The following is a 72,089-nucleotide window of genomic DNA, read 5'->3' as shown; positions in this document are numbered from 1 at the left end:
TACATATATTAGTGTTCTGTCCTCTCCAGCATTCACTTATAGCTATGTCTTCTCGTTTGAATCTTTTGAACTAAGTGAATGTGATCGGACCCTAACCTCTCTATGCTTTCTGCCTCAAACTCTATCTATCCAAATCATATGCATTCTATTAAAACTGCCGAATGTCTTCTCTGCGTCCTTGTCAGCAGAAGACACAGAGACAAACTTTAAATCTGATTTAAATGCTCAATCCTTTTTCGCCTGAAACCCGAACAAGTGGGAACGACCACCCGACAATCCAGGCGTGCGTGGGAACATGGAACAACCTCCAATGTGTTGCATGTTCGCCATGTGTCCTTCAAATGTGAACCGCCAGGGGCACCTGCGTAATAACATTGTGTCGTCACTATCCTTATAAATACATGCCACACCCCAGTCATTATCTCTTCTTCCACTTATCCTTCTCGCACAAACCCTAGCGCCACCGCTAGCCCTCGATGATGCTGGTGACGAAGCGCTTAGCTGCCGTGACCTCACCGACGCCGTCCTCACGCCGACCGCGGAGCTTCTCCGACGTCGCCGTAGGTGTCCTCCGTCGCCAAGTTAGAGCATGGAAGATCGAACTGCTCGGACTCATCTTCTACTCCGTCTAGCAGTTCCTCGAGTGGTAAATAAAAGCTCTTTTTTACAGTCCTTTTGATCCGATAGATTCATCCTTTTCAACCTCACATGGTTTCTGTCCCAACAAAATTGAATCTATCATTTTTTGCATCTCATAACATGCCTAGTATGTTCACTTATGCTTCACAAAGTAGTTAGATTCCTCACTTGTACTTATTCATGGATTCATACAAATCTGGAACCAACTCTCTACATATGAGTGAATGTCTTCGCACTATGAGGTCAATGTCTTCTAAACTGATTTATCTTCAAAATCTTCTAAGAATGCATATGACCTCTTCCCCTTCCCTCGCATCTCTAATGTTGTCATAGGTACATGTCCATGGGAGAATCCCTTGGTTCTCATAGTCTGCATTCATTTGCAGAGTTCTTACAGCATCACATCAATTATCCCGAAGCTAATTCCTGTCTGACCAGCAGAAGGAAGCCTTTGCAAGTTCTGAAGCCATTCAGCCTAAACTTCATGGCGACAGAAAAATCAGTTAGGAAGGGCGGCAGACAGCACCGTGAAAACACTGCTAAGGACCTGCTACCAGATCTCTAGGAGCTATACAAGTCAGATCCAGAAGAGACCTATGGAGAACGCAAGAACTGAATCTAATGGATTCAAAGACATTGGGCAGAGGAATGGTTCAAGTACAAAGAATATGATGAAAAGAATGCCATCAAGGGCCCCTGGGGAGATATTATATACAAAGGTCTTCAGCCCAAGTCGAAGTCCGAAGCTATTGCTCAAGAGTTCTACCCTTGCATGATCCGTGGACCTCAGCCTGCTAATGCCGACCCATCCTCTCTGTTATGGTGTCATGAAGACAATCTCTTTAAGCGCAACTTCCAGTTTGTCAAAACTTCTGCCAAAGAGAACAAGAAGTCGCTTGGGTTAGACTTCAACCCCGGTCCCTCTGCTCCTCGTGCTGACGGCACACGCAATGTTGAACCCAATATTGTTGGGCCCTTCTACAACCTTGAAGGTCTCATCACTCACATTCAGGTTCAAGGAGCAGTCGTGGATCACTCTGCAGAAGACACTGATTCTGACGAAGCGCCTGCACCACCGAAGCATGTGAAGCAAAAGAAACCAAAGGCTTCAAAGCCCTCCTCTGCACCAAAAGTTTGGCGGGCGAAGCCTCTGGTCACTGCACCTCCTGAAGCTAGTGTGCAATCTGAAGTTCTCTCTCGCATCTCCAAGTCTGACAAGATGAAGAAGCCCATGCAACCAACTAGTCAAGCATTGACCCCTGTTGTCATTCTGAGGAATGAGAACGAAGCCATTGATCTGTCTAGCGACGACGATCTTGGCGGTGATGCTCTTGAGCTGCTTATAAAGAGCAAGCAAGAGGCGTAAATCTTCAATGATCTTCCCCTCTTTGATGTGGAGATCCTCTACAAGTTCATTGATGAGTGGTTCGACAGCCCAGACCTCAGTTTTGATGATCTTCAACTCCCAATTGGCCTGAGCGTCTCCTTCCATGGAGCCATTTCTTCTGAGCTGGCTCTTGCACAGAGAATTGTTGAGCTGAAGCACAAGATTGACTATGAAAAGGCTCAGTTCAAGAAGCACATGGCCAAGCTCAACGTGGCAGACGTCCAAAACTTCAAGGTCATGTTGCATGAGCTCAAGGAGGCGTTCCACAAGAAACGTGAAGAAGCTAAAGGTTCTCGAGAGCGCATGAAACACCTGACTGCCAAATGTGTTCAAGGCTACAATGAAGCTGAAAAGCGCAAGGCTTTGGGGTGACCTGGCATCGACCCCAGAATGGCTGCCAAGAAGAAGAAGAAGAAGAAGAAGAAGAAGCCTGATGTGGCCGAACCTGAAGCATCAAGGTAGGAAGAACCTCACATTGTCTTCCCTGCCAGTATGACAGGCTCGAAGCCTAAGGTCCCCACAGTGGCTTCGGAGCTCAAGAAAACAAGGGCAACTGAAGCCGAAGCCTGCAAGCGCAAGACCAAGCACGCCACTGACGACGCTCCACCGACGAAAAAGAGAAAGACAAAGAAGAAAGATCGGGCTGCTCCCACAGAGCCCCTTGTTGTCGAGCCGATCTCAGTGGCTCGTCCTGCGTCTGAACATAGCGAGTGCCAGTTGATAGTTCATGAGCCTGCTTCCAGAGAGGCTCCTGAAGCTGAAGACATTCCAGCTGTTGGCCCCACCGCGGCTGAAGACATTGGTCATCAAGACAATGTTGAAGATGATGAAGTCCTTCCTCAGATCGAACACAATGTGGTATCATCGCCTATTCTCATGAACAGCAAACTCATCAGCATTGGCCGTCCATTGACGCCAATTGCTCAGGATGACTCATGGGCTGATCACCCACAAGACTGCCCCGGTCAAGAAGAATCACCAAGTACTCCCCCACCTCAAGTCACCACTCTGGTGCTTGAAGACAATGACTTTGTGGCCCAACTAACTCCATCTTCACAAGCGTCGCCAGCGTTCCGCAGGCTTTGCAAAGGACCAAGGCCACAGGTCACTCTGTCAAGTGTTCCAGAAGGAGAAGAGCGCCAATCCGTTTCACGCCAAGTCTTTCCTGAAGCCTCTCCTACTGCGAACATCCCCGAGTCTGAAGCCAAAGCGGCTGAAGATATTCCAGCTGCATCAGCCGATGAACAGGAAGAGCCAAGACATGAAGAAGAACGTGTTGCTCCACCCCCAACCAACCCTGAAGTTGTTCTCGAGGAGAACGTTGATACGTCTCCAACATATCTATAATTTTTGATTGCTCCATGCTATATTATCTACTGTTTTGGATGTTTATGGGCTTTATTATACACTTCTATATCATTTTTGGGACTAACCTATTAACCCAGAGCCCACTGCCAGTTTTTGTTTTTACCCTATTTTAGGGTTTCGAAGAAAAAGAAAATCAAACGGAGTCCAATTGACCCGAAACTTCACAGAACTCATTTTTGGAAGGAAAGAAGCCCAGTAGACTTGGAGTGCACGTCTGGGGATCTGCGAGGAGGTCACAAGGCAGGGGCGCGCCCTCCACCCTCGTGAGCCCCTCGTGGGCCCCCTGACGTACTTCTTCCACCTATATATCTCCATATACCCTAAAAACATCCGTGAGCACATTAGATCGGGAGTTCCGCCGCCAGAAGCGTCCATAGCCACCGAAAACCAATCTAGACCCATTCCGGCACCCTACCGGAGGGGGAAATCCTTCTCCGGTGGCCATGTTCATCATCCCGGTGCTCTCCATGACGAGGAGGGAGTAGTTCTCCCTCGGGGCTGAGGGTATGTACCAGTAGATATGTGTTTGATCTCTCTCTCTCGTGTTCTTGAGATGATACGATCTTGATGTATCGCGAGCTTTGCTATTATATTTGGATCCTATGATGTTTCTTCCCCCCTCTACTCTCTTGTAATGAATTGAGTTTCCCCTTTGAAGTTATCTTATCGGATTGAGTCTTTAAAGATTTGAGAACACTTGATGTATGTCTTGCCGTGGATATCTGTGGTGACAATGGGATATCACGTGATTCACTTGATGTATGTTTTGGTGATCAACTTGCGGGTTCCGCCCATGCACCTATGCATACGGGTTGGCACATGTTTTCGTCGTGATGCTCCGGTAGGAACTTTGGGGCACTCTTTGAGGTCCTTTGTGTTGGTTGAATAGATGAATCTGAGATTGTGTGATGCATATCGCATAATCATACCCACGGATACTTGAGGTGACATTGGAGTATCTAGGTGACATTAGGGTTTTGGTTGATTTGTGTCTTAAGGTGTTATTCTAGTACGAACTCTAGGGCTGTTTGTGACACTTATAGGAATAGCCCAACGGATTGATTGGAAAGAATAACTTTGAGGTGGTTTCGTACCCTACCATAATCTCTTTGTTCGTTCTCCGCTATTAGTGACTTTGGAGTGACTCTTTGTTGCATGTTGAGGGATAGTTATGTGATCCAATTATGTTAGTATTGTTGAGGGAACTTACACTAGCGAAAGTATGAACCCTAGGCCTTGTTTACTATCATTGCAATACCGTTTACGCTCACTTTTATCATTAGTTACCTTGCTGTTTTTATAATTTCAGATTACAAATACCTTTATCTACCATCCGTATTGCACTTGTTTCACCATCTCTTCGCCGAACTAGTGCACCTATACAATTTACCATTGTATTGGGTGTGTTGGGGACACAAGAGACTCTTCGTTATTTGGTTGCAGGGTTGCTTGAGAGAGACCATCTTCATCCTACGCCTCCTACAGATTGATAAACCTTAGGTCATCCACTTGAGGGAAATTTGCTACTGTCCTACAAACCTCTGCACTTGGAGGCCCAACAACGTCTACAAGAAGAAGGTTGTGTAGTAGACATCAAGCTCTTTTCTGGCGCCGTTGCCGGGGAGGTGAGTGCTTGAAGGTATATCTTTAGATCTTGCAATCAAGTCTTTTAGTTTCTTGTTTTATCACTAGTTTAGTTTATTAAAGAAAACTATAAAAAATGGAATTGAGTTTGTCTCATACGCTTCACCTTTTTAATATCTTTCGTGAGTATGATGGAAAGGATAATTGTGCTCAAGTGCTAGAAGACGAAATCTATAGAATGTTTGGCACTAAATATTTGAATGATGAGCATGATTGCAATGTTGTTAGTATGAATTCCTTGAATATCCATGATGCTAATGATATGCAAAGCCACAAGCTTGGGGAAGCTATATTTGATGAAGATGATATTTTTTGTCCCCCAAGCTTTGATGAGCAAATTTACTATGATGAAAGCATGCCTCCTATCTATGATGATTATTGTGATGACACATATGCTTTAAATAATAATGATAACCATGAAACTTGTCATCTTGATCTTAATTTTCAATCACACGATAGTTATTTTGTTGAGTTTGCTCCCACTATTATTCATGAGAAGAATTTTGCCTATGTGGAGAGTAGTAAATTTTCTATGCTTGTAGATCATGAAAAGAATGCTTTAGGTGCTGGTTATATTGTTGAATTCATCCATGATGCTACTGAAAATTATTATGATGGAGGAACATATGCTTGTAGGAATTGCAATAATATCAAGTTTCCTCTCTATATGCTTAAAGTTTTGAAGTTTTGCTTGCATTACCTTCCTATGCAAGTTGATTCTTGTTCCCATAAGTTGTTTGCTCACAAAATACCTATGCATAGGAAGTGGGTTAGACTTAACTGTGCTAGTCATATTCTTCATGATGCTCTCTCTACATTTCAATTCTTATCTTTTATGTGAGCATCATGGTCATTATCATGCCTAGCTAGGGGCGTTAAACGATAGCGCTTGTTGGGAGGCAACCCAATTTCATTTTAGTTCCTTGCTTTTTGTTCCTGTTTAGTAATAAATAATTCATCTATCCTCTGTTTATATGTGGTTTTATGCTTTTAATTTGTGTTTGTGCCAAGTAGAACCTTTGGGAAGACTTGGGAGAAGTCTTGTTGATCATGCTGTCAAAAACAGAAACTTTAGCGCTCACGAGAACTACTGCCATTTTGTTGGAGAGTGCTATTTAGTTAATTCTTTTTTAAGATGATTAATAGATAAATTCCTCACGTCCAGCAATTTATTTTAGAATTTTTGGGGTTCCAGATCTTGCGCTAGCTACAGATTACTACAGACTGTTCTGTTTTTGACAGATTCTGTTTTTCGTGTGTTGTTTGCTTATTTTGATGAATCTATGGCTAGTAAAATAGTTTATAATCCATATAGAAGTTGGAATACAGTAGATTTAACACCAATATAAATAAATAATGAGTTCATTACAGTACATTGAAGTGGTGATTTATTTTCTTATACTAACGAAGCTTACGAGTTTTCTGTTAAGTTTTGTGTTGTGAAGTTTTCACGTTTTGGGTAAGGATTCGATGGACTATGGAATAAGGAGTGGCGAGAGCCAAAGCTTGGGTATGCCCAAGGAACCCCAAGGTAATATTCAAGGACAACCAAGAGCCTAAGCTTGGGGATGCCCCGGAAGGCATCCCCTCTTTCGTCTTCGTTCATCGGTAACTTTACTTGGAGCTATATTTTTATTCGCCACAAGATATGTGTTTTGCTTGGAGCGTCAAATTATTTTGTTAGGATTTGCTTGCTGTTATTTATAACAATGCTTTGCATATTTTATTTCAATAAAAGTGGCATTGATAGCCTTTACTATGCCTATGTTACAAGTATACATGTTGCTGTTTGAAAACAGAAAGTTTACCGCTGTTGCAATAATTCCCTAGAAAATTCAGAATGTGATAAAATGTTGAAACCTTTTGAATATTGAGCTCTGATAAATTTACTACAGTGGTAATTTTATTTCGTAATTTTTGGAGCTAGGGAAGTATGGATGTTGCAGCATTCTTTACAGACTATCCAGTTTAGGCAGATTGCTGTTATGTTTGCATTGTTTGCATATGTTTGCTTCTTTAATGATTCTATTTGAGGATAGGACTATTAAATATGCACATTTAGTATGCAATGTTGAATAATAATTTTAGTAATTTGCTACAGTAGAGTATGATAAGGTTTTGGCAATGGTTTATACTAACTTATCTCATGAGTCCTTGTTGAGTTTTGTGTGGATGAAGCTTTTGAGATTTAGGGAGACCGTGATATGAGAGGAATTAAGGAGACACAAAAGCTCAAGCTTGGGGATTCCCAAGGCACCCCAAGATAATATTTCAAGAAGTCTCAAGCGTCTAAACTTGGGGATGCCCCGGATGGCATCCAACTTTCTTCTTCAACAACTATCGGTTAGTATCGGTTGATCCTAAGTTTTTGCTTCTTCAAATGATGTTTGCTATTTTTAGATGTCCTTTTATTTTGTTTTGCTTGCTGTTTGAATAAATTATCAAGGTCTGAAATTATTAAATGGGAGAGTCTTCACATAGTTGCATAATTATTCAACTACTCATTGATCTTCACTTATATCTTTCGGAGTAGTTTGTTGTTGCTCTAGTGCTTCACTTATATCTTTTAGAGCATGGTGGTAGTTTTATTTTGAAGAAATAGATGAACTCTCATGCTTCACTTAGATTATTTTTAGAGTCTTAAATAGCATGGTAATTTGCTTAAAATCCTAATATGCTAGGTATACAAGATTAGTGAAAACTTTCTTATGAGTGTGTTGAATACAAAGAGAAGTTTGATGCTTGATGATTGTTTTGAGATATGGAGGTAATAATATCAAAGTCGTGCTAGTTGAGTAGTTGTGAAATTGAGAAATGCTTGTGCTGAAGTTTGCAAGTCCCGTAGCATGCATGTATGGTAAACGTTGTGTAACAAATTTGAAACATGAGGTGTTATTTGATTATCCTCCTTATGAATGGCGGTCGGGGACGAGCCATGGTCTTTTCCTACCAATCTATCCCCCTAGGAGCATGCGCGTAGTACCGAGGTTTTTGATGACTTGTAGATTTTTGCAATAAGTATGTGAGTTCTTTATGACTAATGTTGAGTCCATCGATTATACGCACTCTCACCCTTCCATCCTTGCTAGCCTCTTCGATACCGTGCATTGCCCTTTCTCACATTGAGAGTTGGCGCAAACTTCGCCGGTGCATCCAAACCCCTAGATATGATACGCTCTTTCACACATAAACCTCCTTATATCTTCCTCAAAAAAGCCACCATACCTACCTATTATGGCATTTCCATAGCCATTCCGAGATATATTGCCATGCAACTTTACATCATTCTGTTCATCATGACACATTCATCATTGTCATGTAGTTGACATAGTATTTGTGGCAAAGCCACCGTTCATAATTCTTTCGTACATGTCACTCTTGATTCATTGCATATCCCGGTACACCGCCAGAGGCATTCATATAGAGTCATCTTTGTTCTAGTATCGAGTTGTAATCGTTGAGTTGTAAATAAATAGAAGTGTGATGATCATCATTATTAGAGCATTCCAAGTGAGGAATAAAAAGATAGAAAGGCCATAAAAAAGAGAAGGCCCAAAAAAGAGAAAGGCCATAAAAGGCCCAAAAATGAGAGAAAAAGAGAGAAGGGACAATGTTACTATCCTTTTACCACACTTGTGCCTCAAAGTAGCACCATGATCTTCATAGTAGAGATTCTCTCATGTTATCACTTTCATATACTAGTGGGAATTTTTCATTATAGAACTTGGCTTGTATATTCCAACAATGGGCCTCCTCAAGTGCCCTAGGTCTTCGTGAGCAAGCAAGTTGGATGCACACCCACTAGTTTTTCTGTTGAGCTTTCATACATTTATAGCTCTAGTGCATCCGTTGCATGGCAATCCCTACTCCTTGCATTAAGATCAATCGGTGGGCATCTCCATAGCCCATTGATTAGCCTCGTTGATGTGAGACTTTCTCCTTTTTGTCCTCTCCACATAACCCCCTCGTTATTCTATTCCACCCATAGTGTTATATCCATGGCTCGCGCTCATGTATTGCGTGAAAGTTTATGAGTTTGAGATTACTAAAGTATGAAACGATTTCTTGGCTTGTCATCGAGGTTGTGCATGATGAGAGCATTCTTGTGTGACTAAAATGAAACATGACTAAACTATATGATTTTGTAGGGATGAACTTTCTTTGGCCATGTTATTTTGAGAAGACATAATTGCTTAGTTAGTATGCTTGAAGTATTATCATTTTTATGTCAATATTAAACTTTTGTCTTGAATCTTATGGATCTGAATATTCATGCCACAATTAAGAAGAATTACATTGAAATTATGCCAAGTAGCACTCTGCATCAAAAATTCTGTTTTTATCATTTACTTACTTGAGGACGCGCAGGAATTAAGCTTGGGGATGCTGATACATCTCCAACGTATCTATATTTTTTGATTGCTTCATGCTATATTATCTATTGTTTTGGATGTTTATGGGCTTTATTATACACTTTTATATCATTTTTGGGACTAACCTATTAACCCAGAGCCCAGTGCCCGCTTCTGTTTTTACCCTGTTTTAGGGTTTCGAAGAAAAAGAAAATCAAATGGAGTTCAATTGACCTGAAACTTCACGGAACTCATTTTTGGAAGGAAAGAAGCCCAGAAGACTTGGAGTGCATGTCGGGGGATCTGCGAGGAGGTCACGAGGCAGGGGGCGCGCCCACCCCCTTGGGCGCGCCCTCAACCCTCGTGAGCCCCTCGTGCCCCCCTGACGTACTTCTTCCGCCTATATATCTCCATATACCCTAAAAACATCCGTGAGCACATTAGATCGGGAGTTCCGCCGCCATAAGCCTCCGTAGCCACCGAAAACCAATCTAGACCCGTTCTGGCAGCCTGCCAGAGGGGGAAATCCTTCTCCGGTGGCCATCTTCATCATCTCGGTGCTCTCCATGATGAGGAGGGAGTAGTTCTCCCTCAGGGCTGGGGGTATGTACCGGTAACTGTGTGTTTGATCTCTCTCTCTCTCTCGTGTTCTTGAGATGATACGATCTTGATGTATCGCGAGCTTTGCTATTGTATTTGGATCCTACGATGTTTATTCCCCCCTCTACTCTCTTGTAATGAATTGAGTTTCCCCTTTGAAGTTATCTTATCGGATTGAGTCTTTAAAGATTTGAGAACACTTGATGTATGTCTTGCCGTGGATATCTGTGGTGACAATGGGATATCACGTGATTCACTTGATGTATGTTTTGGTGATCAACTTGCGGGTTCCGCCCATGAACCTATGCATAGGGGTTGGCACACGTTTTCGTCGTGATTCTCCGGTAGGAACTTTGGGGCACTCTTTGAGGTCCTTTGTGTTGGTTGAATAGATGAATCTGAGATTGTGTGATGCATATCGTATAATCATACCCACGGATACTTGAGGTGACATTGGAGTATCTAGGTGACATTAGGGTTTTGGTTGATTTGTGTCTTAACGTGTTATTCTAGTACGAACTCTAGGGATGTTTGTGACACTTATAGGAATAGCGCAATGGATTGATTGAAAAGAATAACTTTGAGGTGGTTTCGTACCCTACCATAATCTCTTTGTTCGTTCTCTGCTATTAGTGACTTCGGAGTGACTCTTTGTTGCATGTTGAGGGATAGTTATGTGATCCAATTATGTTAGTATTGTTGAGGGAACTTACACTAGCGAAAGTATGAACCCTAGGCCTTGTTTACTATCATTGCAATACTGTTTACGCTCACTTTTATTATTAGTTACCTTGCTGTTTTTATAATTTCAGATTACAAATACCTCTATCTACCATCCATATTGCACTTGTTTCACCATCTCTTCGCCGAACTAGTGCACCTATACAATTTACCATTGTATTGGGTGTGTTGGGGACACAAGAGACTCTTTGTTATTTGGTTGCAGGGTTGCTTGACAGAGACCATCTTCATCCTACGCCTCCTACGGATTGATAAACCTTAGGTCATCCACTTGAGGGAAATTTGCTACTGTCCTACAAACCTCTGCACTTGGAGGCCCAACAATGTCTACAAGAAGAAGGTTGTGTAGTAGACATCAAACGTGTTCGACCCTCCAGCTACTCGAGTGGAGGTTGATAACATTGAGGCGACCACCAACACCCATACTGAAGCCAATGACGTTGTCATGGCTGAAGCTACTGTGCGCCTGAAGTTAATGTGGTGCCAGAAGTGATTGCACCTGAAGCCAATGCTGCTCCTGACGCAAATCTGCAGCCAGAAGTCAATACCACTGCCACTGCCACTGCTCCTGTACCGCCTCCATGGCCACACATCCTTGAGAAACCATTCTATCAAGGCCAACTTACCACCGTCCGCTGGCCCATTCTGGTTCCTCCACATGCTGTCGGTCCGCAATTTGACTATCATGTGTAGCACAGGCCTCATGTCTAGAAGCCAAAGTCAAGGCTGCCAAGGTTTCCAGGTACTGCAACTTCACCATGATCGTTTAATCTGAATGGCTTCAAGCCACACAACACATTCTTTGACAGTGCCAAGAACCCCTACACAAGGCCAAGAATCTCATCAGATCGATTCTGGAGTTATCAGCAGCACACTTACTATTCCTGCATCTTATACAATCAGGGGCGCATTTTCCCTCATATGCGTCTAGACTGCGAAGCCATGGATGGTCTGCCTTGCCTAGAAGAAGCCCTTGACTGCTTCAAAGATGATGGCCTCCTACAGTTTGTGACTGCCAAAGAACATTGGAATGAAGAGCTTCTGCTACAATTTTATGCTACCCTCCATATTCGCGGCTACAACAGGGATCCGAAGACTTGGATCCTTGAGTGGATGACAGGCGATGTACACCATGAAGCTAAAGCCCAAGACATCATTGAGCTTACTGCCCTGCCCACTCCTGGCGAACATTATGAATCAGATTGTCAGTTGCACCAAAATGGTTTGCAGAGCATCTTACAGAAGCCAGAGCCAAACATGAGCCAAATGATGAGCATGATGAAGCCACTGCCACAAGATGCTGACTATCCTAAGGAGTTCTTTGTTGAATACCTAGAGTATCTGCCCCGCACTATTTATCATATTATCAGGCGAACTCTCTGGCCGGTCAAAGGACATTCTCCTGCAGCGAAGCTTGAAGGAGCAATGAAGACATTGGTTTTCTATATCTTCAATGGCATCAGCTTCAATGCTCAATACTTCTTCATCAGACAACTGGCTGCATTTGGCTCCGATGTCTTTGGTCTGAAGTTCTATGCTCCATGGGTAATGCGCCTCATCAAGCTTCACTCTGCTATCAACTATTTGCCGTCTGCATGCAATCATCTTATATTCTTGCCAGAGGTTGATCTATCTGTCGAAGCCATTTACCCAGAGCCTGCAAAGGAGCCAATTTATCTTCACAATGTCGATCATCAAAGCTTCACCCAGCCCATTGAAGGAGTTCAGGCTATTTCTTGTGTTTATCCCTTGGCTGGCAATACATGTGCCCCTCGCACCCAAACTAAAGCCACTGTAAGCACCATTGCTCAATGGCCTCGGAAGCAATCTCGTGTTCTCAATGACCAAGAGCTTCTCGTCGCTCTACATCAGAAACAGGACAAGCATCATGACTGGCTTAAGCGTCAGATGCAAAGCCTCTTGGTGGACATCAATCGAATTCGCAATCTTGCCACCAAGAATGCCTTTGTTACACATGAAACCTGTCGGAGGTCATGGAAGAGCTTGACATTGCTCAGTGCTGAAGCTGATCTTCAAGACGATGGCTTCATAGAGATATTCAAGTTTGACTCAACTCCTCCAAGGAATGCTCACTTGCGTTGGACTACCTCACTCGAAGCTTGATAAGACGCATTACCCATGGAGCATAGAACTTCAGACTAAACATGTCTGAGCCAGATGCAGCCAACTGCCTGACAAAGAAGTCTTGAGCATTGAAGCTGATGCCATTGAAGATATAGAAAACCAAAGTCTTCATTGCTCCTTCAAGCTTCGCTACAAATGAATGTCCTTTGACATGCCATAGAGTTTTCCTGATGATATGATAGATGGTGCGGGGCAGATACTCTAGGTCTTCGACAAAGAATTCCGTTGGGTATTCAGCGTCGCGTGGCAAAGGCTTCATCATGCTCAGCATTTGGCTCATGTTAGGCTATGGCTTCTAGAAAATGCTCTCCAAAGCATTCTGGTGTTGCTAACAACCTGGTTCATAATATTCGCCAGGAGTGGGCAGGGCTGTAAGCTCAATGATGTCTTGGGCTTTAGCTTCATGATGGACATCGCCCGTCATCCACTCAAGGATCCAAGTCTTCGGATCCATGTTGTATCCACGAATGTGGAGGGTAGCATAGAATTGAAGCAGAAGTTCTTCATTCCAGTGTTCCTTGGCAGTCACAAAGTTGAGTAGACCCGCATCACGGAAGCAGTCAAGAGCTTCTTCAAGGCAAGGCAATCCAGCAATGGCTTTGTAGTCTAGACGCATGTGAGGGAAAATGCACCCCTGATTGTATAAGATGCAAGAATAGTAGTTGCATTGCTGATAACTCCAGAATCGACCCGAGGAGATTCTTGGCCTTGTGTAAGGGTTCTTGTCACTGTCAAAGAATGTGTTGTGTGCCTTGAATCCATTCAGATTGAACGATCCTGGTGACATTGCAGTACCTGGAAACCGTGGTAGCCTTGGCTTTGGCTTCTGGACCTGAGGCATGTGCTCCACATGATAGTCAAATTGAGGTTCGGGAGCAGGCGGAGGAACCAGAATTGGCCAGCGGACGGTAACAAGCTGTCCACGATCATATGCTTGCTCGATGGTGTGTGGCCTGGGAGGTGGTACAGGAGCAGAGGCATTGACTTCAAGATGCAGATTTGCATCAGGTGCAGCATTAGCTTCAGGTGCAGTGACATCTGGCACCACATTAGCTTCAGGCGCCACATTAGCTTCAGCCATGACAACGTCATTGGCTTTAGTGTTGATGTTGGTGGCCGCCTCAGTATTGGAAACCTCTACTTCAGGAGCTGGAGGGTCAGACACGTTCTCCTCGAGAACAATTTCAGGGTTGGACGGGGGTGTAGCAATTCTTTCTTCATCTCTTGGTTCTTCTTCTTGATCATCGGTTGATGCAGCTGGAATATCTTCAGCCATTTTGGCTTCAGATTCAGGGATGTTTGTAGTAGGAGAGGCTTCAGGAAAGACTTTGCGTGAAACAGATTGGCGCTCTTCTCCTTCTGGAACACTTGACAATGTGACATGTGGCCTTGGTCCTTTGAAGCCTGCGAAACACTGGTGATGCATATGGAGATGGAGTTGGTTGGGCCTCAAGGTCTTCATTGTCAATCACTAGAGTGGTGACCTGGGTTGGGGGAGTAACTGGTGTTTCTTCATCACGAGGGGATTCTTGAGGGTGATCAGCCGATGAGTCATCCTGAGCAATTGGCGTCAATGGACGACCAATGCTGATGAGTTCGTTGTTCGTGAGAACGGACGATGATACCAAATTGTGCTCGATCTGAGGAAGGACTTCATCATCTTCAACATTGTTGTGATGACCAATGTCTTCAGCTGCGGTGGGGTCAGCAGCTGGAATGTCTTCGGATTCAGGAGCCTCTGTGGAAGCAGGCTCATGAACTACCAAACGACGTTCTTGGTGTGCAGAGGGAGGACGAGCAACAGAAATTGGTTCAACGACAAGGGGCTCTGTGGAAGCAACCCGGTCTCTCTTCTTTGTCTTTCTTTTCTTGGTTGTCGGAGCATCGTCAGTGGTGTGCTTGGTATTGCGCTTGTGAGCTTCGGCTTCAGCTGCCCTCGTTTTCTTGAGTTCCGAAGCCACTATGGGGACCTTAAGCTTCGAGCCTGTCATACTGGCCGAAAAGACAATGCGAGGTTCTTCCTGCCTTGATGCTTCTGGTTGGGCCACAGCTGGCTTCTTCTTCTTCTTGGCAGCCATTCTGGGGTCGATGCCTGGTCGCCCCAAGGCCTTGCGCTTTTCGTTTTCATTGTAGCCTTGAACACATTTGGCAGCAAGATTCTTCATGCGCTCACGAGAACCTTTTGCTTCTTCGCGTTTCTTGTGGAATGCCTCCTTGAGCTCATGCATCATGACCTTGAAGTTTTGAATGTCTTCAACATTGAGCTTGGCCATGTGCTTCTTGAACTGAGCCTTTTCATAGTCAATCTTGTGCTTCAGCTCAACAATTCTCTGTGCAAGAGCCAGCTCAGAAGCAATGGCTCCATGGAAGGAGACGCTGAGGCCAATTGGGAGTTGAAGATCATCAAAACTGAGGTCTGGGCTGTCGAACCACTCATCAATGAACTTGTACAGGATCTCCACATCAAAGAGGGGAAGATCATTGAAGATTTCCGCCTCTTGCTTGCTCTTTATCAATTGCTCAGGAGCATCATCACCAAGATCGTCGTCGCTAGACAGATCAATGGCGTCATTCTCGTTTCTCAAAACAGCAGCAGGGGTCAATGCTTGACCAGTTGGTTGCATGGGCTTTTTCAACTTGTCGGACTTCGAGATGCGAGAGAGATCTTCAGACTGCACACTGGTTTTAGGAGGTGCAGTGGTCAGAGGCTTCGCCCGTGAGACCTTCGGTGCAGAGGAGGGCTTTGAAGCCTTTGATTTCTTTTGCTTCATAGGCTTCGGTGTGCAGGCGCTTCGTCAGAATCAGCGTCATTTGCAGAGTGGTCCACGGCTGCCCCTTGAACCTGAATGTGAGTGATGAGTCCTTATAAGTTGTAGAAGGTCCCAAAAAGATTGGGTTCAGCATCGCGTGTGCCGTCGGCACGAGGAGTAGAGGGACCGGGGTTGAAGTGCAACCCTAGTGACTTCTTGTTCTCTTTGGCAAAAGTTTTGGCAAACTGGAAGTTGCGCTTAAAGAGATTATCTTCACGACACCATAATAGAGGGGATGGGTCGGCATTAGCAGGCTGCGGTCCACGAATCATGCAGGGGTAGAAGCCTTGAGCAATAGCTTCGGACTTCGACTTGTGCTGAAGACCTTTGTATATAATATCTCCCCAGGGGCCCTTGATGGCATTCTTTTCAGCATATTCGTCGGTTAAAAATCTGTATTTGAACCATTCCTCTGCCCAATGTCTCCGAATCCATTGGATTCGGTTCTTGCGTTCTCCATAGGTCTCTTCTGGATCTGACTTGTATAACTCATAGAGATCCGGTGGCAGGTCCTTAGCAGTGTTTTCACGACGCTGCTTGCCGCCCTTCCTGACTGATTTTTCTGTTGCCATGAAGTTTAGACTGAAAGGCTTCAACACTGTCAAAGTCTTCTGTCTACTGGTCAGACAGGAACTGGCTTCAGGAGAATTTATGTGATGCTGTAAGAACTCTACAAATGAATGCAGACTATGAGAACCAAGGGATTCTCCCACGGACATGTACCTGTGACAGCATTAGAGATGCGAGGGAAGGGGAAGAAGTCATATGCATTCTTAGAAGATTTTGAAGATAAATCAGTTTAGAAGACATTGGCCTCATAGTGCAAAGACATTCACTCATATGTAGAGAGTTTGTTCTAGATTTGTACGAATCCACGAATAAGTACAAGTGAGGAATCTAACTACTTTGTGAAGCATAAGTGAACATACTAGGCATGCTATGAGATGCAGAACATGATAGATCCAGCTTTGTACCAATAGAAACCACTTGTGGTTGAAAAGGATGAATCTATCGGATCAAAAAGACTGTAAAAAGAGTTTATATTTACCACTCGAGGAACTGCTAGACAGAGTAGGAGATGAGGCCGAGCAGTTCGATCTTCCGTGCCCTAACTTGGCGACGGAGGACACCTACGGCGACGGCGGAGAAGACGATGTCCGCAGCCGGCGTGATGACGGCGTCGGTGAGGTCGCGACAGCTAAGCGCTTCGTCGCCGGCGTCGTCGAGGGCTAGCGGTGGCGCTAGGGTTTGTGCGAGGAAGAGAAGTGGAAGAAGAGATAATGACTGGGGTGTGGTGAGTATTTATAAGGACAGGGACGGCGCAGCGTTATAACGCAGGTGCCCCTGGCGGTTCACATCTGAAGGACACGTGGCGGTCATGCAACTTATTGGAGGTTGTTCCACATTCCCACATACGCCTGGATTGTCGGGTGGTTGTTCCCGCTTCTCCGAGTTTCAGGCAAAAAGGATTGAGCATTTAAAACAGATTTAATGATTGTCTCTGTATCTTCTGCTGATAAGGACGCAACGAAGACATTCGACAATTTCAATGGAATGCATATAATTTGGATGGATAGATTTGAGACAGGAGCATAGAAAGGTTAGGTTCCGATCACATTCACTTAGTTCAAAAGATTCAATGAGAAGACATAGCTATAAGTGAATGTTGTAGAGGACAAAATGCAATCATATGAATATATCAGAATAAGACCAAATCAATATAGTGAAGATAAACATGAAACTAAGTTAATATTGAAAACAAACCAAATGCGAAGACTTTGTAAGTGTAACGCCAACAGAAAATACTCCAAACAAAAGTTTGGTGGTGGCATTGCCCACCGTATAGGAAGTATTAGACCCAGACACGACGCACAATTATCGTGGCGCTCCGAAGTCAAATTCCGCGTTAATGTATTCATACTTAGAGTGTAAGTCTTCATTAGTTGAAGATATACGTTACTTCGTGTGTTGCACATCTAAGACATCAACATGCATAAGTGTTAGGATGTGTGCATGATCATAGGACATTTGAGGATTCCAAGATATTTAGCTCACACCGCAACTTGCAAAACCTTTTCTCATCCAAGGGCTTTGTGAACATATCTGCCAGTTGCTCTTCAGTGTTGACATGAATGATATCAATGTCTTCCTTCATCACATGATCTCTAAGAAAGTGATGACGGATCAGAATGTGCTTTGTCTTCGAGTGCTGAACTAGGTTGTTGGCGATCTTGATGGCGCTTTCATTGTCGCAGTAGAGTGGCACTTGCTTCAGATGAATGCCATAGTCTTTGAGTGTTTGCTTCCTCCATAGAAGCTGAGCGCAGCAAGATCCAGCAGCAATGTATTCAGATTCAGCAGTGGAGAGAGATACACAGTTCTGCTTCTTTGAAGACCAACATACAAGTGATCGTCCCAGAAAGTGACATGTGCCTGATGTAGACTTGCGATCCACCTTGTCACCAGCATAATCAGCCTCCGAGAATCCAACTAGATCAAACTATGAGCCCTTTGGATACCATAATCCTAGTGTTCGGGTGTAAGCCAAATATCGAAGAATTCGCTTCACAGCTAAGTGATGCGTTCCTTTGGTGCCGCTTGGAATCGGGCACTCATGCAAACACTAAGCACGATATCTGGCCTAGATGCACATAAATAAAGCAAAGAACCAATCATGGAGCGGTATACCTTTTGATCGAACTCTTTACCATTGGCGTCAGAATCCAGATGACTCTTGGTAGGCATTGGCATCGTATAACCTTTGCAGTCTTGCATTCCAAACTTCTTTAGACAATCTTTGAGGTATTTCTCTTGAGATATGAAGATGTCATTGCGTTGTTGCCGTATTTGAAGACCAAGGAAGAACTTCAGCTCACCCATCCTGGACATCTGATATTGCTCTTGCATCATGTATCCAAACTCATCACTGTATTTCTGATTAGTGCAGCCGAAGATAATGTCATCCACATATATTTGACACACAAATAGTTCACCATCATATGTCTTCATGAAGAGTGTGGGATCCAGGGAACCAGGTTTGAAGCCTTTGCTCTTCAGGAAGTCTTTGAGTGTGTCACACCAAGCACGAGGGGCTTGTTTGAGGTCATACAGTGCCTTGTTGAGCTTGTAAACCATGTCAGGATGTTTTGGATCTTCAAAGCCAGGCGGTGGTGCAACATACACTTCTTCTTCAATCTTGCCATTGATAAAGGCGCTCTTCACATCCATTTGATACAGAAGGATGTTATGATGATTTGCACAGGCTAGCAGTATGCGTATAGCTTCAAGCCTAGCCACAGGAGCAAATGTTTCATCGAAGTCAATTCCTTCAATTTGAGTGTATCCTTGAGCAACGAGACGAGCCTTGTTTCTGACAACTTGACCATGCTCATCTTGCTTGTTGCGATATATCCATTTAGTGCCTATGATATTGTGTTTACGAGGATCAGGATGCTTGACCAGTTCCCATACATTATTCAGCTCGAACTATTGAAGCTCTTCTTGCATAGCTTGAATCCATTCAGGTTCCATGAAGGCTTCATCAATTTTCTTGGGTTCAGATATTGAGACGTATGCAAAGTGCCCACATAAATTTGCTAGTTGTGTTGCCCTTGAACGACTGAGTGGACCAGGTGCATTGATGTTATCACTTATCTTCTCAATTTGTACTTCATTTGGAACACGAGGATGAACTGGACGAAGATTTTGCTCTTGCTGATCATTGTCATCTTTTCAAGAATTGTCTTCAGGCCGAGCATTGTCTTCAGGTTGATTAGGTGCAGAGATGATAAGTTCCTCTTCAGGCTGTACTTTAGACGGTATGATTTCTCCAGTTCCCATAAGCTTGATGGATTCACTGGGTGGGATTTCATCTAGCACATTTGGCAGGTGCTCTCTTTGCGAGCCGTTAGTCTCATCGAACCGCACATCCACAGTTTCAACCACTTTATAGTGAAAGAGGTTGAAGACTCTGTAGGAGTGCGAATCCTTTCTGTAACCAAGCATAAAACCTTCATGTGCTTTTGGTGCAAATTTTGAAGTGTGATGTGGATCCTTGATCCAGCACCTAGCACCAAATACTCTGAAGTAACTGACATTTGGCTTCTTACCAGTGAGGAGTTCATAGGATGTTTTGCTCAGAAGCTTGTGAAGATAAACACGGTTGATGACATGGCATGTAGTATCAATAGCTTCAGGCCAGAACTTTCTTGGTGTCTTGTATTCATCGAGCATCGTCCGAGCCATCTCAATGAGTGTTTTGTTCTTGCGTTCCACGATGCCATTCTGCTGCGGCGTGTACGGAGCCGAGAACTCATGAGTGATGCCCAATGTATCAAGATAAGTGTCGAGGCCGGTGTTCTTGAATTCAGTGCCATTGTCGCTTCTGATGTGCTTGATCTTGACGCCATAGTTGTTCATGGCTCGATTTGTGAAGCGTCTGAAGACATCCTGCACTTCAGTCTTGTAGAGGATTATATGCACCCATGTATATCTTGAATAATCATCAACAATGACGAAGCAATAGAGACAAACACTAGTAGTAAGAGTAGAGTAGTGAGTAGGGCCGAAGAGGTCCATGTGTAGCAGTTCGAAGGGTTGAGTCATTGTCATGATTGTCTTCGAGGGATGCTTAGCCCTCATCATCTTTACAGCTTCGCAGGCACCGCATAAGTGATCCTTCTTGAACTTGACGCCCTCGATGCCTATGACGTGCTTCTTCTTTGCAAGAGTATGCAAGTTCCTCATGCCAGCATGCCCTAGCTTCCGATGCCAGAGCCAGCACTCTGAAGCTGTGGTCCTGCTGAGAAATCTACCATGTACAAATCATCTTTCTGATACCCTTCAAAGACTAGATACTTGTCAGATTCCATTAGAACAAGGCAACGATATTTTCCAAATATCACAATCATGTTCAAATTGCAAAGCATTGAGACAGACATTAAGTTGAAACCAAGGGATTCAACAAGCATCACTTTATCCATGTGCTGATCCTTTGAGATTGCAACTCTACCTAGACCCAATACCTTGCTTTTGCTAGTGTCAACAAATGTGATGTGACTTTTGTCAGATGGACGCAAGGTTGAGTCCATGAGAAGACTTCGTTCGCCAGTCATGTGATTAGTACATCCACTATCAATAATCCATTCTGAAGCAGCTGGTGTCATACCCTATAGTGCAGTTAGGGGGATAGGCTTCACGAAGAGTATTGTGAAGCATAAACATTTGACGAGCAAGTGGATTATGAAAGCTTAGATCGAGGTTAGGACTGATAGGACAAATAGCAAGCGACTCAGGAACAAAATACAGAATAAGACCATTTGGGCATTTGATCTTGCGCCCTACTAGATGTTTTAGGTCCCCAGCAATAGCTTCAGACGCATTTGATTTTCGGCTGGAGACCTTTCCCTGCAAAAGAGAGTTAAGCTTTCTTAGCCACCCACATCTTCAAGGGTGGCTTCGAAGCAATGAGTCTAAGTGCAGCATCTGAGAAATTTGGCTTTGGAGCCCTAGCAAATAGTCTTGCAGGTGGAGAATTGTACTCATAAGAATAAGCAGAGTAGTTCTGGGTCTTATGAACATGGCGGTTTGATGAAACACGCTCATATTCATAGGCATGAGTATAGTTTCCCTGCAAAACATTTGTGTTAGTGCGACTCAGGTGAGTCCTCTGTCTGTATGAAGCCTTTGGACCATATGAAGCCTGTGGTTTGGGGTTTGTCTTCTTCCCTTGTGATGTCATGACGACATTCACAGGAAGATTTTCCAGACACCTTTTGGGCACCCAGACTTTCTTCATAAGTGGCCCATTCCTACAGTTAGTACCAATATACCTGGCAAACACTTCACCATTCTGATTATTAAACAGTTTATAGTTTGCATCAAAGGATTCATCAATGACAATAGGATTGGCACAAGTGAAGCCAGATAGGGTAGATGGATTCACTGAAGGTCCCTTTGCAGCAACCCATGTGGTTTTGGGGTACTGCTCAGGCTTCCAGTAAGAGCCATCAGCATTCATTTTCCTTTAGAACCCAATACCCTCTTTCCTAGGGTTTCGGTTCAGAATCTTCCTTTTGAGGACATCACATAGTGTCTAATGCCCTTTGAGACTTTTGTACATCCCTGTTTCAAGCAATGTCTTCGACCTAGAATTTTCATCAGCAATAGCAGTGGCATCCTCAGCAGAGGGGTTAGTTACCACATCAGTAGTTGAAGATATTGCAACAGTAGCAGCAGTAGAACATCCAGCAACAGAAGTAGCGTTATCATGCTCAAGGCATTTAAGACATGGTGGTTCAAATCCTTCCTGAGCGGAACTGATCTGTTCGGCGCGAAGTGACTCATTTTCCTTTTGAAGATTTTCATGAGCCGCTCTCAATTTCTCAAGTTCTTGCTTCCTTTGAAGATAATCATAGGAAAGCTTTTCATGAGTTGTTGAGAGCATTTCATGACGACTTTCAAGTTCCTCATACTTAACATGAAGATTTTTTATGTCTTCAATTAAGGACTGAGATCGAGTCATTTCAGCGTCCAATAGGTCATCACTTTTGTCTAACAGTTTTTGAATATGTTCCATAGCTTTCTGTTGTTCAGTTGCAATTTTAGCAAGTGTTTTGTAGCTGGGTTTGGAATTACATTCAGAGTCATCTTCACTGGATGTTTGATAGTGAGTATTGTGTGAGTTTACCTTGGCACCACGTGCCATGAAGCAATAGGTGGGAGCGGAGTTGTCCTTCTCATTAGCATCGGCGTCGGTGACGAAGTAATTGTCTTCAGTGTTGAAGATGGACTTGGCAACGTAGGCTGTAGCCAGACTTGCAACGCCAGAATCGGACTCCTCCTCAGACTCCACCTCTGCCTCCTCAGAAGCAGACTCCTCTGAATCAATTTCCTTGCCAACAAACGCACGGGCCTTGCCAGATGAGCTCTTCTTGTGTGATGAACACTTTGAGGAAGACTTGGAAGAAGACTTTGAGTATTTCTTCTTCTTGTCGTCAGAATCATATTCCTTGCTATTCTTCTTCTTCTTGTTCTCATTGTCCCACTGTAGACACTCAGAGATGTAGTGACCAAGTTTTTTGCACTTGTGGCATGTTCTCTTCTTGTAGTCATGAGCAGAAGCTTCATAATTCCTTGAGCTGGATCATGAAGACTTTCTGAAGACTTTCTTCCTGGTGAATTTTTGGAACTTCTTCACAAGCATAGCAAGCTCTCTTCCAATGTCTTCAGGATCATCAGAACTGCAGTCAAATTCTTCTTCAGATGAGGAAACAGCTTTTGCCTTCAAGGCACGAGTTCGTCCATAGTTGGGACCGTAGATATCTGTTTTCTCAGAAAGCTGAAACTCATGTGTGTTGAGCCTTTCAAGTATGTCAGATGGATCGAGTCTCTTGAAGTCAGGGCGTTCTTGAATCATCAGGGCTAGGGTGTCAAACGAGCTGTCAAGTGATCTCGGGAGCGTCTTGACGATTTCATGCTTGGTGATCTCAGTAGCGTCGAGAGCTTGGAGCTCATTTGTGATGTCAGTAAGGCGATCAAATGTGAGCTGAGCATTCTCATTGTCGTTTCTCTTGAAGCGGTTGAAGAGGTTGCGAAGGACACTGATCCTTTGATCTCTCTGGGTTGAGACGCCTTCGTTGACCTTGGAGAGCTAGTCCCAGAATAGCTTAGATGTTTTCAGAGCACTCACACGACCATACTGCCCTTTGGTCAGATGACCATAGATGATGTTCTTGGCAGTGGAGTCCAGTTGAACGAACTTCTTGACATCAGCAGCGGTGACACCTTCACCAGCCTTGGGGACGCCATTCTTGACGACATACCAGAGGTCAACATCAATGGCTTCAAGATGCATGTGCATCTTATTCTTCTAGTAGGGATATTCAGTTCCATCAAAGACGGGGCACACAGCGGAGACTTTGATTATCCCTGCAGTCGACATAGCTAAAACTCTGATACGTCTCCAACGTATCTATAATTTTTGATTGCTCCATGCTATATTATCTACTGTTTTAGGCAATATTGGGCTTTATTTTCCACTTTTATATTATTTTTGGGACTAACCTATTAACCGGAGGCCCAGCCCAGATTTGTTGTTTTATGCCTATTTCAGAGTTTCGAAGAAAAGGGATATCAGACGGAGTCCAAACGGAATGAAATCAACTAGAGAAGTTATTTTTGGAAGGAAACACACCTAATGGACTTGGACCCCTCGTCAAGGAAGAAACGAGGTGCTCACGAGGGTGGGGGCGCCCCCCTAGGGCGCGCCCCCTGTCTCGTGGGGCCCTCGTGGCTCCCCTGACGTACCTCATGCACCCATATATACCTACGTGACCTAAAACTTCCAGAACGCAAGATAGATCGGGAGTTTCGCCGCCAGAAGTTTCCATAGCCACCAAAAGTCAATCGTGACCCTGTTCCGGCACCCTGCCGGAGGGGGGAACCCTCACCGGTGGCCATCTTCATCATCCCGGTGCTCGCCATGACGAGGAGGGAGTAGTTCTCCCTCGGGGCTAAGGGTATGCACCAGTAGCTATGTGTTTGATCTCTCTCTCTCTCTCGTGTTCTTGAGATGATACGATCTTGATGTATCACGAGCTTTGCTATTATATTTGGATCCTATGAGGTTTCTTCCCCCCTCTTCTCTCTTGTAATGGATTGAGTTTCCTCTTTGGAGTTATCTTATCGGATTGAGTCTTTAAAGATTTGAGAACACTTGATGTATGTCTTGCCGTGGATATCTGTGGTGACAATGGGATACTGCGTGCCACTTGATGTATGTTAAGGTGACCAACTTGCGGGTTCATGAACCTATGCATAGGGGTTGGCACACGTTTTCGTCGTGATTCTCCGGTAGATGTTTGGGGCACTCTATGAGGTTCTATGTGTTGGTTGAATAGATGAATTGAGATTGTGTGATGCATATCGTATAATCATACCCACGAATACTTGAGGTGACATTGGAGTTGTAAGTACATCTAGTGCCACCCCTAGTTGGTTTTGGAGTATTGACGACAAACCTAGTTGAGGGACTAATGTGTTTGTGAGAATTGCAGGATAACACAGGTAGAAGTCCCTCATTGATTCGGTTTTCCTACCAGAGATGACCCCTAAAAATGTATGAAGACATTGATGTCAAAGGTGGTTTATGAAGATATTCTCATTGAAGACCATGACAAGAGAAGACATCGCATGAAGCCTATGGAGCTCGAAGACTTAGATCTTTCGTAGTTCTGTTTCTTCTTTCTTGAGTCATAGGAACCACCGTACTGTTAAGTGGGGTCCAAGAGAACTAGTCAGAATGACTGAAGTGATGCTTAACCAAAACCTATGTCTTCGAGTGAAGACTATGAGAGCGAATCTTGTCCAGAGTCGGACAAGTCAGCTTTGCTTGTAGCCCAAGTAAAGTTGTCGTGTGTGTTTGAAATCTGACCGTTGGAACACGTGTCAGTTCCTTAGTGACCCAGGGTCATTTCGGACAAATCAGGTCGGGTTGCCTAGTGGCTATAAATAGCCCACCCCCTACAACCATAAACGGTTGGCTACTCAGAGTTAGAGTACGGCTTTTGTCGTTTGAGAGCAACCCACCTCGAAGCCTTTGAGAGAGAATTCCTTGCGAGGATAAAGCCCTAACCACCCAGAGCCAAAGAGTGTTAGGCATCACTTAAGTCTTCTTGTCTGTGTGATCTGAAGACTTATTACACTTGAGGAGTATGAATCCTCCAGCCGGTTAGGCGTCGCGTTCTGAGCATCCAAGAGACATTGTGGATCGCCGGTGAACGAAGTCTGTGCAGGTTTGGGAGTCTACCTTGAAGACTTACCAGAGTGTTTGGGCAAGGTCTGTGTGACCTTAGCTCAAGGGGAATACGGTGAGGATTGGGTGTCCTGAGCTGCGTGTTCAGGACTGGGTGTCCGGGACTGTGTGTCCTCAGGTTTAAATACCTAGCCGCCCTAACCAGACGTACAGTTGTCACAACAACTGGAACTGGTCCAACAAATCATTGTCTTCAACGAGTCACTGGTTTCATCCTTCCCTTCCCTTTACTTACTGTTGGTCCTTGTGAAGTCATTGTATGATTGCACTATCTTCTGTCTTCACTGAGTGACTGCGTGTTCTGTTTGGCTTCATAATATCTTCCTACCTGATCCTTACTACATTGCTGCTATTAGTCATTGTGCTTTCACTTCATTGAATACTTGACTATGGTTTGCCTAGTGTAGTCTACCTTCCGCTGCATGGTAATAGGTTTATTTCTATCGGTTGTCTTCGAAACTTCCAAGTTTTGAAGAATTTCATAAAAATTGCCTATTCAGCCCCCTCTAGTCGATATAACGCACTTTCAATTGGTATCAGAGCAAGGTACTCCCTTGTTTTGTGTGATTCGGTTTAACCACTTGGAGTTTTAGCTATGTCGACTGCAGGGATAATTAAAGTCTCCGCTGCGTGCCCCGTCTTCGATGGAACTGAATATCCCTACTAGAAGAATAAGATGCGCATGCATCTTGAAGCCATTGATGTCGACCTATGGTATGTCATCAAGAACAGCGTTCCCAAGGCTGGAGAAGGTGTCACTGCTGCTGATGTCAAGAAGTTCATTCAACTGGACTCTACTGCCAAGAATATCATCTGTGGTCATCTGACCAAAGGACAGTATGGCCGTGTGAGTGATTTGGAAACATCTAAGCTAGTGTGGGACTGGCTCTCCAAGGTCAACGAAGGCGTCTCAACCCAGAGAGATCAGAGAATCAGTGTCCTTCGCAAACTCTTAAACCGCTTCAAGAGAAATGACAATGAGAATGTCCAGCTCATGTTTGATCGACTCACTGACATCACAAATGAGCTTCAAGCCCTTGGCGCTACTGAGATCACCAAGCATGAAGTCGTCAAGACACTACTAAGATCACTTGACAGTTCGTTTGACACCCTATCCCTGATGATTCAAGAATGTCCTGATTTCAAGACACTCGATCCGTCTGACATACTTGAGAGGCTCAACACACATGAGTTTCAGCTTTCTGAGAAAAGAGATATCTGCGGTCCAAACTATGGGCGAACTCGTGCCTTGAAGGCAAAAGCTGTTTCCTCATCTGAAGAAGAATCTGACAGCAGTTCTGATGATCCTAAAGACATTGGAAAGGAACTTGCTATGCTTGTGAAGAAGTTCCAAAAATTCACCAAGAAGAAAGGTTTCAGAAAGTCTTCATGATCAAGCTCAAGGAATGATGAAGCTTCTGCTCATGACTACAAGAAGAAAACATGTCACAAGTGCAAGAAACCTGGCCACTTCATCTCTGAGTGTCCGCAGTGGGACAATGAGAACAAAAAGAAGAAGAAGAGCAAGGAATATGACTCTGACGACAAGAAGAAGAAGAAATACTCAAAGTCTTCTTCCAAGTCGTCCTCAAAGTCTTCATCACACAAAAAGAGCTCATCTGGCAAGGCACGTGCGTTTGTTGGCAAGGAAATGGTTTCAGAGGAGGAGTCCGCTTCTGAGGAGGCGGAGGTGGAGTCTAAGGAGGAGTCCGATTCTGGCGTTGCAAGTCTGGCTACAGCATATGTTGCCAAGTCCATCTTCAACACTGAAGACAATGACTTCATCACCGACACCGATGCAAATGACAAGGACTACTCCGCTCCTACCTACTGCTTCATGGCACGCGGTGCCAAGGTAAACACACGCACTACTCACTATCAAACATCTAGTGAAGATGACTCTGATTGTGGTTCAAAACCCAGCTACAAAACACTTGCTAAAATTGCAACTGAACAACAGAAAGCTATGGAACATATTCAAAAACTGTTAGACAAAAGCGATGATCTGTTAGACGATGAAATGACTCGATCTGAGTCCTTAATTGAAGACATAAAAAATCTTCACGTTAAGTATGAGGAACTTGAAAGTCATCATGAAACGCTCTCAACAACTCATGAAAAGCTTTCCTATGATTATCTTCAAAGGAAGCAAGATGTTGAGAAATTGAGAGCGGCTCATGAAGATCTTCAAAAGGAAAATGAGTCACTTCGCGCCGAACAGATAAGATCCGCTGAGGAAGGATTTGAACCACCATGTCTTAAATTCATTGAGCGTGATAATGCTACTTCTGTTGCTGAATGTTCTACTGCTGCTACTGTTGCAATATCTTCAACTGTTGATGTGGGAACTAACCCCTCTGCTGAGGATACCTCTGCTATTGCTGATGAGAATGCTAGGTTGAAGACATTGCTTGAAACAGGGATGTACAAAAGTCTTAAATGGCATCAGACACTATGTGATGTCCTCAAAAGGTAGATCCTGAACCGAAACCCGAGGAAAGAGGGTGTTGGGTTCGTAAGAAAAATGAATGTTGATGGCTCTTACTGGAAACCTGAGCAGTACCCCAAAACCACATGGGTTGCTGCAAAGGAACCTTCAGCAGATCCATCCACTTTATCTGGCTTCACTTGTGCTAACCCCATTGTCATTGATGAATCCTTTGATGCAAATTATAAACTGTTTAAGAATGAGAATGGTGAAGTGTTTGCCAGGTACATTGGTACTAACTGTAGGAATGGACTGCCTATGAAGAAGATCTGGGTGCCGAAAAAGTGTTTGGAGAATCTTCCTGTGAATGTCATCATGACACCACAGGTGAAGAAGACAAACCCCAGACCACAGGCTTCATACGGTCCAAAGGCTTCATACAGACAGAGGACTCACCAGAGTCGCACTAACACAAATGTTTTGCAGGGAAACCATACTCAGGCCTATGAATATGAGCGCGGTTCATCAAACCGCCATGTTCATAAGACCAAGAACTATTTTGCTTATTCTTATGAGTACTATTGTCCGCCTGCAAGACTGTTTGCTAGGGCTCCAAAGCCAAAGTTCTTAGATGCTGCACTTAGACTTATTGCTTCTAAGCCACCCTTGAAGATGTGGGTGGCTAAGAAAGCTTAACCCTCTTTTGCAGGGAAGGGTCCCCAGCAGAAAACCAAAATTGTCTGACGCTATTGCTGGGGACCTTAAACATCTTGTAGGGTGCAAGATCAAATGCCTGAATGGTCCTATTATGTACTTCGTTCCTGAATCGCTTGCTACTCTCCCCATCAGTCCTAATCTGGATCTAAGCTTTCATAACCCACTGGTTCGTCAAATTTTTTTGCTTCACAATTCTCTTCATGAAGCCTATCCCCCTAACTGCACTGTAGGGTACGACACCAGCGTCTTCAGAATGGATTATTGATAGTGGGTGTACCAATCACATGACTGGCAAAAGAAGCCTTCTTATGGACTCAACCTTACGTCCATCCGACAAGAGTCACATCACATTTGCTGACACTGGTAAAAGTAAGGTATTGGGTCTAGGTAGAGTTGCAATCTCAAAGGATCAACACATGGATAAATTCATGCTTGTTGAATCCCTTGGCTTCAACTTAATGTCTGTCTCAATGCTTTGCGATTTGAACATGATCGTAATGTTTGGAAAATATCGCTGCCTTGTTCTAATGGAATCTGACAAGTCTCTAGTGTTTGAAGGGTATCGGAAAGATGATTTGTATGTGGTAGATTTCTCAGCAGGACCACAGCTTGCCGTATGTCTTCTAGCAAAAGCTTCAGAATGCTGGCTCTAGCATCGGAGGCTAGGGCATGCTGGCATGAGGAACCTCCACGCCCTTGCAAAGAAGAAGCATGTCATAGGCATCGACGGTGTCAAGTTCAAGAAATATCACTTATGCGGTGCCTGCGAAGCAGGAAAGATGACGAGGGCCAAACATCCCTCGAAGACAATCATGACAACAACTCGACCCTTCGAACTGCTCCACATGGATCTTTTCGGTCCCACTCATTACTCAACTCTTACTACTACTGCTTGTCTCTATGGCTTCGTCATTGTTGATGATTATTCTAGATATACTTGGGTGCACATAATCATCTACAAGACTGAAGTGCAGGATGTCTTCAGACGCTTCGCCAATCGAGCAATGAACAACTATGGCGCCAAGATAAAGCACATCAGAAGTGACAATGGCACTGAATTCAAAAACACCGGCCTTGATACATATCTTGATACTTTGGGCATCACACATGAATTCTCAGCCCCATACACGCCACAGCAGAATGGCATCGTCGAACGCAAGAACAGAACACTCATTGAGATGGCCCGAACGATGCTTGATGAATACAAGACTCCAAGAAAATTCTGGCCTGAAGCCATTGATACTGCATGCCATACAATCAATCGTGTTTATCTTCACAAGCTTCTGAACAAGACATCTTATGAGCTCCTTACTGGAAAGAAGCCAAATGTCAGTTACTTCAGAGTATTTGGCGCCAGGTGCTGGATCAAGGATCCACATCACACTTCAAAATTTGCACCAAAAGCACATGAGGGTTTTATGCTTGGATATGGAAAGGATTCGCACTCCTACAGAGTCTTCAATCTCTTTCATTATAAAGTGGTTGAAACAGTGGATGTGCGGTTCGATGAAACTAACGGTTCACAAAGAGAGCACCTGCCAAATGTGCTAGATGAAGTTCCATCCAGTGAATCAATCAAACTAATGGGAACTGGAGAAATCATACCCTCTGAAGCTCAACCTGAAGAGGAACTTATCATCTCCGCACCTGATCAACCTGAAGACAATGCTCAGCCTGAAGACAATCCCTCTAACAATGGTAATGATCAACGAGAGCAAAATCTTCGCCCTGTACATCCTCATGTTGCCAATGAAGTGCAGATTGAGAGAATAATTGACAGCATCAATGCACCCGATCCGCTCACTCATTCAAGGGCAACACAGCTAGCAAATTTCTGTGGGCACTTTGCATTTGTTTCAATAACATAACCCAAGAAAGTTGAAGAAGCCTTCATGGAACCTGAATGGATTCAAGCTATGCGAGAAGAGCTTCAACGGTTTGAGCTGAATAATGTATGGGAACTGGTTAAGCGTCCTGATCCTTAGAAGCACAATATAATAGCCACCAAATGGATATACCGCAACAAGCAAGATGAGCATGGTCAAGTTGTCAGAAACAAAGCTCGTCTCGTTGCTCAAGGATATACTCAAGTGGAAGGCATTGACTTCGATGAAACATTTGCTCCTGTGGCTCGACTTGAAGCCATACACATACTGCTGGCCTATGCAAATCATCATAACATACTTCTATATCAAATGGATGTGAAGAGCGCTTTTCTCAATGGCAAGATTGGAGAAGAAGTGTATGTTGCACAACCGCCTGGCTTTGAAGATCCAAAACATCCTGACATGGTATACAAGCTCAACAAGGCACTGTATGGCCTCAAACAAGCCCCTCGGGCTTGGTATGACACACTCAAATACTTCCTGAAGAGCAAAGGCTTCATACCTGGTTCCCTCGACCCCACTCTCTTCATGAAGACATATGATGGTGAACTGTTTGGGTGCCAAATATATGTGGATGACATTATCTTCGGTTGCACCAATCAGAAGTAAAGTGAAGAGTTTGGATATATGATGAAAGAGCAATATCAGATGTCCATGATGGGAGAGCTGAAGTTCTTCCTCGGTCTTCAAATACGACAGCAACGCAACGGCATCTTCATATCTCAAGAGAAGTATCTCAAAGATTGCCTGAAGAAGTTCTGTATGCAAGACTGCAAAGGCTTCACGACGCCAATGCCAGCCAAACATCATTTGGGTCCCGACGACAATGGTAGAGTTCGATCAAAAGGCATACCACTCCATGATTGGTTCTTTACTTTATCTATGTGCATCTAGGCCAGATATTATGCTTAGTGTTTGCATGTGTGCTCGGTTCCAAGCGGCACCAAAGGAGTCGCATCACTTAGCTGTGAAGCGAATTCTTCGATATTTGGCTCACACCCAAACTCTAGGATTATGGTATCCAAAGGGCTCAGAGTTTGATCTGGTTGGATTCTCGGATGCTGATTATGCTGGTGACAAGGTGGATCGCAAGTCTACATCAGGCACATGTCATTTTCTGGGACGATCACTTGTATGTTGGTCTTCAAAGAAGCAGAACTGTGTATCTCTCTCCACTGCTGAATCTGAATACATTGCTGCTGGATCTTGCTGCGCTCAGCTTCTGTGGATGAAGTAAACACTCAAAGACTATGGCATTCATCTGAAGCAAGTGCCACTCTACTGCGACAACGAAAGCGCCATCAAGATTGCCAACAATCCAGTTCAGCACTCGAAGACAAAGCACATTGAAATTCGTCATCACTTTCTCAGAGATCATGTTGTGAAGGAAGATATTGATATCATACACGTCAACACTGAAGAGCAATTGGCAGATATCTTCACCAAGCCCTTGGATGAGAAGAGATTTTGCAAGTTACGGTGTGAGCTAAATATCTTGGAATCCTCAAATGTCCTGTGATCAGGCACACATCCTAACACTTATGCATATTGATGACTTAGATGTGCAACACACGAAGTAAAGTATATCTTCAATCAATGAAGACATACATTCTAAGTGTGAATACATTAATGTGGAATTTGACTTCGGAGCGCCACGATAATTGTGCACCGTGTCTGGGTCTAATACTTCCTATACGGTGGGTAACGCCACCACCAAAGGTTCTGTTTGAAGTGTTTCACTCATGGCGCTACATTTGCTATGTCTTCACATTTGGTTTGGCTTCAATCTCAACATGTCTTCATGATTGTCTTCACTATGTTGATTATATATATACTAGTGTTCTGTCCTCTGCAGCATTCACTTATAGCTATGTCTTCTTGTTGAATCTTTTGAACTAAGTGAATGTGATCGGACCCTAACCTCTCTATGCTTTCTATCTCAAACTCTATCTCTCCAAATCATATGCATTCTATTGAAACTGTCGAATGTCTTCTCTGCGTCCTTGTCAGCAGAAGATACAGAGACAAACATTAAGTCTGTTTTCAATGCTCATTCCTTCACCTGAAACCCGGAGAAGTGGGAACGACCACCCGACAATCCAGGTATGCGTGGGACATGGAACAACCCCCGCTATGCTGCATGATGGCCACGTGTTCCTCAGATGTGAATCGCCAGGGGCACCTGTGTAATAACATTAAGCCGCCCCTGTCCCTATAAATATACACCTCACCACAGTCATTATCTCTTCTTCCACTCTCGCATGAACCCTAGCGCCACCGCTAGCTCTCGACGATGCCGGTGATGAAGCGCTTCGCTGCCGCAACCTCTCCGACGCCATCTTCACGCCGACCGCGGACATCATCCTCTCCGCCGTCGCCGTAGGTGTCCTCCGTCGCCAAGTTAGGGCACGGACGATCGAACTGCTCGGCCTCCTCTTCCACTCCGTCTTGCAGTTCCTTGTGTGGTAAATAAAACTTCCTTTTTTACGGCCCCTTTGATCCTACAGATTCGTCACTTTCTACCACAAGTAGTTTCTGTTCACACATGTTGGATCCACTTCATACTGCATCTCATATTATGCCTAGTATGTTCACTTATGCTTCACAAAGCAGTTAGATTCCTCACTTGTACTGATATCTGGATTCGTACAAATCTGGAACCAACTCCTTATCTATGAGTGAATGTCTTCGTACGATGAGGTCAATGTCTTCTAAACTGATTTATCTTCAAAATCTTCTGAGAATGCATATGACCTCTTCCCCTTCCCTCGCACCTTAATGCTGTCACAGGTACATGTCCGTGGGAGAATCCCTTGGTTCTCATAGTCTGCATTCATTTGCAGAATTCTTACAGCATCATATAAATTCTCCCGAAGCCAGTTCCTGTTTGTCCAGCAAGCGAACGCCTCTGAAGCCTTTGAACGTGTTGAAGCCATTCAGTTTAAAGTTCATGGCTACAGAGAAATCTGCAAGGAAGGGTGGCAGACAGCGTAGTGGGGGAACATCAAGAGATTTGCCTGATGACCTCTCAGAGCTTTACAAGACAGATCCTGAAGAGGATTATAATCAGCGCAAGACCCGAATACAGTGGATTCGAAGATATTGGGCAGAACAGTGGTACAAATACAGATTCGTGACCAAGGAATATGTTGAGAAGAGTGCTATCAAAAGTCCTTGGGGTGATATTCTCTTCCGAGGCCTTCCACCCAAGAATAGAGCTGAAGCTATTGCTCAGGGTTTCTATCCGTGTATGGTCCGTGGACCTCATCCTGAAGATGCCGACCCATCATCATTGCTATGGTGTCGTGACGATGGTCTCTTCAAGCGCAACTTCCAGCATGCAAAGGCATCGGCCAAGGAAAACAAGAAGTCAATGGGACTAGACTTCAACCCTGGTCCTTCTGCTCCCTGGGCTGACGGCACACGCGATGCAGAACCCAATGTCATCGGTCCTTTCTACAACCTTAAAGGTCTCATCACCCATATCGTGGTTCAAGGGACAGTCGTGAATGAGCCTGCAGATGACGCTGAATCAGATGAAGCGCCTGCAGCGCCGAAGCCAAAGAAACTGAAGCAGCCAAAAGCTTTAAAGTCTGCCTCTGCACCAAAAATATCACGGGCGAAGCCACTGGCCACTGCACCTCCTGAAGACAGTGTGCAGTATGAAGACTTGTCACACATCTCCAAGCCCCAGAAGGTCAAGATGGCTCTGCCACACACCGGCCAAGAACTGACAGCTGTTGCTATTCTGCGCAACGATGCCATTGATCTGTCCAGTGATGAAGATCTTGCAGATGACGCTCTTGAGCAACTGATCAAGAGCAAAGAAGAAGCAAAAATCTTCAACAATTTACCTCTCTTTGACGTGGCAATCATCCACGACTTCATCAATGAGTGGTTTGAAACGCCCAACCTCAGCTTTGAAGACCTGCAACTTCCCATTGGTCTCAGTGTCGCCTTCCATGGCGCCATTGCTTCAGAGCTAGCTCTAGCTCAGCGCATTGTCGAACTGAAGAAGAAATTGACTTTGAGAAAGCTCAGTTCAAGAAGCATATGGCCAAGCTCAGCGTGCAAGAGGTCAAGAACTTCAAGCTCATGCTGCACGAGCTTAAAGAAGCCTTTCTCAACAAGCGTGAAGAAGCTCAAGGTTCTCGTGAGCGCATGAAGAGCCTGGCTGACAAGTGTGTGCAAGCCTACAATGAGGCTGAGAAGCGCAAGGCCCTTGGGCGTCCTGGCATCGACCCTAGGATGGCTGCAAAGAAGAAGAAGAAGCCCGCTATGGCCGAACCCGACGCACCAAGGCAGGAAGCAGATCCCACTGTCTTCCCAACTAGCATGACTGGCTCGAAGCCAAAGGCCAGGTCAACCGCTTCAGAACTGAAGAAGACGAGGACTGCTAAGGCTGAAGCCAGAAAGAGGAAACATCCTGAAGCCTCTGCTACTGCTCCCTCCAAGAAGAAGCGAAAGACCAAGAAGGAACGGGCTGCTCCCACGGAGCCCTTGATTGTTGAACCCATCTCCATGGTTCGCCCAGCCACTGAACATCAAGAGCGCCAACCGACTGTCCATGAGCCAGCTTTCACAGAGGCTCATGAAGCTGAAGACTTCCCAGCAGCTGATCCCACCGCTGCTGAAGACATTGGTCACCATGACCATGTTGAAGATGATGCAGTTCTTCCTTAGATCGAGCACCAACAGGTATCATCGCCTGTGCTAACGCACAACAAACTCATCAGCATTGGTCGTCCTCTGACGCCAATTGCTCAGGATGCATCATGGGCTGATCACCCACAAGCACAAGAGGAAGATGACTTTGAGGCCCAGCCAACTCCAACTCCACAGGCGTCGCCAGCGTTACGTAGGCTTCGCAAAGTACCAAGGCCTCCAGTCTCTGAGTCTGAAGCTAAAGTTGTTGAAGACATTCCGGCTGCATCAGCCGATGAAGAAGAAACCCCAAGAGCTGCTACACCCCCATCTCACCAAGAAGCTGTTCTCGAGGAGAACGTGACTGTGACCGACCCTCCAGCTCATCAAGTGGAGGTTCAGAATCTTGAGGCTGCCACTGACGCCACTGACGCTGTCATGGCTGAAGCCAATGTGGAGCCTTCACCAACCCAAGCACCAGAAGTCAGTGAAGCCACTGATGCTACTGCTTCTGTTCCTGCGCTTGCTGCTGGTCCTCAGTTTGACTATCATGTTGAGCACAGGCCTCAGGTACAGAAGCCAATCCCAAGATTGCCCAGGTTTCTAGGTCCTGCATCAGCACCTGGATCCTTCAATGTCAATGGCTTCAAAGCAGACAATACTTTCTTCAATAGCTCCAAGAACCCCTACTCAAGGGAAAGAATATCTTCGGATCGGTTCTGGAGCTATCCACAGCGAAGCTATTACTCCTGCATTTTATACAATCAAGGTCGCATCTTCCCACATAAGCGTCTTGATATCGAAGCAATAGCTGGGCTGCCCTGTCTGGAAGAAGCTCTGGATTGCTTCAAAGAGGTCGGATTGTTGCCGTTTGTCACCGACCAAGAGCACTGGAATGAAGAGTTGCTGCTTCAATTCTATGCCACACTTCACATCCGTGGATACAACAGAGATCCGAAGACTTGGGTCCTGGAGTGGATGACAGGAAATGTTCATCATGAAGCCAAAGCCTTTGATATCATTGAGCTCACTGGTCTGCCCACTCCTGGCGATCTCTACGAACCTGGCTGTTAGCTTCACAGTGAAGCTATGGAGAGCATCTTTCAGAAGCCTGAACCAAACATGAGTCAGATACTCAGTATGATGAAGCCATTGCCACAAGATGCTGCATATCCTAAGGAGTTCCTTGTTGAAGACCTTGAGTATCTGCCAAGGACTATTTATCACATCATAAGGCGAACTCTTTGGCCTATCAAAGGACATTCTCCACATGCCAAGCTGGAAGGTGCAATGAAGACTTTGGTCTTCTATATTCTTCATGGCAAAAGCTTCAATGCATAGGACTTCTACATCCGCCAACTTGCTGCATCAGGCTCTGATCTTTTTGGCTTGAAGTTCTACGCTCCATGGATAATGCGGCTGATTAAACTCCACTCCGCTATCTCATATCAGTCATCTGCTCGCAATCATCGGATCTTTCTGCCTGATGTGGATATGTCCGTTGAAGCCATTTATCCTGAGCCTGCCAAGGAACCTCTTAGTCTTCAGAATGCGTAGCATCAAAGTTTCTCTCAGAACATTGAAGGGGTTGAAGCAGTCACCCATGTTTATCCTCTGGCTGGAACTACACGTGCACCACATCCTGCCCTTACTGAAGCCACCGATAGCACAATTGCCCAATGACCCAAGAAGCGCACTCGTGTTCTCAATGACTGAGAGCTTCTGGTGGCTCTTCATCAGAAACAGGATAGGCATCATGACTGGCTGAAGCGCCAAATGCAAAGCCTCTTGGTGGATGTCAACCGCATTCGCAATCTTGCCACCAAGAATGCCTTTGTTGCACATGAAACCTCTCGACGCACATGGAAAGGGCTGACGCTAATGTGCTCTGAAGATGATCTTCAAGAGGATGGCTTCTCTAAACGCTTCAAGTTTGACTCCACACCTCCTCGAAGGGCAGTGCTGCGACGAACTCCATCTCTTGAAGACTTTGAGTTCTCTTCCTCTGCTGCAACTGTGAATGCCAGAGTGATCGAGGATCAAGAAGATGCTACTTCACCGCCACCTCCTTCAGCATGCTTCGACACTGCTCCAAGTTCTTCTGCACCACCAAACACCACCGACGACCCTGCTGCTTCACCTACTCTTCATGGGAACGAGTAGATGCTCTATGTCTTCAAACCTTTTTGGTCCTTACTGACAAAAGGGGGAGAAGCATATGAGTTTGATAGTCTTCAAGAGGGTCCACATGGGCGGTTGCTTTATATTTTGCCTCGTGTTTACAACTCTCGTTTTGATACATTTGGTTCTTTGAGTTGTAACACTTAAATTCGATGGTCGTCTGCTACTTATTTGCCACTTTGTGATGCGATGATAAATTCCGCATGTGCGACGATAAATTCCGCACTTAGATCATTTTGGCAGACGTCCATTTTCCATTATGCATGTCATTATCTTCACATACCTTCTCATGCATAATGAATTGTCATCATAAGTTGAAGAGGATCTCCACGAGTACAACCTGCCATGTGCATTTGCATTCCAAAAGCAAATTACTTATATGCACATCTTTAGGGGGAGCCCTTGCAACTTATGAAGACAATTCCTTATCCTTTACAATTTCACATATTATATTCCCCGTTGAAAACTTCAACTAGTTTGTCATCAATCACCAACAAGGAGGAGATTGTAAGTGCATCTAGTGCCACCCCTAGTTGGTTTTGGAGTATTGATGACAAACCTAGTTGAGGGACTAATGTGTTTGTGAGAATTGCAGGATAACACAGGTAGAAGTCCCTCATTGATTCAGTTTTCCTACCAGAGATGACCCCTAAAAATGTATGAAGACATTGATGTCAAAGGTGGTTTATGAAGATATTCTCATTGAAGACTATGACAAGAGAAGACATCGCATGAAGCCTATGGAGCTCGAAGACTTAGATCTTTCGTAGTTCTGTTTCTTCTTTGTTGAGTCATAGGAACCACCATACTGTTAAGTGGGGTCCAAGAGAACCAGTCAGAATGACTGAAGTGATGCTTAACCAAAACCTATGTCTTCGAGTGAAGACTATGAGAGCGAATCTTGTCCAGAGTCGGACAAGTCAGCTTTGCTTGTAGCCCAAGTAAAGTTGCCGTGTGTGTTTGAAATCTGACCGTTGGAACACGTGTCAGTTCCTTAATGACCCAGGGTCATTTCGGACAAATCAGGTCAGGTTGCCTAGTGGCTATAAATAGCCCACCACCTACAACCATAAACGGTTGGCTGCTCAGAGTTAGAGTACGGCTTTTGTCGTTTGAGAGCAACCCACCTCGAAGCCTTTGAGAGAGAATTCCTTGCGAGGATAAAGCCCTAACCACCCAGAGCCAAAGAGTGTTAGGCATCACTTAAGTCTTCTTGTCTGTGTGATCTGAAGACTTATTACACTTGAGGACTGTGAATCCTCCAGCCGGTTAGGCGTCGCGTTCTGAGCATCCAAGAGACATTGTGGATCGTCGGTGAACGAAGTCTGTGAAGGTTTGGGAGTCTACCTTGAAGACTTACCAAAGTGATTGGGCAAGGTCTGTGTGACCTTAGCTCAAGGGGAATACGATGAGTACTTGGTGTCCTGAGCTGCGTGTTCAGGACTGGGTGTCCGGGACTGTGTGTCCTCAGGTTTAAATACCTAGCCGCCCTAACCAGACATACAGTTGTCACAGCAACTGGAACTGGTCCAACAAATCATTGTCTTCAACGAGTCACTCGTTTCATCCTTCCCTTCCCTTTACTTACTGTTGGTCCTTGTGAAGTCATTGTATGATTGCACTATCTTCTGTCTTCACTGAGTGACTGCGTGTTCTGTTTGGCTTCATAATATCTTCCTACCTGATCCTTACTACATTGCTGCTATTAGTCATTGTGCTTTCACTTCATTGAATACTTGACTATGGTTTGCCTAGTGTAGTCTACCTTCCGCTGCATGGTAATAGGTTTATTTCTATCGTTTGTCTTCGAAACTTCCACGTTTTGAAGACTTTCATAAAAATCGCCTATTCACCCCCCCCCCTCTAGTCGATATAACGCACTTTCAGGAGTATCTAGGTGACATTAGGGTTTTGGTTGATTTGTGTCTTAAGGTGTTATTCTAGTACGAACTCTAGGGCTGTTTGTGACACTTATAGGAATGGCCCAACGGATTGATTGGAAAGAATAACTTTGAGGTGGTTTCGTACCCTACCATAATCTCTTCGTTCGTTCTCCGCTATTAGTGACTTTGGAGTGACTCTTTATTGCATGTTGAGGGATAGTTTTATGATCCAATTATGTTAGTATTGTTGAGGGAACTTACACTAGCGAAAGTATGAACCCTAGGCCTTGTTACCATCATTGCAATACCGTTTACGCTCACTTTTATCACTTGCTACCTTGCTTTTTTATAATTTCAGATTACAAAAACTATTATATACTATCCATATTGCACTTGTATCACCATCTCTTCGCCGAACTAGTGCACCTATACAATTTACCATTGTATTAGGTGTGTTGGGGACACAAGAGACTCTTTGTTATTTGGTTGCAGGGTTGCTTGAGAGAGACCATCTTCATCCTACGCCTCCTACGGATTGATAAACCTTAGGTCATCCACTTGAGGGAAATTTGCTACTGTCCTACAAACCTGTGCACTTGCAGGCCCAACAACGTCTACAAGAAGAAGGTTCTGTAGTAGACATCAAGGGGGGTGAATAGGCAATTTTTATGAAAGCCTTCAAAACATGGAAGTTTCGAACACAATCGATAGAAATGAACCTATTAACATGCAGCGGAAGGTAGACTACACTAGGCAAGCCATAGTCAAGTATTAAATGAAGTGAAAGCACAAAGACTAATAGCATCTAGGCAGTATGGATCTGGATGGAAGACAGTATGAAGCCAATCAGAACAATCAGTCACACAATGAAGACAAACAGATAATGCAAACAGGCAATGACTTCACAAGGACCAGCTGTGAATAAAGAAATGGGAAGGATAGAACCAGTTGCTCGTTGAAGACAATGATTTGTTGGACCAATTCCAATTGCTGTGACAACTGTACGTCTGGTTAGGGAGGCTGAGATTTAACTCAGAATACCGTGTCTTCACCTTATTCCCCTTGAGCTAAGGACACCCAGTCCTCGCCCAATCACTGTGGTAAGTCTTCAAGGGAGACTTCCAAACCTTCACAGACTTTGTTCACCGGCGATCCAAAATGACTCTTGGATGCTCAGAACGCGACGCCTAACCGGCTGGAGGATTCACAGTCCTCAAGTGTAACAAGTCTTCAGATCAAACAGACAGGAAGACTTCAGTGATGCCTAACACTCTTTGGCTCTAGGTGTTTAGGGCTTTGTCCTCGCAAGGATTTCTCTCTCAAAGGCTTCGAGGTGGGTTGCTCTCAAACAACAAAAGTTGTGCACTAACTATGAGCAGCCAACCAATTTATGGTGTAGGGGTGGTCTATTTATAGCCACTAGGCAACCTGATTGTCTGAAATGACCCTGGGTCACTAAGGAACTGACACGTGTTCCAACGGTCAGATTTCAAACACACGCAACAACTTTAAATGGGCTACAAGTAAAGCTGACTCATCCAGCTCTGGATAATATTTTCTCTCATTGTCTTCGCTCGAAGACATAGGATTTTGGTTAAGCATCACTTCAGTCACTCTGACTTTGTTCACTGGGACCCCACTTAACAGTACGGTGGTTCCTATGACTCAACAAAGAAGAAAAGGAAACAACGAAACAATTAAGTCTCCGCGCTCCATAGTCTTCACTCAATGTCTTCTCTTGTCATAGTCTTCAATGTGAATATATTCACATACCACCTTTGTCTTCAATGTCTTCATACATTTTTAGGGGTCATCTCCGGTAGGAAAACCGAATCATTGAGGGACTACTACATGTGTTATCCTGCAATTCTCACAAACACATTAGTCCCTCAACCAGGTTTGTCGTCAATACTCCAAAACCAACTAGGGGTGGCACTAGATGCACTTACACTCTGACTATTCTTCCTCAACTGCAACAGTTAATGCCAGAGTCATTGATGACCAAGATGATGCTACTTCATGACCTCCAGCTTCGGCGCGCCTCGACACTGCACCAAGTTCTTCTGCACCACCGAACCTCAAGGACGACCCTGCTGCTTCGCCTACTCCTCATGGGAACGAGTAGAAGCTCTATATCTTCAAACCTTTTTGGTCATTACTGACAAAAGGGGGAGAAGCATATGAGTTGATAGTCTTCAAGCGGGTCCATATGGGTGGTTGCTATACTTTTTGCTACATTTGCCAAGTGCTTACAACTCTTGCTTTTGATACATTTGGTTCTTTGAGTTGTAACACTTAAACTTGATGGACGTCTGCTACTTGTTTGCTATTCTGTGATGCGATGATAAATTCCGCATGTGCGATGATAAATCCCGCACGAAGTCATTTTGCAGACGTCCGTTTTTCATTATGCATGTCATTATCTTCGTTATATCCTTTCATGCATGATGAATTGTCTTCATAAGTAGAAGAGGAGCTCCACAAGTACAACCTGCCATGTGCATTTGCATTCAAAAGCAAAATACTTATATGCACATCTTTAGGGGGAGCCTTTCTGCTACTTACGAAGACAATACCTAAATCCTTTACAATTTCACATACTTTTATCCCCGTTGAAAACTTCAACCAGTTTGTCATCAATCACCAAAAAGGGGGAGATTGTAAGTGCATCTAGTGCCACCCCTAGTTGGTTTTGGAGTATTGATGACAAACCTGGTTGAGGGACTAATGCATTTGTGAGAACTGCAGGATAACACAGCTAGTAGTCCCTCATTGATTCGGTTTACCTACCGGAGATGACCCCTAGAAATGTATGAAGACATTGAAGACAAAGGTGGTATTGAAGATATTCACATTGAAGACCATGACAAGAGAAGACATTGCATGAAGACTATGGAGCGCGAAGACTTAGTTGTTTCGTTGTTTCCTTTTCTTCTTTGTTGAGTCATAGGAACCACCGTACTGTTAAGTGGGGTCCCAGTGAACAAAGTCAGAGTGACTGAAGTGATGCTTAACCAAAATTCTATGTCTTCGAGCGAAGACAATGAGAGCAAATCTTATCCAGAGCTGGATGAGTCAGCTTTACTTGTAGCCCAAGTAAAGTTGCCGCGTGTGTTTGAAATCTGATCGTTGGAACACGTGTCAGTTCCTTAGTGACTAGGGTCATTTAGGGCAAATCAGGTCGGGTTGCCTAGTGGCTATAAATAGCCCACCCCCTACACCATAAATTGGTGGCTGCTCAGAGTTAGTGCATGACTTTTGTCGTTTGAGAGCAACCCACCTCCGAAGCTTTTGAGAGAGAAATCCTTGCGAGGACAAAGCCCTAAACACCTAGAGCCAAAGAGTGTTAGGCATCACTGAAGTCTTCCCGTCTGTGTGATCTGAAGACTTGTTACACTTGAGGACTGTGAATCCTCCAGCCGGTTAGGCGTCGCGTTCTGAGCATCCAAGAGTCATTGTGGGTCGCTGGTGAACGAAGTCTATGAAGGTTTGGAAGTCTACCTTGAAGACTTACCTGTGTGATTGGGCGAGGACTGGGTGTCCTTAGCTCAAGGGGAATAAGGTGAAGACACGATCTTCTGAGTTAAATCTTAGCCTCCCTAACCAGACGTACAGTTGTCACAGCAACTAGAACTGGTCCAACAAATCATTGTCTTCTTCACTAAGCAATTGGTTCTATCCTTCCCATCTCTTTATTTACAGTTGGTCCTTGTGAAGTCATTGCCTGTTTGCATTATCTGTTTGTCTTCACTGTGTAACTGTTTGTTCTGATTGGCTTCATACTATCTTCCATCCTGATCCGTACTGCCTAGCTGCTATTAGTCTTCGTGCTTTCACTTCATTGAATACTTGACTATGGCTTGCCTAGTGTAGTCTACCTTCCGCTGCATGTTTATAGGTTCATTTCTATCGTTTGTCTTCAAAACTTCCATGTTTTGAAGACTTCCATAAAAATCGCCTATTCACCCCCCCCCCCTCTAGTCGATAACTAGCACTTTCGAATCAAACAAAATAAAATAAAAATTACGCTCCAAGCAAAACACATATCATGTGATGAATAAAAATATAGCTCCAGGTAAAGTTACCGATGAACGAAGACGAAAGTGGGGATGCCATCCGGGGCATCCCCAAGCTTAGGCTTTTGGTTTTCCTTGAATATTATCTTGGGGTGCCTTGGTCATCCCCAATCTTAGGCTCTTGCCACTCCTTATTCCATAGTCCATCGAATCTTTACCCAAAATTTGAAACTTCACAACACAAAACTTATCAGAAAACTCGTAAGCTCCGTTAGTATAAGAAAATAAATCACCAGTTAGGTATTGTTGTGAACTCATTCTAAATTCATATTGGTGTAATATCTACTGTATTACAACTTATCTATGGTTCATACCCTCCGATACTACTCATAGATTCATCAAAATAAGCAAACAACACATAGAAAACAGAATCTGTCAAAAATAGAATAGTATGTAGTAATCTGTAGGTTCCAAATACTTCTGTAACCCCAAAAATTCTGAAATAAGTTGGTGGACGTGATGAATTTGTCTATTAATCATCTGCAAAAATAATCAACTTAATCGCACTCTCCAGTAAAAATGGCAGCTAATCTCGTGAGCGCAAAAGTCTCTGTTTTTTACAGCAAGATCGCAAAGACTTCACCCAAGTCTTCTCAAAGGTTCTACTTGGCACAAACACTAATTAAAACATAAAACTGAAGGAAATATGCCCTAGAGGCAAAAATAAAGTTATTATTTATTTCCTTATATCATGATAAATGTTTATTATTCATGCTAGAATTGTATTAACTGGAAACATGATACATGTGTGAATACATAGACAAATAGAGTGTCACTAGTATGCCTCTACTTGACTAGCTCGTTGATCAAAGATGGTTATGTTTCCTAGCGATATACAAAGAGTTGTCATTTGATTAACGGGATCACATCATTAGGAGAATGATGTGATTGACTTGACCCATTCTGTTAGCTTAGCACTTGATCGTTTAGTTTGTTACTATTGTTTTCTTCATGACTTATACATGTTCCTGTGACTATGAGATTATGCAACTCCCGTTTATCAGAGGAACACTTTGTGTGCTACCAAACGTCACAATGTAACTGGGTGATTATAAAGGTGCTCTACAGGTGTCTCCAAAGGTACTTGTTGGGTTGGCGTATTTCAAGATTAGGATTTGTCACTCCCATTGTCGGAGAGGTATCTCTGGGCCCACTTGGTAATACACATCACTCAAGCCTTGCAAGCATTGTAACTAATGAGTTAGTTGTGGGATGATGTATTACGGAACGAGTAAAGAGACCTGCCGGTAATGAGATTGAACTAGGTATTGAGATGCCGACGGTCGAATCTCGGGCAAGTAACATACCGATGACAAAGGGAACAACGTATGTTGTTATGCTGTTTGACCGATAAAGATCTTCGTAGAATATGTAGGAGTCAATATGAGCATCCAGGTTCCGCTATTGGTTATTGGACGGAGACGTGTCTCGGTCATGTCTACATAGTTCTCGAACCCGTAGGGTCCGCACTCTTAAAGTTCGATGGCGGTTATATTATGAGTTTATGTGTTTTGATGTACCGAAGGTAGTTCGGAGTCTCGGATGTGATCACGGACATGATGAGGAGTCTCGAAATGGTTGCGACATGAAGATTGATATATTGGACGACTATATTCGGACACCGGAATGGTTCCGGGGGTTATCGGATATATACCGGAGTACCGGGGGTTACCGGAACCCCCCGGGGGTTATTGGGCCTCATGGGCCCAAGTGGTGGAAGAGGAGAGGTGGCAGGAGGTGGCGCGCGGCCCCCTTGCCCCAATACAAATTGGGAAAGGGAGGGGGCGGCGGCCCCCTTCTCCTTCCTTCTCTCCACCTCCTCCTTCCCCCTTCTCCTAGTTGGAATAGGAAAGGGGGAAAAACCTACCTGGAGTAGGATTGCCCCCCCTTGGGCGCGCCTAGTCCTCTTGGCCGGCCCCCTCCTCCTCCCCCCCTTTATATACGGAGGAGGGGGGCACCCCATAGACACAACAATTGATCTCTTGGATCTTTTAGCCATGTGCGGTGCCCCCCTCCACCATAATCCAGCTCGGTCATATCGTAGCGGTGCTTAGGCGAAGCCCTGCGTCGGTAGAACATCATCATCGTCACCACGCTGTCGTGCTGACGGAACTCTCCCTCAAAGCTCGGCTGGATTGGAGTTCGAGGGACGTCATCGAGTTGAACATGTGCAGAACTCGGAGGTGCCGTGCGTTCGGTGCTTGATTGGTCGGATTGTGAAGATGTACGACTACATCAACCGCGTTGTGCTAACGCTTCCGCTTTCGGTCTACGAGGATACATGGACACACTCTCCCCTCTTGTTGCTATGCATCACCATGATCTTGCGGATGCGTAGGAATTTTTTTGAAATTACTACGTTCCCCAACAGTGGCATCTGAGCCAGGTTTTATGCGTAGATGTTTTATGCACGAGTAGAACACAAGTGAGTTGTGGGCGATACAAGTCATACTGCTTACTAGCATGTCATACTTTGGTTCGGCGGTATTGTTGGATGAAGCGGCACAGACCGACATTACGTGTACGCTTACGCAAGACTGGTTCTACCGACGTGCTTTGCACACAGGTGGCTGGCGGGTGTCAGTTTCTCCAACTTTAGTTGAACCGAGTGTGGCTACGCCCGGTCCTTGAGAAGGTTAAAACATCACTAACTTGACGAACTATCGTTGTGGTTTTGATGCGTAGGTAAGAACGGTTCTTGCTCAGCCCGTAGCAGCCAGGTAAAACTTGCAACAACAAAGTAGAGGACGTCTAACTTGTTTTTGCAGGGCATGTTGTGATGTGATATGGTCAAGATGTGATGAGATATAAGTTGTTGTATGATATGATCATGTTTTTTTGAAGTTATCGGCAACTGGCAAAAGCCTTATGGTTGTCTCTCTATTGCATAAGATGCAAGCGCCAAACAATTGCTTTACTTTATCGCTATGCGATAGCAATAGTTGCAAGAGCAATAGTTGGCGACCTTGTGACGACACATTGATATAGATCAAGATGATTGAGATCATGGTGTCATGCCAGTCACGATGGAGATCATGACGATGCTTTGGAGATGGAGATCAAAGGCACAAGATGATGATGGCCATATCATGTCACATATTATGATTGCATGTGATGTTTATCTTTTATACATCTTATTTTTCTTAGTTCGGCAGTAGCTTTATAAGATGATCTCTCACTAAATTTCAAGGTATAAGTGTTCTCCCTGAGTATGCACCATTGCAAAAGTTCTTCGTGCTGAGACACCACGTGATGATCGGGTGTGATAGGCTCTACGTTCAAATACAACGGGTGCAAAAAAGTTGCACACGCGGAATACTCAGGTTAAACTTGACGAGCCTAGCATATGCAGATATGGCCTCGGAACACTGAGACCGAAAGGTCGAGCGTGAATCATATAGAAGATATGATCAACATAGTGATGTTCACCATTGAAAACTACTCCATCTCACATGATGATCGGACATGGTTTAGTTAATTTGGATCACGTGATCACTTAGATGATTAGAGAGATGTCTATCTAAGTGGGAGTTCTTAAGTAATATGATCAATTGTAATTTATCATGTACTTAGTCCTGGTAGTATTAGCATATCTATGTTGTAGATCAATAGCTCGCGATGTTGCTCCCCGTTTATTGTGTTCCTAGAGAAAAACTATGTTGAAAAATGTTAGTAGCAATGATGCGGATTGGATCCGTGATATGAGTATTATCCTCATTGCTGCACAGAAGAATTATGTCCTTGATGCACCGCTAGGTGACAGACCTATTGTAGGAGCAGATGCAAACGTTATGAATGTTTGGCTAGCTCAATATGATGACTACTTGATAGTTTAGTGCACCATGCTTAACGGCTTAGAATCGGGGCTTCAAAGACGTTTTGAACGCCATGGAGCATATAAGATGTTCCAAGAGTTGAAATTGGTATTTCATACTCATGCCCGTGTCGAGAGGTATGAGACCTCTAACAGTACTTTGCCTACAAGATGGAGGAGAATAGCTCAACTAGTGAGCATGTGCATAGATTGTCTGAGTACTACAATTGCTTGAATCAAGTGGGAGTTAATCTTCCAGATAAGAGAGTAATTGACAAAGTTCTCTAGTCACTATCACCGATTTACTAGAACTTAGTGATGAACTATAATATGCAAGGGATGACAAAATTAATTCCCAAGCTCTTCGTGATGCTGAAATCGACGAAGGTAGAAATCAAGAAAAGCATCAAGTGTTGATGGTTGACAAAGACCACTAGTTTCAAGAAAAGGGCAAAGGGGAGAAGGGGAACTTCAAGAAGAACGGCAAGCAAGTTGCTGCTCAAGTGAAGAAGCCCAAGTCTGGACCTAAGCCTGAGACTGAGTGCTTCTACTGCAAAGGGACTGGTCACTAGAAGCAGAACTGCCCCAAGTATTTAGCGGATAAGAAGGATGGCGAGGTGAACAAAGGTATATTGGATATACATGTTATTGATGTGTACTTTACTAGTGTTTATAGCAACCCCTCGGTATTTGATACTAGTTCAGTTGCTAAGAGTAGTAACTTGAAACAGGAGTTGCAGAATGAACAGAGACTAGTTAAGGGTGAAGTAACGATGTGTGTTGGAAGTAGTTCCAAGAATGATATGATCATCATCGCACACTCCCTATACTTTCCGGATTAGTGGTTATACACCCAATGAAAATGGTTTGTTGAATCTCGATCATAGTGATACACATATTCATAATACTGAAGCCAAAAGATGCAAAGTTAATAATGATAGTGCAACTTATTTGTGGCACTGCTGTTTAGGTCATATTGGTGTAAAGCGCATGAAGAAAATCCATGCTGATGGGCTTTTGGAATCACTTGATTATGAATCAGTTGATGCTTGCGAACCATGCCTCATGGGCAAAGATGACTAAGACTCCATTCTCCAGAACAATGGGGGCGAGTAACTGACTTATTGGATATAATACATACTGATGTATGAGGTCCGATGAGTGTTGAGGCTCGCGGCGGGTATCGTTCTTTTATGACCTTCACAGATGATTTGAGCAGATATGGGTATATCTACTTGAAGAAACATAAGTCTGAAACATTTGAAAAGTTCAAAGAATTTCAGAGTGAAGTGGAAAATCATCGTAACAAGAAAATAAAGTTTCTACGATCTGGTCGCAGAGGCGAATATTTGAGTTACGAGTTTGGTCTTCAATTAAAACAATGTGAAATAGTTTCACAAACTCATGCCACCTGGAACAACACAGCGTAATGGTGTGTCCGAATGTCGTAATCATACTTTACTAGATATGGTGCGATCTATGATGTCTCTTACTGATTTACCGCTATTGTTTTGGGGTTATGCATTAGAGACAGCTGCATTCACATTGAAAAAAGGCACCATCTAAATCCATTGAGACGACATCGTATGAACTGTGGTTTAGCAAGAAACCTAAGCTGTCGTTTCTTAAAGTTTGGGGTTGCAATGCTTATGTGAAAAAGTTTCATCTTGATAAGCTCAAACACAAGTCGGAGAAGTGCATCTTCATAGGATACCCAAAAGTAACTATTGGGTACACCTTCTATCACAGATTCGAAGGCAAGATATTTTTTGCTGAGAATGGATCCTTTCTAGAGAAGGAGTTTCTCTTGAAAGAAGTGAGTGGGAGGAAAGTAGAACTTGATGAGGTAACTATACCTGCTCCCTTATTAGAAAGTAGTTCATCACAGAAATCTGTTTCTGTGACTCCTACACCAATTAGTGAGGAAGCTAATGATGATGATCATGTAACTTCAGATCAAGTTACTACCGAACCTCGTAGGTCAACCAGAGTGAGATCCGCACCAGAGTGGTTCGGTAATCCTGTTCTGGAGGTCATGTTAATTGACCATGACGAACCTATGAACTATGAGGAAGCGATGATGAGCCCAGATTCCGCGAAACGACTTGAGGCCATGAAATCTGAGATGGGATCCATGTATGAGAACAAAGTGTGGACTTTGGTTGACTTGCCCGATGATCGGCAATCCATAGAAAATGAATGGATGTTCAAGAGGAAGATGGACGCTGATAGTAGTGTTACTATCTACAAAGCTAGACTTGTCGAAAAAGGTTTTGACAAAGTTCAAGGTGTTGACTACGATGAGATTTTCTCACTCGTAGCGATGCTTAAGTCTGTCCGAATCGTGTTAGCAAATTGCCACATTTTATGAAATCTGGCAATGGATGTCAAAACTACATTCCTTAATGGATTTCTTAAAGAAGAGTTGTATATGATGCAACTAGAAGGTTTTGTCGATCCTAAAGATGCTAACAAAATGTGCAAGCTCCAGCGATCCATCTATGGACTGGTGCAACCATCTCAGAGTTGGAATATACGCTTTGATGAGTTGATCAAAGCATATAGTTTTATACAGACTTGTGTTGAAGCCTGTATTTACAAGAAAGTGAGTGGGAGCACTACATCATTTCTGATAAATATATGTGAATGACATGTTGTTGATCAGAAATAATGTAGAATTTTCTAGAAAGCATAAAGGAGTTTTTGAAAGGAGTTTTTCAAATAAAGACCTCAGTGAAGCTACTTACATATTGAGCATCAAGATCTATAGAGATAGATCAAGACGGTTGATAAGTTTTTTCAATAAGTACATACCTTGACAAGATTTTGAAGTAGTTCAAAATGGAACAGTCAAAGAAAGAGTTCTTACCTGTGTTATAAGGTATGAAATTGAGTAAGACTCAAAGCCCGACCACGACAGAAGATAGAAAGAGAATGAAAGTCATTCCCTATGCCTCAGCCATAGTTTCTATAAAGTATGCCATGCTGTGTACCAGATCTATTGTATACCCTACACTGCGTTTAGCAAGGAAGTACAATAGTGATCTAGGAGTAGATCACTGGACAACGGTCAAAATTATCCTTAGTGGAATAAGGATATGTTTCTCGATTATGGAGGTGACAAAAGGTTCGTAGTAAAGGGTTACGTCGATGCAAATTTTGACACTGAGCTAGATGACTCTAAGTCTCAATCTGGATACATTTTGAAAGTGTGAGCAATTAGCTAGAGTAGCTCCATGCAGAGCATTGTTGACATAGAAATTTACAAAATACATACGGATCCGAATGTGGCAGACCCGTAGACTAAACTTCTCTCACAAGCAAAACATGATCACACCATAGTACTCTTTGGGTGTTAATCACATAGCAATGTGAACTAGATTGTTGACTCTAGTAAACCCTTTGGGTGTTGGTCACATGACGATGTGAACTATGGGTGTTAATCACATGGTGATGTGAACTATTGGTGTTAAATCATATGGCGATGTGAACCAGATTATTGACTCTAGTGCAAGTGGGAGACTGTCACAGCCCTAGAATTTGCTTGCCATTAGTTGCCTTAAAGCATCCATGCTTCATGTTAACTTTTCAATTAAAGTTGAAATGGGGATGTTGAAACCCTAGCACTAAATGAATTCAACTAGGTTCAAATAAACAATATTTTCAATGAACCCAAAATGCATTTGAAAATGTTCATGATTTTTGATAAAGGTGAAAACCTCTGCCAAAAATGATGCCAATATTTTTAGGCCATTCTGGATTTTTGAATAACCCATATTGTATTTGAATTGGGGCAGTTAAATACTATTAATATTTTTAAATGCTTCAACAATTCTGAAAATAGTTAAGGGCCTCTGTAATAATTAACTTAATGCCCACAATTATTTTCAGGATTTATTAAAATGATTTGGGTTATAAACTAAATCAAAACAAAATAACAAGAATAGAAAATAGAACAGAATTTATGAAAAGACAGAAACCTCACCTGGGCTTCTTACCTGTAGCAGCAGCCCACCTGGCCAGGCCACCTGGTGGCCCAGTTGGCTGGCCCAGCCCAGCCAGCGCTGGCCACCGTCTCCAACCTCCTGCCAGTAGGCAGGAGGGCGTGTGCTCGCCGCGCGCCAGCACGCACCGGCCACCTCCTGCCTGTCTCCCCATCGCCCTGAGGATGCCACGCGACCCCTTGGCGCCCTCTCACTCCCTCCCGCGTCTCTCCGTCGTCTGCCCCTCTCCCCCGAGCACTACCGAGCGGAGCTCGTCGCCACTGACACCGTTCGCTGCGGCCACCGACCCTCCCTCGCCCATCCAGTGTGTCCAAGAGCTCCGGGTCGTCTTCCTCATCCTCTCCACCGAGCCTTGGAACGAAGGACGCACCACAACGTCGCCAGCATCGTCGTTTCCATCGCCGGCCACTGTGGATCCTCGCCGTCGATTCAGGAGCTACCGGGCGTCCCCGACCTCGCCCTCGCGCTCGTTGGACTCGTTGTGAGCCTCCGCACCGAACCTCCCTCTCCCCGATGCCGATTTCTTCCTCTAACCGCGGGCTCTGTCGAGCCCGAGAGCTCATCGCCGCCGGACACGAGGTCGCAGTGGCTAGAGCCCACACACGTCGCATCCGAGTACGCTGTCGTCCTCAGCGCGTTCCCAGGAACCTAGAGCACCTAACCACTCCTTCTCCCGTGCACCGTAGCGCTCTGTCCATCTTCACCGAACTCCGACCACCGCCGCGAGCTCCATTCCGGTGAGCTCCAGTGCCCCCACAGCCACCCACCTGCTCCTCTGGATGCGGGCGAGCGAGGGCAACCCACCGGTGCCCTTGGCTTGACCCACTACCGCCTGTAGCGCCATCTCCGCCGTTGCCCGAGCTCCGGCCGCCGCAAAGCTCGATGCCGTCAACGCCGTAGACCACCTCAGCCACTGATGCTTGCTCCGTTGGATGCGGATGAGCACCAGCTCCACGCAGAGCCCCTCCGCCACTCGTTTGGTCACCGGAGGAGCAAACCCGACGCCCTCCGCCATCTCTGGCTCCGCCGGCGATGAGCCGCGGGTCAACTCCGGCGAGTTGACCCGTGTTTGACCCCTGTTTGACCCCCCCAGGGTCACTGACGCGTGGGCCCGCCCTGTTAATTTTTAGTTAGGTTTAGTTTACTGCTAATTAACTTAGATTAGTGCTTAATCTAACACTAACTAACTCTGTTAAGTTAGTAATAACACTGACACGCAGGACCCACAGGTCAGGTTTGACCTGGACCGCCCCCGTTGACCTGCTAACGTTAGCATGATGCAAGGCTGACGCAGTAAATGCTTTTCTGTATTTTAAATAAATCTAAATGATTTATTTATTTTCAGAAAATCCCCTAAACTTCCAAAAATCATAGAAAATAATCTATAACTCAGAATTAAATAAATTATATATGAAAAATTATCAAAAAAATTCAAGGAATCTGTTTATGGCATTTTCATGCATGTTTGAGCAACCTAGGGTTGCTGTACAGGGCAATTTGCATAATTGACATTTAAATAAGCACATATGGAGTTTGAATTTGATCCCTTGGTTCAAACCAACTTCATTTAATATGATTGCTAGTTGCATTAGCTCAATCAACAGCATATTGCCATGACATTATCATGCATCATAATTGTTGCATTGCATTGACTGTGTTCCTCTTTGTTTGCCAGTATTTGTCCCCTCTCGATAGACGTGGTTCCGACGATGAGTTCGATGACACCGATGAAGAACTATACTATCTTCAGAAGTGCCAGGCAAGCAAAATCCCCCTTGTTCATTCCGATACAATCCCACTCTCTCGCTCCTACTCTCTTTTACTGCATTAGGACAACAATGATTCATCTGTTACTTGTTGCGGTAGTTGAACCCTTATCCTCTGCATGACCTGTCATTGCCACAGTAAATAGATGAAACCCACTAGCATGAGTAGGAGTTGTTTGAGCCCCGATGTGCCTACTCATTCATGCTTGTTTGTCATGCCTGCTATTGCTTAGAGTTGTGTCAGGTCTGATTCATCGGGGATGAATTGGAAAGTTGTGAACATGTCCTACTGTGTGTGAGCTAAGTGTGTGAACACGATTTGGTAAAGGTAGCGGTGAGAGGCCATGTAGGAGTACATGGTGGGTTGTCTTATTGAAACCGTTCTTAGGAACTGAGTTCTGTGTCTATGATCCATGAACAGCTACTACCACTCATTGGGATCCTTAATTGACCCTCTCGACTTCTTAATCACCTTAGTACTCTGCCCAGCAGTTGCAACTAGTTTCTGGTGTTTGTAGGTTATGTGTTGGCGGCCGTGCGTAGCGCTGACCCTAGGGGTGGGCTATGATGCAGTAGATACACTGTGGCACGGTGTACCGGGCGCCCGTTTGGTGTCTCGGGAACCCTGTTCACATCGTTCGGGGCCGTATGTGGAAACCTCGGTCGGACTCCCTGCGGATGGAACCTGGATAGGCGATAAACCTAGACTAGAGACTTGAGTGTTTAGGTAGGCCGTGGCCGACACCCTCGTTGGGCTTCCGCTTGAAGGTTGCCGAGTACATGTCGTGTAAACGACGGTAAGTGGTGGGAGCGTGTGTGAAGAGGTACACCCCTGCAGGGTTATCATTATCTATTCGAATAGCCGGATTCCTCGGATATGGAAACTTGGACCCCCTTGCATAGTTCATAGACAAGTGAAAGTGGATACTCTAAAACTCGCAAGATAAGTGTGAGTGCTATGGATGGCCTTCTCGTAGGGAGACGGGAGCGGATCCATAGTGCTGTATTGAATGGTGAATATGTGGACTCGTGTGCGCCACCTCAAAAGAGTTGCTTGCAATCGTAGTTCAGGTTAGCCATTGAGTCAAAGCTGGCTTGCTGCAGTTAAACTCCACCACCCCCTTTATTGATACCGATGCATATGTAGATAGTTCTGATGTAAGTCTTGCTGGGTACATTTGTACTCACGTTTGCTTATTTTATGTTTTGCAGAGAGACGTCGGTCTCGCTAGTAGTTCCGTGTGGACTTCGACGTTTAGCTTGATACCTCGGCTATGATCTTGTGCCCTCGGCAGGATCTGGTAGATAGTCAGGCTTCTTAGCCTTTTTCATTTGTAGATGTCTGTATTCAGACATGTTGAGCTTCCGCATGTGCTTTGATTTGTATGCTATGATTGTTGGGTCATGAGACCCATGTTTGTAATATCTCGCTCCTCGGAGCCTAATGAATAAATACTTGAGTCGTAGAGTTATGTTGTGATGCCATGTTGTATTTACACATATCGAGCATATTGTGTGTATGATTGAAATGTTTGGTATGTGTGGGATCCGACCATCTAGTTGTTTATCCTTGGCAGCCTCTCTTATGGGGAAATGTAGTCTAGTGCTTCCATGAGCCATAGTAGTCCGCTACAGCCCGGTTCACCGGAGTCCTGCTAGCCCAGCACTACTGCTCATGATACTTGACTGGCCGATATGTGTTTCACTTCGTTCTTGTGTCTGTCCCTTCGGGGAAATGTCACGCGGTGACATCCGGAGTCCTGCCTAGCCTGCTACAGCCCGAGTTCCCGGAGTCCTGTTAGCCTAGTGCTACAGCACGGATTCACACGCTGCTGACCGACATGCTCGATGTGGCTCGTGTATTCCTATCCCCATAGGTTGGTGCCGCTTTGGGTTCACGACTAGCCATGTCGGCCCGGGTTCTCTGTCACATGGATGCTAGCGACACTATCATATACGTGAGCCAAAAGGCGCAAACGGTCCCGACCATGGTAAGGCGACACCTGTGGGAATACCGTGCGTGAGGCCGCAAAGTGATATGAGGTGTTACTGGCTAGATCGATGTGACTTGGAATTGGGGTCCTGACAGAGACTGAAGGAAATATGCCCTAGAGGCAATAATAAAGTTATTATTTATTTCCTTATATCATGATAAATGTTTATTATTCATGCTAGAATTGTATTAACCGGAAACATGATACATGTGTGAATACATAGACAAACAGAGTGTCACTAGTATGCCTCTACTTGACTAGCTCATTGATCAAAGATGGTTATGTTTCCTAGCCATAGACAAAGAGTTGACATTTGATTAACGGGATCACATCATTATGAGAATGATGTGATTGACTTGACCCATTCCGTTAGCTTAGCACTTGATCGTTTAGTTCGTTGCTATTGCTTTCTTCATGACTTATACATGTTCCTACGACTATGATATTATGCAACTCCCATTTACCGGAGGAACACTTTGTGTGCTACCAAACGTCACAACGTAACTGGGTGATTATAAAGGTGCTCTACAGGTGTCTCCAAAGGTACTTGTTGGGTTGGCATATTTCAAGATTAGGATTTGTCACTCCGATTGTCGGAGAGGTATCTCTGGGCCCACTCGGTAATACACATCACTCAAGCCTTCCAAGCATTGTAACTAATGAGTTAGTTGCGGGATGATGTATTATGGAATGAATAAAGAGACCTGCCGGTAACGATATTGAACTAGGTATTGAGATACCGACAATCGAATCTCGGGCAAGTAACATACCGATGACAAAGGGAACAATGTATGTTGTTATGCGATTTGACCGATAAAGATCTTCGTAGAATATGTAGGAGCCAATATGAGCATCTAGGTTCAGCTATTGGTTATTGACCGGAGACGTGTCTCCGTCATGTCTACATAGTTCTAGAACCCGTAGGGTCCGCACGCTTAAAGTTCGATGACGGTTATATTATGAGTTTACGTGTTTTGATGTACCGAAGGTAGTTCGGAGTCCCTAATGTGATCTCGGACATGACAAGGAGTCTCGAACTGGTCGAGACATGAAGATTGATATATTGGACGACCATATCCGGACACCGGAATGGTTTCGGGGGTTATCGGATATATACCGGAGTACCGGGGGGGGGGGGGTTACCGGAACCCCCCGGGGGTTATTGGGCCTCATGGGCCCAAGTGGTGGAAGAGGAGAGGCGGCAGGAGGTGGAAACCGGCCCCCCTTGCCCCAATCCGAATTGGGAAAGGGAAGGGGGTGGCGGCCCCCCTTCTCCTTCCTTCTCTCCACCTCCTCCTTCCCCCTTCTCCTAGTTCGAATAGGAAAGGGGGCAAAACCTACTTGCAGTAGGATTGCCCCCCCTTGGGCGCGCCTCCTCCTCTTGGCCGCCCCCTCCTCCTCCCTCCTTCATATACGGAGGAGGGGGGCACCCCATAGACACAACAATTGATCTCTTGGATCTTTTAGCCGTGTGTGGTGCCCCCTCCACCATAATCCACCTCGGTCATATCATAGCGGTGCTTAGGCGAAGCCCTGTGTCGGTAGAACATCATCATCGTCACCATGCCGTTGTGCTGACGGAACTCTCCCTCAAAGCTCGGCTGGATCAGAGTTCGAGGGACGTCATCGAGTTGAACGTGTGCAGAACTCGAAGGTGTCGTGCGTTCGGTGCTTGATCGGTCGGATCGTGAAGACATACGACTACATCAACTGCGTTGTGCTAACGCTTCCGCTTTCGGTCTACGAGGGTACGTGGTCACACTCTCCCCTCTCGTTGCTATGCATCACCATGATCTTGCGTGTGCGTAGGATTTTTTTTGAAATTACTACGTTCCCCAACAAATACCACATCTAAACAGAGGCTAGATGAATTATTTATTACTAAACAGGAACAAAAATAAAATTGGGTTGCCTCCCAACAAGCGCTATCGTTTAACGCCCCTAGCTAGGCATGATGATTTCAATGATGCTCACATAAAAGATAAGAATTGTAACATAAAGAGAGCATCATGAAGAATATGACTAGCACATTTAAGTCGAACCCACTTCCTATGCATAAGGATTTTGTGAGCAAACAACTTGTGGGAACAAGAATCAACTTTCATGGGAAAGAAAAACAAGCATAACTTCAAGATTTTAAGCACATAGAGAGGAAACTTGATATTATTGCAATTCCTACGAGCATATATTCCTCCCTCATAATAATTTTCATTAGCATCATGAATGAATTCAACAATATAACCATCACATAAAGCATTCTTTTCATGATCTACAAGTATGCAAAGTTGACACTCTTCCAAAATAGTGGGATTAACATTAACTAAAGTCATGACCTCTCCAAACCCACTTTTATAATTATCACAATAAGATTCAATACCCTCCAAAATAGTGGGATCATTACTTCCTAAAGTTGACACTCTTCCAAACCCACTTTCATCAATATAATCATCATAAATAGGAGGCATGCTATCATCAAAATAAATTTGCTCATCAAAACTTGAGGGACAAAAAATATCATCTTCATCAAACATAGCATCCCCAAGCTTGTGGCTTTGCATATCATTAGCAACATGGATATTCAAAGAATTCATACTAACAACATTGCAATCATGCTCATCATCCAAAGATTTAGTGCCAAACATTCTAATGCATTCTTCTTCTAACACTTTGGCACAATTATCAGAATCCTTATTTTCATGAAAGACATTAAAAAGATGAAGCATATGAGGTACCCTCAATTCCATTTTTACTAGTGATAATAAGAAACAAAAATATTCGATTGAAAGATCTAAAGATATACCTTCAAGCGCTAACCTCCCCGGCAACGGTGCCAAAAAATAGCTTGATGTCTACTACTCAACCTTCTTCTTGTAGACGTTGTTGGGCCTCCAAGTGCTGAGGTTTGTAGGACAGTAGCAAATTTCCCTCAAGTGGATGACCTAAGGTTTATCAATCCGTGGGAGGCGTAGGATGAAGATGGTCTCTCTCAAGCAACCCTGCAACCAAATAGCAAAGAGTCTCTTGTGTCCCCAACACACCCAATACAATGGTAAATTGTATAGGTGCACTAGTTCGGCGAAGAGATGGTGATACAAGTGCAATATGGATGGTAGATATAGGTTTTTGTAATCTGAAAATATAAAAACAGCAAGGTAACTAATGATAAAAGTGAGCAAAAGCGGTATTGCAATGCTAGGAAACAAGGCCTAGGGTTCATACTTTCACTAGTGCAAGTTCTCTCAAGAATAATAACATAATTGGATCATATAACTATCCCTCAATATGAAACAAAGAGTCACTCCAAAATCACTAATAGGGGAGAACGAACGAAGAGATTATGGTAGGGTACGAAACCACCTCAAAGTTATTCTTTCTAATCGATCTATTCAAGAGTTCGTACTAGAATAACACCTTAAGACACAAATCAACCAAAACCCTAATGCAACCTAGATACTCCAATGTCACCTCAAGTATCTGTGGGTATAATTATACGATATGCATCACACAATCTCAGATTCATCTATTCAACCAACACAAAGAACTTCAAAGAGTGCCCCAAAGTTTCTACCGGAGAGTCAAGACAAAAACGTGTGCCAACCCCTATGCATAAGTTCACGAGGTCACGGAACTCGCAAGTTGATCACCAAAACATACATCAAGTGGATCACATGATATCCTATTGTCACCACAAATAAGCACATGCAACACATAAATCAAGTGTTCTCAAATCCTTAAAGATTCAATCCGATAAGATAACTTCAAAGGGAAAACTCAATTCATCACAAGAGAGTAGAGAGGGAGAAACATCATAAGATCCAAATATAATAGCAAAGCTCGCGATACATCAAGATCGTGCCGACTCAAGAACACGAGAGAGAGAGAGAGAGAGAGAGATCAAACACATAGCTACTGGTACATACCCTCAGCCCTGAGGGTAAACTACTCCCTCCTCGTCATGGAGAGCGCCGTGATGATTAAGATGGCCACCAAAGAGGGATTCCCCCCTCCGGCAGGGTGTCGGAACGGGTCTAGATTGGTTTTCGGTGGCTACTGAGGCTTCTGGCGGCGGAACTCCTGATCTAGGTTATTTTCTGGAGGTTTCTGTATTTATAGGAATTCTTTACGTCGGTCTCACGTCAAGAAGGTGCTCGAGTCGTCCACGAGGCAGGCCCACATGCCTGGGGGGTGGGCGCGCCCCCCACCCTCGTGGACGGCCCGAAACTCTTTTACTCCGGGGTCTTCTTTTGGTCCATAAAAAATCGTCAAAATTGACACGTCAATTGGACTCCGTTTGGTATTCCTTTTCTGTAAAACTCAAAAACGAGGAAAAACATAAACTGGCACTGGGCTCTAGGTTAATAGGTTAGTTCCAAAAATCATATAAAATAGCATATAAATATATATAAAACATCCAAGGTTGATAATATAATAGCATGGAACAATCAAAAATTATAGATACGTTGGAGACGTATCACCGGGGGAGGTAGTCCTCGGGGCCGATCACTCCTCGACGCGGCAGCGCGTCGGCCTCAAGCTTGACGGTGAGCGGCCCAAGCTCCTCCGGCTCTCTCTTCACCGGAGTGAGCCGCGAGCTCGAGGTGCCCGCGGATGAGCTCCCGCGGCAGAGGAGCCGGAGGAGGGATGGCGGTGGCGGGCGAGCTCGCGCTCGAACCCGTCCAGCTCACGGCATTCGAACGCCGGTGGCGACCAGCTACCACGGTTGAGCCACCTCCGCGCGCCCCACTTGCGTGCGACGTCGGATTTGGCGCGGCGGCGGCGCTCCGCGTCATCCCTGGAGCTCCCATAGTCATCCATGTCTTTTTCAGACTCGCCGCCGGTGAGAAATTGGGAATCGCGACGGAGCGGCGGCGTGAGCGGATAGGGTTGGACCCATATCCGCGTAGTGAAACCGTATATATATAGTGGTGCAGGAAGAGTTTTAGTGGGCCGTGGTAAAAAATTTATGGGCTAGACCGCGGATACGGTGTTTATTCTAATCAGAAAAACAGACCGAACCCGTATACTGCCTCGCATGCACTCCGGTGCAGGCCACATCGTGGCACCTAGAAGGGAATAGAGTCGTAGTAGGACTTTTACTCTATACGACATTATCTTTTTCTTGCCCACATTATAAAACTACACTCAATGGCTTTCCTTACCTTGTGATGCACAAGAAACCGGCAGATGTGAGGGAAACCAGTGAACAAAGTGAGGAATGGAGGGTTTCCCTACGGTGGCTCCATATTTGTCCTAGCAAACTATCATACTCAATAAATTATTAAGCAAAGTATACTATATTAAACAAAACTAAAACATAAAAGAACAAAAATCCGTGACGAAACTAAACGTTACATCAAAATACTTTATAATTATCAGCTCTAGTTTCATTCAATATATAAATATGCTCTTACGGGGCATGCAACCTCCACTCTTTTTCATGTGTGTTTATGTGTCCCCTGTTACGAGTCAGAGTGTTTGCTCGCCCCCTCCCTCCTTGGTGGTGGGTCGGCGCACTACACCGTGTAATGATGGTTTCCTTAGCATTTGTAGTGTTGGTTTTGTGTTTTTTCTTTCCTATCGACAAGACAATGCCCATGTGTTGAAACTAGATATAAATATTTTAGTATATTAGCTTGTGACATGTCCATATATACGTGGTTGTGTAGATTTTTTATCAAATTTTGCACGTGATTTACCTTTAGTTTGATGAGAAGTTTAGTAAGTGAATTACAGTGGAATTGATCAGATGATAAGTAAATTAAGTTGATTAATTGTCATATACATGGAAGCTTTGACGAAGGGTGATGAGAAGAAGAGTGAAACATGAAATCTTACATTCTTTTTAGGGTTTTTATCAGTTATGCCACCGGTTGTATCCCACTACTCAGTTTTGCCACTAAAAATTTCAACTGCTCAAAAATGCCATCACTTCATTAGACACATGCTCAAAAATGCCACTAAACACCATTATTGTGATCTCAAATCTCTTTTGCCATGTTATAATGACATAAATACCTATGAACCAACATGCCAGCTCTCCCTCTATCTCACTACAATAAAGTATGGGGCTCACTTGATCCCAACAGCGTTCTTATTTTCCTATAAAATTATTTGCTTGGTTACTCCTAACAAGTGGGGCCACACATATCATTGTGAGATAGAGAGAACTGACATGTGGGTCTAGACTTATTTTTATCATAGAACATGGTCAACGGGTTTGACGTAAAAATAACAATGTCTAATGGCATTTTGAGCAAACATCTAACAGAAGGATGGCATTTTTGAGATATCTAATGGCATTTTTGAGCAAGCATCTCATGGATTGATGGCATTTTTGAGCAGTTGTAACTTTTAATGGCAAAACTGAATAGTGGGACACAACTAGTGGCATAAATGATAAAAACCCTTCTTTTTAAGTAGTAGTGATTATTTGTTCGCCAGTTTTGAACGTTGGTTATTCCCCAGTTTATGTAGCGGTAGTTTACGGTTTAGTTTGAATTTTTAAATTTTCCAATTTTTCTGTTTATATACAATAGTTCCTTCTAGACATAGAAACATTTTAAAATATCCATGTACTTTTAAAAAAAGTGTTCATCAATTATAAAGAATGTTTAGGTATTTCTTACATAATGTCCATGCAGTTTTAAAATTTGTTGTTGTAATACTGAAATGCATTTGATGAAATTTTCCAAATACTTTAACAAGGTGTTAATTTGGTTAAAGAACTTTATGTAGTTTAAAAAGCTTAGAGCATTTAAAAAATGTTAAATGGTTAAAACGGTGTTCATGTATTTAAAAAGTGCTCATGTAATTCTAAAACATACTTACATATTTGATAAAGATATTCATCATGTATTCAAAATGTTCTTCGTGAATGGAAAAAGGTTCATCGTGTATTTACAAAATGTTCACGGTGTATGCATTGACAAACTTTCCGCATCATGCATTGCAGTAATTTTTCGACAAAGGAAATATCTTAATATCGCGGAGATACCAATTCACTCAGCCTCTGCAACAACACAATACCCTAATGGCACTACAGATGCACACATAAAGAAGAAGAAGAAGCTAAAAAGGAAAAGTCCCGCTATAGTGGTCTAGTCCTTGAAGCAATAGTACAAACACCATCAAGACAACACCTGAAGTCCAAATTCTCCAAAAGTGACGCCTTCAAGAAAAAAATTGCACAAACACCATCATCGCCCAATCGTATATCATAAGTTTTCACCCTGAAGAAAGTCCACGCTCTCAAAACAATGTCTTTGAAAAGGCCATTGCCAGGCACAACCAATTAAGGCCAGACCTTGGATTTTCACCTTGAAAGGTAAGACCTTGAACTTCTACTGTGTTGTCGCCCCCACTTGCATGCCGCTGCTACGAGTCCCGAAGCACCAAGCAAATTCCTCATCACCACAAAGACTCGAACCACCATTACTAGTCCTCAGATCATCGCTTCCATGACATTCTCTGCCTCTAACTTCACCATGGAACGAAAAAGACATATCTCATAATGGCAACAAATAGCAGAGCTTCACGCCGCTCCCTCCAGAAACCAAACGGTCGGAAAAAAACATGGGTGCGCATGACTGAATCCTATCCGATCTAGCAATCTCCAGGCATGAGGCGCAAAAGGGAATTCGGCGGCGGAGCCTTTCAGAACTTGACACTCTGGCCAGATCAAGGAGGACACGCATCAAGCAGATCTTCGTCTTGGCGCCAGAGGAACCCTAGGACCGGCGCCTTTATTAGGCAGAATGATGCCCCCACGTCGTCGCCTGCCGGCTCCCAACAGCAGGCCGAAGATCTGAGCGGACACCACCGTCACCACCCACACCATGCGGAGGTGAGGGGCTTAGCCGCTCCGAGTTGCCCGAACCAGGCGTCGTGCCATCCTCGCGGCCACAACGGTCGTCGAAGAAGACCAGGGCCGCCGCCCCGACGCCCGTCTCCGCCGCGTGCACCTCGACGTCCAGAGCTGTTGATCCACAGCAGCCGAAGATCCCGTCGCATGGGAATGAAAGGCCCGTGCCGCCACCCGCCGCGCAAGGAGATGAAGGCCCGTCGCCATCGTCAGCCGCAGAGGCTTAGCCTAGTGACTTCCTCCGACGGTGGTGGGGGACGAAGGTGGAAAGGGTGGGGGCGGCGGCGGATGAGATCTGGATCGCCCGAGCCGCCCCCTAGAGCGACGCAAGGTAAGGGTTCGGTATGCATTGCAGTAATGTTCTCATGTATTTAAAGATAGTTCTTTGGATATTTAAAAGATTTTCATGTAGAAAATCGAAAGAAGAAGGGAAACCCCAACAGAAACCCGAGAAAGAAAACAAGAAAAAAAAATGAAAAACAGAAAGAAAAAGTATAAATTAAAATCAAAGGAAAGCTGGACACAAAGCTGCAACCAATGCATGAAAACGAATGACAAAAAACAGACGAAACAAACCAAGGAGAAAACGACAGAATATGAGGGCAAAATCCTAACACTCAGTGCGTAGAATACTGGCAGAAATTTATTTTACTCACAGGGTGAACAGTAATTGGTTCGGCCCATTATCTCTAATTCTCATTTCGTACTTCACTGACTGGCGTACATGTTTCCTCTTACCAGTTTTCCGCCTCGTTTTTCTTTCTAGTCTGTTATTTTACGATTTCCTTGCTAGCTTATACGATTAGGTTCTTTGTGATGGAACCAACCCAACAAAATTTAAATCCTAGACTTGATATATGTGGTCACATTTTTCTGAATTTATTTTAAACTTTCGGCGATGTTTGTTTCGTGGGAGGAGATGTTCTCGTCGACTACAGAGGCGCCTGTGATAACTTTGTCAATCTCAAAATAACTTGCAAACCTAGTCTCTCGGCGGTGCTAATAAGGGTAGGGTGTGTGTTTGTGTGCATCCATAGGTGTGAGTGCCATGTGCGTTTGTACGAGTGTTTGCATCTGTATTGTGTTCCAAAAAAGTATTCTTCCGATTTTCAGCGGTTTACATTTTCTATTTTATTTTCTTCTTACTATTTATTGTTTCTTCTTATTGTTTTCCTGGTTTAGTTCTGGTTTTCCTTAGTTTCTTGTTTCCTTTTATATTATTTCGTAATTCGTGAATATTTTTGAAATCCACAACATTTTATTATTTTTGTGATATTTTTAATTCACGAATATATTAGCAATATTCCTGAAAACCTTTTAAAACTGATAAATATTTTTAAATCTATGATTTTTTCGCAATTCATAAAAAAAATTCAACAATTGTGAACATTATTTTTCGAAAACAAGAACATTTTTGTCAAAAATGTGAATATCTTTTTATTTTTAAAAAATCGATACTCTTTTTTATGAGCCCTAGTCTACCCCTTGTTTGAACACACAGACAAGCAAACGGCCAATAAGAACAGGTGAGCCTGCTAGCACAACTGCGCCGTGGCTGGCAAAGTGTTATAGCAACAAGACGTCGCTTAAGGTGCTTAATAGGACCTCCAAGCTCGTTCAGGCGAAAAATACTTTTGTGCTCTTTGACTAGATTTCCGCGCGCAAACGAGCGTCCCCAGCACGTAATTGAGCCAATGTGCTTGGGCTTCATTGTTGTTTTCCCTTCCAGTTTTTTTATATTGGAAATGTTTCTTCTGAAAAGTTCTGGCTTTTTTTCTGTTTTTTCCTTTTAGTTTTTCTTTCCATTTTCCTTCTATATTTTATAATTCGTGAAAATTTGTTGAATTTAGCAGCTTCTTAAAATTCCTGAATTTTTTAGAACTATGGGCATTTTAAACGTCGTGGAAATATTTTAAATTGGGAATTATTCTTAAATTTAAAGAAAATTTAAATATGCGGCCATTTCAAAAATTCTGAACATTTTATAAATTGGTCTTAGAGATATGAATTGACGATAATTTCCAAAATTTGTGAACATTTTTAAAATTCTTGAAATTTTTGTTGCTCCAGGACATTTCTTAAAATTCCTGAAATTCTTTGTGTTCCTGGACATTTTTCTAAATTCATGATATATTTTAAACTACTTTTCTTTTTAAACATTTTTGAACGTTGATTAGTATTACCAAATATAGCAAATAGTATTATTTGAACGTTGATGGATATTATAAATTCTCCAAAAATTATGAATTTTTATTGATATACAAATTATAGTTTTTTAAAAAATAGATCATATTTTATGAAAAAAACTGGCCTAAATAAAATAATTTAACTGAAATGTTGTCGGCCTACCTAGATAGGTTTGGCTGGCATAAGCTCAGGTGCGCTTCGTCGCCTCTCCTAGGGCCATTAGCACTGCCAATTCACCAACGAGCTAATGTCGTTCGTCTGGCCCTTTTTTTTTGCGCTAGCTACTGGTTGAAAGAAACTAGCTCTTATTTTTGTTGGTAGATTTGGAAGAAGTTCATGCATTTGAAAAGAGTTAAGAAATAAAAAAATGATCACTAATTTGTAAAAGATCACAAATTCAAAAAATGTTCATGAAATTTAAAAGGTTCACAAATTCAAAAAATTCACAAAGTAGAGAAAAAATCATCAATTTGAAAAGCAAATCTTGAATTCAAAAGAAAATCATGGATGTGAAAAATCCATGAATTTTTAAAAAATATTTATGAATTGGAAAAATGTTCAAAAACTAAAAATCATTCATTATTAGTACAAACGTAAACTTGTTTCTAGAAAATTTTCCTGAAAATATATAAAAAGGGAAGAAACATGGAAAACTGAAAATAAAATATACAAAGATGAAACGCAAGAAAAACAATGAAAGTAAAATGGATCGTTAGCTTCTAGAAGCTTCCCAAACCTGTTTGAAGCTCTTGGTGTTACTAGATGCCCCAGGGCATTTAGCAAAAGAGGTTGTTTTGCCTCCTATGTGCAAATCCTATCATTGCCTCCTACTGTAGCCCATCCGGATTTTGGGAGAAGGTTCCTGATTGGTTTAGGTGTGTTTTTTTTCCTTTTTGTCGTTTCTTTTTACCGGTGCTCGCTATTTTATAGTTAACTATTTTTTTGAAAATTTCATTTCTAAAAAATGTCCAAATATTTCAAAATTTGTTCCAAAATTTTAAAAAAGTGATTTCAAAAAATATTCCTGTTTTCAGAAAAAAAAATAATCAAAAACATTTTGGGAACTTCGTAATTTTTTCTGTTTTAAAGTTTTCTTCACAAATTCAAAAATGTTTGCGTCATCAAATATAATTCTCAAATTTAAAATTGTTCAGAAATTCCAAGAAATATTTGTGTTTTACAAAAATTATTTGGAATTATAAAAAATATTGTTTTCAATTTGGCTTATCATTTTTCACTATTTTTTAAATTTCAGAAAAAATCAAGTTAATTTTCCTTAAAAGTATACTCATATTTTTCTAAATTGTCCGGAACTAAAAAATGGCTAAAAACAAGGTGCTAGTACACAGTTGGCTACTATACTGGGTGCTGTAGTCAATTGGTTTAAAATAGAAGCGCCCATGTGTCTTACTGTGACATTTGAATGATTGAGCGTCCAATAGGAGCTTGTTAAGAGCTTGCCAACTAGGATAATTGGCGATCACACACGGAGTATATGGGCTGACCCAGTTGACATTCTTTTTAAAAAATTGGTTAACGGGTGGACCTACAACCATTGCGTTGACCATGGGGAGTTGGCCATTCAGTTTTTCAGAAAAGGAAAGAAAATCACAAATTTTGAAAAAAGTTCATGTATTTATTTTAAAAATTTAATTTTTTGAAAGAGTTCATAAATTTTCGAAAAAGGTTAGCAAATTTGTGAAAAATTCATGAATTTGAAAAAAGTCTGTAATTTGGAAAATACTCGCAAAAATGAAAAAATGTCATGAATTTTAAAAATATCACAAAAGAGTTGGTAAATAGTTCATAATTTATGAAAGTTCACAAAAATTGGTAAAGATCACGGATTTGAGAAGAATTTCACATATTTGAAAATAAAAATTCACATATTTTTAAAGGTTTTTTAATTATAAAAACTTCTGCAAAATTGTAAAAGTCATAAGTTTGATAACGGCCAAAAATAAAAAGAAAGATTAAAATAAATAAACGAAAAATGAAAACAACTTGTGAAACCAATGAAAAAACAAATATGGGCCGGACAATGTAGATACCAGTGATGTGGATGATGTGCCACGGTTTCTAGAATGCACCTTAACGCACCAACCCCTAAATAAATCCTTAAGGCACCAAATAAGGTTGGGGGACCTCCCTGGCATTTCATATTTGACGCCTTAAGAGCCCGTTACTATGCATTTTGCAAACGGGCTTACACACCCCTACATGCTGGGCCGTTTCCATCTACCTTTTTCTGTTTTTTAAATCGGAAATAATACAAGTGTCGTCTGGAATCAAACCGGCCACTCCCTAGGCCATTGCATGCTACGGTAACCACCCGACCACCATAGGTGATGTGCTTACTTGCTTGTTTTTAGTCTTTTCTTTTGTCCATTTTTCTTTTTTCTATATTCCTTCCTTTTTTTCATTTCTTTTCCAAACCGGTGACCTTTTTTCAAATTTACGAACATTTTCTTTGCATTTGATTTTTTTTCAAATTTGGGAACTTTTTTAAAACTTGATGAACTTGGTTTCAAAATCGATGAAATTTTTCATTCCATGTACTTTTTAAAACATTTGATCATATTTTTTCAAATAGATGAACTTTTGTTCAAATTTGATGTACTTTTTGTTCAAAATTGATGACCTTTTTTTTAAATTTGGTGAACCTTTTTTTGAAGTGTCATGTTTTTTTGAAATTTGTGAACTTGTTTCAAATTCGTGAAGTTTTCTTAAATTCACAAACTTTTTTCATTTTATATGAACCTTTTCAAATTTATGAACTTTCTTCAAGTCCATGTTTTTTATTGTGCATTATTTTTCCATTTTTTATTTTATCATAAAATAAATACGCATAATAGACCGGGTATGTAATACTCCTACGTGTTAATGACGTACTAAAAGAAGGGTTATTTTCCTCAAAATGGACAACTAAGGGAGTTAAGTCTACTGGTTATTTTCTAAGGTTTGGCTACTGGCGGACAGAGGTCGAATCCTTCTTCTACCATAATTACGTGTGTGTTTTGCAATACGAGCATAACAACCTTCCTTGGGCCTTGCCGCGTTGCATGCGAGCGCCAATGGCGGTATCCGTCGCCTTAAGCATCGAACAGGAGCTCCTTGCTCAAGGTTTATTGTCTTTGAGGTTTGCTCCCTCACAAAGATATCAGGTGATACCGTGATACGTGCTACTGGGAGCCGTTGGATATCCGACGGCTCCAAGGAGCTCTTGAACATTTTGCCAAAAGTCATTCGAGAGTTTCAAAATTTCATGTAGGTGTACAATAGATTTTGAGGAGCCGTCAGATTCAAGATCCAATGGCCCAAAAACCCGTATCACGGTATCATCTAAGTGCTGGTAGAATCTAATATTTTCCCTTGCTCCATCTCGTAGGTGCAACCAAGCGAGACGGTGAATGGCTCGGGTGGGCCACAGTGGTGAGGCCTTTCTCTCTCGGAAAAAGTCCATTTTAAACCTTGAATTCATAGACGTCTGGCGAATCAAACCCTGAAGTCGAAATCCCTGTCGTTCGGACCCCAAACTAACTAATCCCGGTCCAAATCAAACCTTAGTGTCGTTTGCCAAACGGGGATTGCCGACGTGGCAATGGGGTGGCCGGGATGGGTCGTTCACTGCATTTATCAAGCCCTTCTGCTGATCAGAAATAATAACCCAGCCAGCTCCATTATTGTTTATTTCCAAGTCCTTAATGAGTAGCCCAACAAACCACTTCCATGTGATATTAGTTTCATTCTCAACTACAGCCCAGGCTAGTGGATACATCTGATTATTTGCATCTCTACCTATGGCACACAATAGCTCACCCTTCACTGCACCTTTGAAGAAACAACCATCAAGGCCTATTACTTTTCTGCAACCAGCCTTGAATCTTTGCTTCATTGCATTAAAGCACACATAGAAGCTCTGGAATACACTTTCCTCCATGTTGGTTGGATCTATGCAAACAACAACTGTGCTTACAGGGTTGCTCCTTAGCAGCTCAAGTTGGTAGTCAAACACTCTAGTGTATTCATTGTTCATTCCACACAATAATTTGTCCATGACAATTCTTTTTGCATGCTTGCACTTTGAAGTGGAGACATCAGCAAACATATCTTGCAAAACAATTGCTTTCATGCTCTCAATTTTCCATATAGGATTTGCCAATATGAAGTGCTCATACCTCTGTGCAATCACCTTTGCAGTAACCAACTTGTTGCATCTGTTCTGTGCACATTGGTGATCATCATTATATGTTATGACTTGGAATCTTGAAGTCCTTGATCTCTTGGCTGCATATATCAGCCATGGGCAGCCAGGCCATCCACACTTTGCCCTTACTCTGTCACACTCAAATTTCATGAACTTTATGCTCCTCTTTGTTATTAGTCCATATCTTCTCAAAGCTTTGCACAGCTGATTCTTGCTTCTTAAAACCATGGTCAAAGCAAAATGTGGTACTTCACTTTCAGGGTTGTATCTTGGGAATGTACTCTTCCTCTTCCTTATATGACCATCTGAATCTTCATCATAGCTATAGTCCTCATCATATGAATCATAGTTCCAATCCATTTCTTCTCTTTCAATTTGCTTCTCCATGTTGGCAATCAATTCAATTGGCACTGGCCCTGTAGCATCCCTACCTATCTAGCTCTTGGAGTCTCTCATCCTTTTCTTAAATTTCCTAGCATGTCTCCTGAGCTCCACAACTTCTGAATCCTCCCCACTATCATCAGTATGTCCAATGTATTCAGTGTCACTGTCTGAGTCTGAATTTTGATTGCCACTGTCAATATTTGCAGCTATCACCATTTGGTTATTGACATGCCCTGAAGCCTGAGGTTCAGAAGCACAGGCCGATGCAGGTTGACTTGGATCCAAAACCTGAGAAAAAACTCCTTCCATGCCTGCCATTTCATCCACATCTACTTCTATGGCATTGCTTCTTCTCTGCTTCAAGGGGCTGCAAATTCTTTGAGTGATCACACCAGTTTCATCAGGTATGAGCACATCAGTGTCAGACTCTGCAGGTTCAACACCAGTTACTGCATCTGGTTCATCAGCAGTTATAACTGCATCTGGTTCTTTAGCAGTTATAACTGCATCTAGTTCATCATCATCACTCTGTTCCAGGATTTGATCCTCAAAATCACTCCCACTGCTGTTGTCATTGCTATCTTCCTCTCCATGATACTCCACATACACATCAGCAACTCCTCCAACACAAATGTACTCAGCCATCTTCACACACCAACTGTCATCATTAAGGAACACCAAGCCATTGATAAGCTCTTTTCCAGGAAGCAGAAAATAGAACTTCATCGATTCCATCAACTGAGTATGATCTTTTAAATAGCCTTTCACTTCCTGCAGAGACAATTTATCCCTCTCAATCTCTGACATTGCTTGATCTCCCCCAACATAGTCCAAATTTGGACCAATGCGGATGAACTTCCCTCCAATATGAAACCGAACATTCAAAATCTCACTCGGGTCCATGATTTCACTGAAAAAACATACACCGCGATCAAAATAAAGCTTAACAACCTATTCCCTTCAGAAAAAATCAATTTTTTTGCGTCACCCAAATCGTCCCCAAATTTGCCCCAAATTTGCCGCTGAAACCCTAACCCTAATGCCGCAACTACTCCAACCTATGAATAACAAGTGAGGAGGGCATCCAGGACATTACCTTCTTCTTCGACGCGCCGTCGCGCCGTCACGATCGTCGCAGAGGTGGCGATCAACCGCCGGTCGCCATTGCCGTCGCCAGAGAAGGAGGAATGCAGGGGGACACGGAGAGAACGAAGCGAAATGATGGGCCGAACTGGGCCGGCCCACTAATATCGCCTCAGGCGCGCGCCGAACAACCCATCCCGGCCACCCCATTGCCATGTCGGCAATCCCCGTTTGGGAAACGACACTAAGGTTTGATTTGGACCGGGATTAGTTAGTTTGGGGTCCGAACGACAGGGATTTCGACTTCAGGGTTTGATTCGCCGGACGTCTACGAATTCAAGGTTTAAAATGGACTTTTTCCTTTCTCTCTCTGACACACTCATAGTAAGGCATTGTTCGGCTCAGGAAGAAAATGAAGCCTCAGCGTGACATTTTAGTCTTGGCAGGCCACATTGGCTCATTAGTAGGTTTCTACAGTTCTCAACCTAAAAGAAACGATGCTAAAAAAAATTAAAAAAACACAAAGAAAGGTTTGTATAGTTCTCATTTTTAGTAGGTTTTCTATAGTCGCCAGTCCAGTGTGTGGTCGTCGCAAGGCAGTATGGCATGCATTGACCGAGCCGCGTGGCCGCCCGCAGGATGACAACGTTTCTCCAGAGCATTACTAGGCAGGAAGTAAAGCTTTTGGCAACGGCCGCGGCTGGCACAGCTAATTCCTGCATCGTCCATTAATTACTTCCCAACAACGGCAACATTTTACCCCGCCATATATACTTGCTGCAGGCTGGCGTTGCATACCGCATACACATCCACACACAAGCACATTCCCTTGGCTGCTAAGGCAGCGCCGTTGGTGAGTAATTTGCACATGACTGGCATGGCGGTGGCGCTGCTCGCCGTGGCCCTCCTACTGCTGGCGACGGGCTGTGCGGGGCGCGACTTCATCGTCGGCGGCCGCGGCGGGTGGACGGCGAACCCCGCTGAGCCGTTCAACCACTGGGCCGAGCGCAATCGCTTCCAGGTCAACGACCGCCTCGGTACGTGTATATAGTACGTCGTGAACTCGTGATCCATGCATGCATGGAGTGATCTGGTTCGTGCCTGGGTTTCTGATCTGAGGGGCTTGGTTCGCCGCAGTGTTTAGGTATAAAGGGCAAGAGGACTCGGTGCTGGTGGTGAACCAGAGCCACTACGACGCATGCAACACCAGCGACCCCTTCATGCGCCTCGGCGGCGGCGAATCCGGCTTCGTCCTCTCCTACTCCGGCCCTCACTTTTTCATCAGCGGCGACGCCGGACGCTGCCACGCCGGCGAGCGCCTCATCGTCGTCGTCCTCGCCGTGCGCGCTACCCCCTCACCTGCTCCTTTAAAACCGTCGCCACCACCCAAGCCATCCCCCTCGTCGCCACCTCCCGCTCCAGCAGCTGCGGGGAATTCTTCTACGTCGCCACCTCAGGCGCTGGCGCCGCCGGC

At 43.7% G+C, this 72,089-nt stretch overlaps 1 protein-coding gene across 1 annotated transcript in view; it reads left to right on the top strand.

The window, feature by feature from the left end:
• The first annotated feature begins 71,492 nt into the window (after window positions 1–71,492).
• The window catches only part of LOC119272043 (early nodulin-like protein 2), a 1,330-nt gene continuing 733 nt past the window's right edge, over window positions 71,493–72,089 (top strand). The window contains exons 1-2 of the mRNA XM_037553643.1: window positions 71,493–71,652; window positions 71,753–72,089. The exon at window positions 71,753–72,089 is cut by the window's right edge and continues 97 nt beyond it. Of these exons, the coding sequence (XP_037409540.1) occupies window positions 71,493–71,652; window positions 71,753–72,089 (497 nt within the window). The remainder of the gene's footprint in view (window positions 71,653–71,752) is intronic.

This window comes from Triticum dicoccoides, chromosome 3A (genome assembly GCF_002162155.2).
Source record: "Triticum dicoccoides isolate Atlit2015 ecotype Zavitan chromosome 3A, WEW_v2.0, whole genome shotgun sequence".
Lineage (NCBI taxonomy): Eukaryota > Viridiplantae > Streptophyta > Magnoliopsida > Poales > Poaceae > Triticum > Triticum dicoccoides.
The sequence above is the reverse complement of the archived record's forward strand: the minus strand, read 5'-3'. Positions and strand labels throughout refer to the sequence as shown.